Genomic DNA, 72,089 nt, shown 5'->3' with positions numbered 1-72,089 from the left:
GGGTCAAAAGAAAAGTGATGAGCACTCCTCATAGTGTAATGTTGATAAAAACTCCCAATCTCATCATCATCAAACTCAAAATCAGAAGATGGTTCCACTCTCTGACTCCAAACTATCGGTCGGGCAATAGATCCCTCTGATAATGTGACAATGCCAATTGTCCAATGCTACCAGCTATATGAAAAGAAGAAATAGATTCACTTCCAATAGAAGGAAGCAAATCACCACTAATGCTCTGACCTCCTTTATACATACTACACTAATATCTTGGATGAAGGTGTCTACCACATCATCATGTCCCTCATCCTTAACTGTAGAAGTAAACTCATCACTAACCACAATATGTAATTGAATAGGATCTAGGGCTAGTGTTGACTATACCCATTCTAACTTCATGGTAACCTTATCCAATTGTGATTGTGACTCCTAAAGAGTCAACTAAGTATACTGGAGAGAGTCCATAATCACCTCAAGCTCATGGGTGAGCACAACCACCTCCTGCTCTTTCCCTAATAACATCTCATAGTAGGTGCTACCCCACTCTAGAAGGTAATCCATGTCAAAAACTAACTAAGAGTAACCATGCTTTAGTAAGATAGGAAACTAATAGTAACCATGAAACTAACTGAAAGTGACCATGCTTTAGTAATCAATCTCGTAACATGTCTCAACTTCCACCTCAATGGTAAGATCCTATAAGCATCGATCCTAGGACCCATCCAAAACTCCTCGGAGTTGACACCCAATATCTGACAAGGGGTGTCATACCCATCTCATAGCATCATCAAACAGATCATCGAATGTGTCCATAATATATGCATCGACATCTCTTGACAAAGCCTCAACTATGGACTCTTGACTCTTCACACATGACTCAATGCCAATATGTGAATCAATAATACTAGAGCATAAACCGACATCTACTAACTCTATTAAAACACCCACAACACCAACATCACAACTGGATGAGTATATGTACCTCTATCCCACCCGAGGAAGCAACTGCCTCCTACACTATAGTAACACCATGAGATCTCACATACAAATCTCCAATAATAATCTTGTCCTTGAGGGAGCCAAAAGTATTAGTGGTAAAAAATGCATAATTGTCTATGCACTAACTATAACAACAGCTCTAGGAGCCTTAACCTATTGAATCTCGATGTCACTAAGTCCATCATCAACACTGCAAATAGGACTAGTAGGTGTCGTACCAAATATAGGTACATCTGCATCAGGGACTCTTGTTGGGGAAAACTCAAGCTTCCTTCCCTACAACCTCAATTTCAACCTTCTAAAGGCAGAAACCATACACCTCAAGGCCCTTTCAATTATCTCTGGATCCAACAAGCTCTCCCTCAATCTTTGTTGATGAAACTTAAGTTTCTCCATACTCTCTTGCAAAGCATTCATCTTCACGCTAACTTCCTCATTACTCCATCAACTTATAGAACTGTTAGTCCTCCTATGTCTATCCATGGCTAGAAAATGCTCGTGTGTTGCTCACTCCAAATGCAATAGCAAATATGACAATAATTAATATTTCCCTACCCCACAGGATAGTAGGAAATCACTCTGATACCAATGTAAAAATCTCAACCGGTTATAACTTCAACAAGTACCAGATTCTTTACTAATTCAATTGTTTGACATTTTTTCAAACACTTTGCAAGCAAGCTCTAATACCAATGTAGTAACCCTAACCGGTTATAACTTCAACAAATACCAAATTCTTCTCTAATTTAGTTGTTTGACATTTTGCCAAACACTATGCAAGCAAGCTCTAATACTAATGTAATAACCCCAACCAGTTATAACTTCAAAAAATACCAAATTCTTTACTAATTCAATTGTTTGACATTTTGTTAAACACTTTGCAAGCAGGCTCTGATACCAATGTAAATCCCTTGCCCAAACTAACTAAATATAGCTCGAGGAACATTGTCAACACTTGTATGTTGCTTCTCCAAGCTAAGAAATTTAGAATGATATTACAATGCCTCTGACAATGAACTAATATGCAAGTGTGGTTCTTTTGGTATTTTCAATGCATATACATGGAAACTAGATATGAAATGCATAACTACAACCAATTGACATTTTGACAAATAATTGACATACAATTGACATACAACTATTATGATGATCATATATGCTATTAGATGGACGTTTTGTCAAACAAATGGTATGTCACATCTATCTCCTTTATTGAATTCATTCTCATGGGCTTACAATAATGACTGTAGTAATGCCAAAATCTAATTCTAAATTATCACACCAAAATAATATGCATAGAAATTACAATGATAACTACTAATAGTTGCAAGAGGAACTTGATAATACTGATGCTCAAGAATGGAAATGAATCAAACATAAATATTGTAGTGTGACATCGTGCATGTGTACTATAGTAGCCAGAATATATTCTCCAATTTAAGCACAAATAGAACTCTAGAATGAAGCTCTCTCGAATACCAAATTTAGTGGATATTCCACCACCTCAAATGGTTGCAATATTGAAGAGTTGACATTCTCCAATGGCTGACTGAAATTAAAAACTGTATTTTCTTCTCCCAAGTTCATATCAAATGCAATTCACAATAATGGGATGATAAATAATGAAGCTCTCACCTCTATTTATTCTTTTCCTTAACCCTTATAGAAGGAAAAAATATATTATTTAAATTAAATTACTAGAAGCTTCCCCTTCCAATAATTAATGCACTCTCTAGAAGCTTCTCCATTGCAGTCCAATAATTAATTGTGCTTCTAGAAAATTAAATTACTAGAAGCTTCCCCCTTTCCAATAATTAATACTCTCTAGAAGCTTCTCCTTTGCAATACAATTAATTGTGCTTCTAGAAAATTAAATTACTATAGGCTTCTCCCTTTCCAATAATTAATGCACTCTCTAGAAGCTTCTTCCTTGCAATACAATAATTACTTGTGCTTTTAGAAAATTAAATTACTATAGGCTTCTCCCTTTCCAATAACTAATGCACTCTCTTGAAGCTTCTCTCTTGCAATACAATAATTAATTGTGCTTTAGAAAATTTAATTAATTAAATATAAAGTCACTTTTAAATTTTATTTATTTAATGACTTTATAAGAAATTAATTTAATCAATTTATCTTTATTTTTCCATTGAGTTGCTAAAAAAATGGGGACATTACATGGTTGAGTGACCTTAAATAGATTTCGTAAAAAACATTTTAAACTATTGGATGTAATAAAGCTTTTTGGAATATTTATAGGACATTTTTTACATGCACAACTAAAATTCCTAAATTTAAGAGACTATTATGACCAAGAAATTAATCAACCTCTGAGTAAGATGGTGTGATTTGAGATATTGTAAAATGTGGTTCAAAGCTAATTCAAAATTTTCTAATAAACATGGTGTCAAATATGGAAGATTGTCAATGGCATGAATGTAGATCTAAACATAATGTATTTCATAGAGTTTATACTATTGAAAATGGACATGTTAATATCAAAAAAATTAAGTGGTTTTAATGGATTATAATATTGTATTTCAATTGAAAGGTAAAAAGTGTGAGAGTGACAATTTTTAATGAACCGAAGTATTTTCACTTAAAATAAAAGTGGAAGTTTACTCTAGATAAATATTTATACAATTTTTTGGATGAGTAAGTATGCTAAAGGTATTGTTTACTAAATATTATGTTATAAGTGAAAATAGGTTAAATATTTTTGTACGTGTAAAACAAGTTAAGGTTTTCATTTCACATAAGAATAAATGGAAGGATTTTAATAATTTGCAAAAAAAGGTTTGTTTGCAATTGAAAAATATTTTACAAAAGGAGAAAAATGGAGAAAATATGCAATCACATTAAGTATAAGTGTGAAGTGGTGAAATTAAATGAAAAGGTTTATAACTTAGTTAAAGTACATAAATGAAATAAATAAAGATTGTTGATCAATTATCCGCTAATTAAACCCAAGTTAATAAAATTTGAATTTAATTAATAAAAATAAATTAAATTTTTATTTCATAATTTAAAATAAATTTTGTTGAATTATTTTATGTATTAATATATTTAAAATAATTTTATCTTAGAGAATAACATTTTTGAACTAAAAAATATATAGAAATTAATTAGGTCATCATAACTTGTTAATGAAAATAATATGAGTTAGTAGTTCTAGAAACATTGATTTCTAGATTTGGTGAATAACAAGATTCTTATAGGTTTATCTAATATTAAAGTTAATATGTTTATCAATATTTTATATAACTTATTTATGTTAATAAATTTTAATGGTGGAAAAATGATTTTTCATTTAAATAAGCTAATTTACATTTTCCCCCTCTTGGTATATATGGAATTAGTTTTATTTCAATCAATTTTCTTAATTGTCTCATTATTAACAAACTTGATTCCAATTAAATATGTTTTGAACAATAAGAGTTTAATTTTTTGTTTCCTTTTTGAAATGAATCACCCTTTTTACAAGGAGGTTACAATGAGTGAGTTTACTAGTGAGCTTTATTTATATATCCACACATTTTGAGGTTACTAACTATTCACATTTTTGTTGCCTTTAGCCCAATATAGACAGCCAATTAGAGACATTTTTCATAGAATAAGTTATGTTTGTTGTCAAATAGGAAGTGTTGTGTGTTTTTGGCATGTTGGTAAACATATTTCACTTAGAAAATACGTGATTTAGCCCAATGGAGTGTGTGGCAAATCGATTCCTCCAACAGTTCGATAGGCCCTTGATATCCGGCCTTCCTCTACATTTAGAGGGGCAGCTCCCTCATAAAATAAAATTTTGATTTTTGAATAGAGATGATTACAACTTAGAATATATAAAGGAAACTATTGATGACAAATGCATCATACGACTTCAATATTTCCATAAAACTGATGTAGATTGCTAACGAAAACAAACAAGAACTACGCTTGAGAGCTATCAGCAACATAATGCTAATTCAATGATTCATGAATATTTACACCATACCATTAAGATATTCAGAATGATGAATCAACAATTCATCAATTCATATTCATTAGAAAAGAGAACACAAAATGTACTTTCTTTTGTTTCTTAGCACCAAGAACATAAGAAATGACTAATTTCAAGAACAACAATTGTACACACTTTCCAAAAATTGCCTTGTTATCAAAGCATAAGTTTTCCCTCTCTCCAAGTCCAAAAAGTTCCCATATTACATTGAGATTTGTAGATTTAGAAGTCATTCCAGCTCAACTAACTTTTCAAGTTCGTTACCATTTAAAAAGTTAATGTTTTGAATTTGGCATGTATTTGAAAATTAACTCCAACTCATATGAATCAAGACTCTAAATCCTAACTCTAGTTACAATAAGCGACATAGGTCACTTTTCAGCACATGATAATTAAAAATCTACTACAAAGAAAAGACCACAATGCTGATTTGGCTGAGGTAGCCTTCCATCTTCATATGCTTTTCTCCTTATAATCATCCCAACATCAACTCTCCATCCAACATCAACTCTCCATCCATGCATGTCCCTTGTGGCATTTATAGTCACTGCATCTCAAATCTAAATATTGTCCTTGTGTTATTTCAACTCAAAGAATCACATACCATGGCAAGATATTAAGTTAGCTTCACACTCGTTATTCAACTGTTCTACTAGGATTCGATGCTGGTACCTTCCAAACTGAATTGTTGCCCAGACGGTAACAAACAGAGGTACCAAGTTGGAGAAGGGAACAAGCCATCTCTCCAAAATTCAAGCAAAATAAACACAGGAATAATCTGATTCCATATTTCCTGGCCTTCTTTTCTATACATGTCCTTCATTTTCCAAACCAACCTTTTACGGGATCTGTAAATTGGTCCTCTACGCTCAGCAATCGCATCTTGTTCATAACGTAGTGACATTTTTGCCACTATAGCAGATCCAAAACACCATTAATTGTTCTCAACGCCCAAATTTTAAACCCTATTCTTTAAAGAACAGGGTTGTATAAAATAACAAATTATTTGACATTTTCAACTAGTCAGCCAATATAACGGTACCAAGTGAAGACATCTGCCTAAGACAAGGGCTTTGACCATGGTTCTGTTAGGCAATCCACATGTAACTTGTGCGTTTCTACGCTCAGCATGGCATTCAATCAAACATAATAGTGTCCATTGCGCTTGATACTCTTTACGAGTGAATCTTGGTATTTTTAAGATACAACAGTGTAATACAATAGGGAGGCCCGGGGGAAAGGATATTAATGAACACATTCATTGTCAGTAATTCCTTAAATTGCATCTCACTATACCACACATGGCATTTTGACAAACAAATGACATTTTGATCGCGTCTTGGTTTCCATCGTGATAAGTTTCAACCCATCGGCTATGTCGATGGCTCTACATCTCTTTCAGTATAGTAGCATTTATTGAAACATATACAACATATTCCTTCCTTTAGAGGTCGTATCCAAGTTGGAGGATTTCATCCAATGGTTTGATAGCCTCTTTGAATGCATTGATGTGATTTCATTTGTTCAAAGCTTTTAACTCAGTACACAGTGTCCCTCTAATATCTTTTCTTTGAGAATTTTAAGATATTTAGTCAAAAAGTCTGCATGTGACGTCATTGCTGCTACTTCTACATTTGAACACCCTTCAACTCTTCGAAACCCAAACTCACAAATTATCAATTCTTTAGACATAGATTGAAAATGATCATATGTGTGCAAACATTATGTCAAATAGATCACATGCACATGCTTGAGTTGATGGTAAAATCTGAGACTTACAATCAAGTTCCTTTGATTTGAATTGGACTTGTTGTAAGATTGTTCCCATTTCTTTCTAGCATTATTTTCCAACATTTTCCCGCCCCATGTTATGATGTGTCTTAACCAAAGATTGGTATCGTTGGTCTGACAGTTCGGTTTCTCTTGACCCTGGCAACATTCAAAGCTGGCTTCAAACATTTGGATTGGTATTTCACCGCCAATCACCAATTCTCTAATTTCATTCAATGTCTTCGTAGGTTGGACAGAGGAAATGGTACCACGTGCCTTGCCTGCTATCAAACCATGGATTTGTGAGGACGTCAACACTTTGCACCTACTAGTTGCATTTGCCGCTGCATTTGCTTGGAGATATAATGCCAAGCAATTCATTTTCCTTACCTGCAGTTGAAGCCAAACCATTCATGTGCCTTTCCCTGTGAAAATATTACATGCCTCCAAATAAGAGACACTTCCAAATTGAGGTTCGGGTTGGGAAGAAATTTTTAGATGAAGTTCGGATCCAAAGTCAAACCTTCGAACTTTAACCTTTGAAAAGGTCTTAGTACATAGAGAGAGTATTTCTAGTATGTGGAGAGAGAATGGCTTTTAGTACGAGGAGAGAAAAAAAATTTAGTATATAGAGAGGAATACAAATCTGAACTTCTTTCTAGAAGTTTTAGTACATGGAGGGAGGTAGTACGTGAAGAGAGAAAATTTTTGAATAGTGGGGAATTAGTCTCTCTCTTTCTCTCTATCTCTAAAATTAATTTAACTAACTCTCCTACTAAATTATCCGAGTAACATGGCATATTCTCGAACACTCAAAAATATTGTGTGTTTTCAGCAAGAGTTTGGCTTGTTGTAGGAAGATTTTATTATTACTTCGACATGATCACAAAACAAAACTATTGTGAGTTTTCGACTTTTCACATGATCTCAAATTAATCTGAAGAAATAATAACCTTGGTGTGATCTTAGAAAAGACAAAATTGTTGCATATTTTACTTCTTGCATAATCGCAAGTGGATCTAAAGAGATAAAAATCTTATTGTAACATGAAAGTCGAAGGTGTTGTATGTTTTCGACTTTTTGCATTATCATGGGTCAGTGTGAAGGAAGAAAAATTTTTGATGTGATGGTGCGAAGGGTGAAATAATGTTTTCGTGCATGTGTTATTTTTTTCTACTGTTGTGCATTTTTAGCTTTTTGCATGTTCGCAAGTAAAGTAGTGAGAAGAAAATATTTGGTACGAACATGCACATGCCAAAAATAATGTGTTTTTTACTTTTTCATGTTTGCAAGAAAATTTGAGAGAAGGAAATATTTTGTGCTAACATGCACAGGTTGAAATTGCTGTGTTTTTTACTTTTTGCATGTTTGCAAATAATTTGTGGGAAGAAAATATTTGGTGTGAACATTCGTAGGCCAAAAATATTGTGTTTTCATCATAGAGTAAAATGGCTTATTGAAGAAAGTTATTTGGTCCATCTTGGCAAACAATGTTTCTCGATATCTCTATTGAATAACATTTTTGTTGTTTCTTTGATATTCTTAGGAAGATGATAACATTTATTTGTTTTTGCCATTGGGTAAAATAGCTTGTCATTAGAAGATTTGTGGTCCATCCTAACAAATAATGTTATTCAATAGCTCTATCAAATTACATTTTGTTGTTTCTTCAATATCACAAAAAATCTAAAAAATAAAACGAAATAAATGTAAGTTTAAAAAATTAATATCTTTGAAAATTCAATAAAACTCTTAAAGATAAGAATTAAAAATTGAAAAAAAAAAAAAGTAATTGCATCAATCAAATCAGATAGCTGAGATGAGTTTGCTCCTTTGACAAATACATCTATCTATATCAATACTTGACAATGCTTTGTTTCCTTTCACTTACTCTATTTGGAATGGCTTGCATGTATGGTATGTATGCATAGTATGTTTTTGTTGTATTGAGGTGCAATTTGTCTGGAGCTTAGTTGCATCCTAAAATTTAATGTGGAAAACTAACTTGCTTCCCAACGTTAAGTTTGTAATTTCCACATAATGAGTACCCATATGAATAAATCCAATGTTACCATCAACTAACTTAACTATTTCATTCATCATATTACCTTTCAAATATCAATTAATCATGCAACATTAAATTATGTTTTTGTTGCATGGAATCGTAAGGTTTTATTTCTATATTCCCCCAATGTTATTGCATGGTCAATATAACTGTGACTAATTTGAGCCCTTTCTCTATAGTTTTCTTGTTGGTTTTCTTCCAAAGTTCAAAAGCTTTACATGCCAGTGTTAATGTTCAAATTTTGATGTTTATTAGTTTAAAATTGGTAACATTAAATTATATGCCAATTTTTAATTTACAATTATTTTACATCTTTTTATTGTATGTCTCTTCATATTTTACCTCTTTGGTTTATTATAGTAGAATTAGTGCAATTAATTGTCAATTCTAAAGATTGTCTTGTGCTTCTAAGGCAAGTTGGGAGTGCATTATACATATTGCTTTAACACCATCAGTTCATCCTTAAACATTTATTTTCCTTTTCTTGTCTTAATTAGAAACTTGGCATTAGGATCAAGTCCTTCATAGTGCATTAAACCTATTTTCGAAGGCAACCAACCTATTCTAGAGAGTTATATTTTCCTTCCAAGTTTTACACTGAAGGATAACTCAATATTGCAATTGATACTAGGGTTCAAGCTTCTAGGGTGCATTCTTAGGTGTTAACACTAGCCATTTGTAACATTTGCAATGTGACCAAGATAAGTCAGTGCCCAACTAAAATGACCATTGTGGCAATTATTTTGTTCTTGTAGCAACACACACTACCTAACAATACCAACAAATAATAGGAACACATACAAGTAATGCAACAACTACTTGACTGCATCATTACCTTTTCAAATGCCTACTATACAAAAAGAAACCACTTGCAGATCAAAAGACCTACCTACCCTTATCAATTAAGGGATCAAAAACATAATGATGTACCACTTGCCACATCAATATTGTTCAACAAATCTCAAAATTAGGGAAACTAGAGAAATCATGACTACTTTCAAAGGCAACAACGTTAACTAGAAATAGAAATCGAAATGACCATACTAAAACAAGCGTCACACATCAAACTAAAACTACATCTATCAAAAATGTTACTTGGTGACTTTACCCACTCTCCATGCAAATGGGTAATTTGAGGTGGGAGGATAAATGAATGTGATGTGCATTTCCACACCACAACTCCATCGAAATGGGGACCCCTCTCTTTGCATTCCTATTGCATGATTAGGCGAGCATTTGAAGTCCTCTTGTCATAGCCAATTTTTCCTTAAAGTATGGAGTTAGACTTTTGGAAAATCCTTTGTCACCATCAAATTCTAGTAGGTGCAAAGGATTATTACCTCACAATTATGTGAATTCCTTTGTATCCCAACCTAATAATCCTCTTCAAATGTTGATTCCACAAGGTTGAGAGGATTTTCTCATCCCAGCAACCAAAATTTTGCTCCTCATTTTGCACGAGAAGAGAACAAAGATTGCAATCATCAAAGGATTTCATTAGTGGGGGATTTAATTGTCAGAAGGGACAGAGGATTTGATGTTTTCCTTCCAAACTCAAAGTTTTTGCTCACCCAAAGATTTATTTATTTTTAATTAACTTTAGAAGGCCTTTTTTTCAATTTAATAATTTTAGAAGGTTTTGCTTTAGTTAATTTGTTTTTTTTTGGTAAGTTGGTCAGCCTCTTATGATGATTCAGGCTTCACCCTTAGCATCTTCTATATAAGAGAGGTGGATTATTTTATTCTACAACTCCAAATGCACAACAAAGTCACTTTAAAATTTTAAAAAAAATTGACTTGCTATTTTGAGGGAGGGAGAGGACCTAGGAGATTGGAGGTATTTAAAAATTAAGAAATTTAAAATGGTTCTTTCAATTTTCTTTATTAAGGTGGAAAATTATTAAAGGGGGAAGTCGTAATTGGTTTTTTTTAAATATCATTTTTAATCATTTGTTTATTTTTTTAGTTTTAATTTTCTTATATCAATTAATTGATACATCACGAAAAAATTATAACTACTTTTTTCTCTTAGGTGCCATGAGGATCTTAATTAGATTGTCTTTTAAATTGAATCATTTTTTAAAGAAGCTAGTAAGTATAATTTGACGCAGAATAGATATATAATTAACACATACAATTTGACCCTTTTTTATTTTCTTTGCTTAGAGAAAATATTAAAAGGCTCAAAAATATTAAAAGGCTATTCCCAAATCTTTAGTAATACAGTTCATTAATTTACCAAATAATAAGCTCTAGTCTATTATTTGAACTAAAATCGAATTAACTACTTCTAATTTTAGAGGGCTAGTAAAAGGATTTTGTTTTGGCACAAGGAAACACATTGGGAGCTAAGCCATGAAATCAAAGAGGGAGAAGTGATGAGATCTCGAGAGTCCAAGTTGGTGCTACAGGAAGAATTCAAGTTTGAAAATTTCAAATGAGAAGCATTAAACATTGAGGACAAATTTGAAAATGAAGATTAAGATAAAGTTCACAACAGTGCGAGTGTAAATTCAAGCCAAGGTCATGGAGAAAGTTCCCAAGAGATGGAGAAGATGCAAAGGATAAAGCAATATGGGAATATGAAACATCACAATCAGCCTCAAGAAAATAATTTTTGGAAGAATTAATCAACTTTAGAAAGTTAGAAATGTTGAGTATTAAGAGATATCTTCTCTTCATCAAATTATTAAGTAGCAAGATAAGAATGAGAAGGTGTTACTAAGTTGTCTCCTCCAATCAAAAAATTCGAATTCCAAGCATAGTCAATTACAACATGCGAAGTGTCAAATTTTCTTATTGGTTGGAAGAATCGTTGTAATTTTCTTATTGGCTCACGATGTGGTGCTCTCATAGAATTGGTTATAAATTTGGCAACCCCAATCAGGGTTATTGGGAAGAAATCTCAACTCTTGATCTTCAAACAATCTTGACCCTTCATTATTACTGCAATCAATAAAAGGCCAAGGTCTTCTCATTCATAATTCATTAGTTTTAAGGGGTAGGATTAGAGAGCTAGAGTAGAGTAGGCTAGCTAAGGGAGAAACTCAATCAAATTGTTGCTATGATGCTTTTGAAGCAGTAGATAGTTCATTGTTGATTCTTCATGGTGAATTACTTGTTATTGCTTTGAAGTGTTGCACAATTTCCTAAATCTTTTACTTGGAATAGATTAATTTTCATGATTGAAATAATTTTGTTGGATGAAAGCATTGTGGATGTTTGACTCTAAACAAATTCAGGCCACTGGCCTCTTGTTGATTGTAAGTGTGCCCAGTGTGGTGAGCCGATGAAAATATTTAACTTCAATTGGTGTTCAATCTTTGGTTTGCATCTAGATGATGGGGTTGGAGAGAGGATATCAATGTGAAAAATCATTTGTGTATTGCTATAAAACTTGCACTAAATCGACGGATTCGTCGGTTAAACTCCATCAGTTAGAGTCCAAGTTCATTCATGATTCCTTTCATTCATAGCTATAAGTAGAAGTAGAAATAGAAGTTAGAAATTCAAACTACATTTTCTTTGCAGCAAAATCTTTAGGAGTGCAAGAGTTGATAGCCCTTGAAAGAATAGCAAAAGTCCCTTTGTGATAACTAGCTTATCACATCATAAAACCAAGTTTAGTCCACGATTAAGAAGGAACATTGAAGTTATTTCATGATCATATTTTGCAAGATTGGCTTGAGAGATGACCTTATATCAAAAGAGGATTGAGGGTTTGGTGTTTCTCCTTGAAATATTAAGTATTTGATTTTGCATGTTGTAGTGAAACAAATCTCACATCAACGGAAGGGTATTCCATAAAGCAAAAATTATTAAACATGTAAATGTTCTTAGCAGCCTCCAGTGGTCTAACCAATTGAATAAAAAGGAAATGGAACATAAAATAGCTAGGTTTCTAATTTGTATTGTGTAGTTGATGAGTTGGGTAAAGAGTTGTTTTCAGTATGATTTATAAGGACTTCTTTGTACAAATGATGTATTCATGGTTGAATCCAAACAGTCATTTATCATTAGTCTAATTTTGTCTTCCAAACATGCATGACAAAATTGACTGTATTCTCTAAGCTTTCAAGGACTTTAATGTTACATCTGGCAGCTAAGTGCTAAGGGGGTTGAAGTGGCACTTGGAGGGCATGCCATGAAGAGAAGGACAATTCCCATCTCAAATTAGCTACTCACTTTGGACAAAATGCTTCAAGTAGCAAGTTTGATAAGTGTAGCTTCTATATGATGTTTGTGCTTTCCTATTTAGGTGTGGTGGGTTGTTTAGTCAAAGAGAAAGTGTTTTGCATTTAGTTGGAATTTCATGGTTTCCCTTTTTCTAATGAAGCTAGCTAAAACAAACTATAGCAATGATTTGGAGGACTTCAAAGAGAGGGAAAACCTGAAAAGGGAAAGAGCAGGAGCATATGTGTTAGAAATGGCAGGATTTGTTGGCATGCTTGCATCAGATTCACGGTTGTGAAGCAAGTTCACATTGATGGAACTTTGCACACTGAAATTTCACTTCAATAATATGAAAGCCAACCTAGTTTCTGTTCCTCTTTTGTTATGTTTATTTGTGCTACATTTAAAGGGTTAAAAACGGGTGACATAACTTCAACAGTTGAGCATGCTACAGCTAGTAGCAATGTTGAGGGAAGATCAGACCAAGTGAATTTGTTAGCAAAGGGCCAGCGACATATAGTTTTACAGAACATTCTATTGCATGCTGGTAAAAACACATTTAAATAGGTTAGAGGGCAGAAGCAGCAACAAATGGAGCAGAAGTAGCAATGTAGCATGACATTTTGCCAGGCAGAAATCCCAATCCACACGTATCAAAAATGTCCAAAAAACTTCTTATATTGCTTTGCCTATCAGGAAACAAAATGAATATTTCATATTGTTAAATTGTTTTTGTGCCAGACACATTCAAATTTATTGGAGCCAATCTCATTAAAATATGACGATAATAAATGATGCACTGCTAAAAAATTTACAGGTAATCTTCTTGCTTCCCATCGATGATCATGTTGAAAGGTTACTAAAAATTTAATACCATAAAATCGACTTTGTGGTTGTTAGAGCAAGTCTTCCATGTGCCTCTCACAGACCAGTTGTTAAAGCTTTAGCACCACTTGATTGATCTAAAAAAATTGAATCAAGAAACAGAAAAATTATATATCAATTTTGTGGGGATGCATTAGAATGTTTACAAAAGCCATTTCTAAAGGCACACCACTCCACTCCATAAACTACCACCCATCATTTGGGAATCTTCATGTACAAACCTAAAACACTTAACCACCCAAACTGGCATTACATCATTCATATTACAAACATATGACAACTGACATAACACCCTTTAGATACAACTTTTCACAAGGAAATTATTTTTCCCATTTACCTTATATTTACTTGTAGAGTTGTACATAAACAACTGATACACCAATAGGAACCATATAGAATATTTATGCTATGTAAATCTGCAGAAGAGCTATCTTGATTTTTTTAAACAAACCTTGAAAGGCATGATTAAATAGAAGGCACAGGAATAAAGATATTTTCATCAATGAGTCTGTGGCCCTGCAGCTATCGATGCTATAGTTTGAGAGTCACTTGGATTTACTTTAACTGTCAAGCTCTCTACTGGAACTCTCATTACATCCCTGCGAATGCCAATGTCAGTTGCATACCTACTCAAACAGTAGAAACCACATGCAATTGCACTCAAAGCAGGTGTGCTTGTAATCAAAAATCGCAGAGGAGATGAAAAGACTGCAGTAAAAACACCAATAACTGATGCCGCTTGACCACTTGGACCAACCCCACTTCCATCTACTACAAGTAAACCAGTCTTACAATAAATGGAAAAATCTTCACAATTGTTTTTGAAAATGTTATAGCAACCAAATCCACTCCCAAGCAAGTAATTTGCCCTATGTATGACCGTCTTTGTAGAGTCTGTCTCTGCAAGTGTGCAAGTTCCTCCTCGAGCTTTTGCGACAAACAGGGCTGATTTGACACCATACTCAAATCTGTATAAATTCCCTCCAGCAAGGAAACAATCAAGACAAGAATATATTACTCCACTGTTCTTTTCTTGATTATTGCATGTTTGGCATCCGTTGCTATTCTGAGAAGATCCTGAGCTTAACAGCAAGATATTGAGCATAGCATCACCTGTCACTTCTTCATATCTTCCTCGAATGAAATGAATGACTTGATTGTCCCCAATATAGATACCTGCAAGAAACTACATATTAAGGATAATGTGATAATACATAATGAAAGGTCAAAGGGGATGAACTTGAAGTGTTCAATTATCAGGGCTTCCATAATGAAGACCTAGGTATATTTGAAACCTCAAGGATTATGTTACATTCTACTAAGTACAAATGCTGTGCTTAAATTGAGTAAACTACCACATCCGTTCTGCGTGCAGCGTGCCTCAACCGCAAAGAGTAATTACTGATCACAAAACTAAGAAAATGTATTATGATTGAATGAATATTACAAGGTTTTAAATAAAAGTTGTGTTTAATCAAGTTAAAAGGTATTAATGGACATAAGGACATTCTAATTAATTTCTGTTGATTCTTTCTTACTTATTCTTGTTGGTTTTTTGGATCTGCTGCAAATGTATTAAGCAGTGCCTTATTAGGTATGTGTATTCCAAATGCAACATCCTCATAGATTTATATATATAGGGAGTAGCCCATGAATAGACATGTCCCTTCATGAGACATGTCTATTCATTAATTAGATAACTAATAATGATAACAAATTTAATCCCATGTGTGTGTGTGTGTGTGTGTATGTGTGTGTGTGTGTAAAACAACGACCTTATATCTCAATATAAAGAACACATACATATCTAAATTATATTTCTTATAATTTACAAATCGTTTTTACATCCCAGGTTATTTTTACGATTCCAGCGCAAATCAGCAAATTATTTTTTCACATGTCTATGCTCTTCCCAGTTTATTTTTGCATGCATTCCACATACGCTAATTTTTATTTCTAGCATATATCTCAAAGGAATGTAAGCTAGTGAACATATGATAAAATAATAACCTAGGATGAGCTCAAGTGGTAACAAGTATCAGACTTTTCATAATGAACACCCTAATCCAAATTCCAAGGGACATGTCGCTGTGTTGAAATTGGATAAAAATACTATATCCCAATCCTCCACTGTGTAATACCAGCAGACAAAGCCAGCTGCAAGTTCCAGGGAAATTTGATTGAAGAGATATCCATCAGTCAAGCAATCAAACAAAAGTTTTAACCAAAAAATGAGAATTATTTCTCAATAAAAATATGAAAATAATATGATATTGTAATATCCCCAACAGGGATAATAGAAAATAATATAAAGATATGATGTGTCATGATGTTAGTAGGAAGCTGGCTGGTAGTGGCTTCCAGCCAGCTTTTGTATGCATCCGCACCAGAATCCGCACCCAAAAGCTTTTGCCTCCGCCTCCAACCTCCAGCAGGATGAATCGGTATCCTTTACAATTACCACTAATCATTTGTTTGCAATTTTCTAGAACTCTAGTCTTACTGGCAAATAATTTATTTGTGAAGTTTCCATAGAAGAACCAATGGACAATTGATGATTGACCTTTTTTAGGAAGTCATAGTCATTGATTCCAAACAGTCCTCTCGAACACACTGAAGTGAAGCTATTGATCCAGATATTCCCCCCTGCATATCTGAGTGCCTTCATTGACTAAGCTCTCTCTGGACTGGATACTGAGCTAAGACTGAAGACTGAGAGGCTTGGTAAAATTTTAATATATCTTTTGTCTATTGCCCCCTTCTCTCACGGCTGTTAGGAAGTTCTTCACAACTGTTTGGAACCCTTAATTGGATTCGAGGGGATTTCCTTCCATTGGGCCCTTCTCTCTGTTTTTATTGCAGTTGTTGCTTTCTTCTTAGGGCACCGTTTGGTGTCCCTGCTGCGGGCTGTCCCGTGTTTGATGTATTTGGCAGTCCCTTTGACTCTATGTGGTCTTTTGTTGGACATAAATAGATTTTCTTATTCAATCAATCTGATTCATACAATTGAATTTTTAATATAGATGCTTTTGAATGGTTGTTTGCTCTTGTCCAAAATTGGCAATAAGAATAAAGCTTTTCGATACTCTTCAAATACTCCAAAAGATCAAACCATTGGATAATAAACAATGAACTTTTAACAGAAATGCAAAATTAACCATTATCCAAAGTATCAGACTTAAGATGTTATTGTTATCCTAATGCAGCAGAAAACCCCATGAAACAGCCATCTAATTGCAAAAGCTCACAACAAATCAGAAAAAAAGGGCAGGCAAGGATGAGAATGAAAATACCCACAAAAATCTTGGATATATCGTTGTAAACTAATTGCCTGTTCAGATTTTAACCAGAATATATAGATTGCAATAAACTGAAATCACAATAACAGAGACCACAAATATTTTCCTCCGAAAACCCTCCACTTGAGGATGAAAAACCCAGCCCCACAAAATATAGACCCTTTAATGTGTGCTCACACAATTAAAATATTCTCATGCTTATGATTGATAACTCTTATCAGACAATCAATAAGCCATTTTACAGTTTGATCACTTTAGCTATGTAAATACACAGATATCATGAGCTATAAGTATCTCACAGATCCTTTTGACAACACAAATGCCTCTTTTACAATTAATGATCATACATGATCATGAACAGAGCAATTATGAAACATAAGATACACATCCTACAGCAGATTTTTCTTAACAAGTGAATCACAAATAGTACTTCCTAAATAATCATAATACTAAAGCAAAGATATTTCCCTTATTATCAAAGATAGATGAATGCTTCAAAGTTCAAATACTTGAAAAAACCCTCAACTGCACACTCTGAGATCATGAAAAATCTGAGAATGCACGTACATGATTGTCTCTATCTTCAATACTCCCTTTTGATTCTTTCTCATAGACATATGACAGTATCACTATAACTTAGCACACAACCACAATGCCACCTCTTGATACACAGCCAAGCTAGCAGCTCACAATACCCTACCAAGCTACCAGCTGACAATACACAAAAAAAAAAATATTACCCAGATGAAAATCACAGCTCATGTGTATCAGAGCTGAGTGTATACAAAGGTAAAACTTCTTACTGTTGACACAACAAAACAAGGACTCTCTTTTGTCTTTTCTTGCAATAATATTATAATACTGAAACGGCATACAATACCAATAGACTCCATGAATACTAATAGACGGGAGTTAAGAAACCACTGGGGCAATTAGGAGGATGAACCAACACCTCCATGGTATATAACCGATGCTCAAAGAATATTGATAACTGCCATCATTAGACTTTTGCATGCTCATGATGTCGTGTCATCACACATGGTGCCAGGAGAGATCCAAATCACAAACTGAAGAAATAGAATAATATCACACAATATGATAAATAAGGAGAACATAGAGTAGCAAAAATGCTCTAGCTCATGCCCAGAAGAGACACCGAAGGAAGACTGTTTCTGCTGGAACCCAAAGATGGAAAGCCTCACATACAGTAAGGAACGGTTACAGGAACAGCAGCTTGAAGATATACCATCAACCATCATGACAGAGAATTCTCAGCAACAGGTTTAAACATCTCTGTCACAGCCACTGACTTCTGCATTGCCATCTTAGAGCAGGTTGGAGAAAATGCTTACAAGCTTGAATTAGTTCATGAAATGTACACTGATCAATTATAAAAATTTGCACCCAGGATAGAAGTTGGAGATTATCGTATGTATTTGGATATGTAGTGACCAGGCTAAGAAACAATTTGGTTAGATAGAAATCGGAAGGAGTGGATAGTAAAACTATTTAATCCTATTTGGAAGCAACCTACTATTTGTGGATATGGAACAAACCAGAAATTGGTTCGGGAACCAAGAATGCCTGCTCTAAATGGATCACCTATGTTGTATGAACAACAACAACAATAGGTAATAATCAACAGCCTCCATCAAAGCTTGTGATAAGAATTTTAAAAAAAATATCCCTAATCAGCATTTCTCACATTTTCTATCCTTTTGCCATGGCCCCCCTTAGATTCTTAGCGCACTGTAATACACAAATATAAGACAATCTTGCATGGTCATTGTTTCATGTTCCTTATCTTGATCCCAAACTCGCTTTGTTAATTGGCTATACCTCATAGTTGAGTGCTAGTTTAGATTTATGGCTGCCTTCATTCTTTACAACTGATTCCTGCATCTGAAGGTTTCTTGGTTTGTATGCAATCCGCAAGCCCATTCCCACTTGTCATTGGATTACTTTGATCAAATGGTCCAGAACATCTGAAGTCTAATTTTGTGCGCTTGGGCTTTTAGGCTTCCCCAGCCATCTATTAGGTTCTTTTAATCATAGTTTGCAAACCTGGACTCAGAGAGTACTCAGCAAGCCCAAAAATATTAACTCGGCAAAAACCTGGAGAAAACTTGACAAAAACTCGACAACATAGAAAGAACTAAATATTAAAATCCCTTAAAGAGACATATTTGATTTGCAAAAATCAATTACGAAGTGTATTAAAATTAGATATTGACATCTTGAAAGAGAAAATGCATGGTTTTGTAGCAAAAACAGCACATGAATTACACATTCTAATCAGCATTTTGCCTGCATTGACATTTTTGCCCCTAGATTTTTGTGTCTATAAAAACCCTAGAGTTAAAATTGAAAGTACTCGCCCAACGAAAAAAATGTAGAGTACTTGGCAACTCGGGCAGTACTCGGAGAGTTTGCAAACTATGCTTCTAATGATTCTCAAAAGTCCATGGAAAAATGAAGTTTTATTGGCATAAGTCCAATCACTGGTCTGTTTTTTGCTGATGGTGAACCACTTCTATGTGATTGGTTTCATAATGATTGAGGCCCATTTTTAGTGGCAATGAAGAGTGGGATCCACAAGTAAAACAACAGGCAAAGGTGAAATGGACATAATGAAAGCATTATTTTATTTCCCATAGAGCTTGTATTAACTTTGTAGTTATTAATTGACAGTTAATAGTTCATAGAGATTTCACTCTATATATATATATATATATATATATATATATATATATATATATATATATATATATATATATATATATATATATATATATATCATAGTTGGAAAACTCGCCAAGCCCCCCAAAAGTTTAATCGGGAAAAACTCGGCGATTTAAAAAAAAAAACTCGGGAAAACTCGGGAACTTAAAAAAACCGCTGAAATTTAATTAAAAATACATTTATTTTGCAAAATTTAATGAGAAGATACATCTAATAAGTTAATTAAAGAGAATACAAAAGAAACAAGCAGAGTTTAGATATATATAAATGCACAGTGCGTACAAAATTGCATTCTCATGCGGAATGCTCATGGCAGGAAGCAAAATAGTAAATAGTTCTTGGCATCAAACAATGCAGCCGAGTTTTTTTTTAAAAATTGCCGAGTTTTTTCTCAACAGCCGAGTTTTTATTCCTACGAGTTTTTCTGGGATTTACTCGCCCAGCTTAAATACTCGGCGAGTGTTTAAAACTCGCCGAGTAATCTGCGAGTTTTCCATCTATGATATATATATATAAATTCCCCTACTTTTTATAATAGCTGTCCCTGCCATCCCCAAAAAATTGGCCCAGAACCATACCTGTACCAAAAACATGCCTGGTCCCCTAATACATCGAAGTTCCCAAAACTCTGTGGAGCATAGGAAATTTTCGCCCACCAAAGTGAAGTTGTCTTTGAGAGGATAGTGAATTGCAAGGTGAGATTAAAAAGTCCTTAAATAAAGACAAAATCCAAATTTCAAGATGAAATCCCTTGTATAATGCAAACTCTCAAATTGATTCAGAATGACACATCATTTTATTGCCTTCACTGAAACATGATAGGGCAAGTCTTTTTCAAAAAAAATAATGTGATTTGATATCATCAACTAAAGATATGGAGAGCGAAAGTTGGATCCACAGAACTCCATTGCATCACTCACATGTGAATGTGACAATCTTGCATGCAAGAATGTTTGAATGTGCTTCTACAAATTTGGTGAATGATAATGCAGGCTTTTGGGTTCTTGTGAAAGCATTTGTAAACGTTTCATACTACTAACTTGTTTGTGCTTTGATGATAGAGGATATGAATTTGGCAAAGAAGTACCAAATGACAGGATTGAATGCACAATAGAAATTATTCCCTGTTGTCCTCACCTTGGTCTTCGATTTCAAGAAACAATTTTGTGGGCATTACATGTCATTCACAATGAGCAGTTGTGTGTCGTTTTCTGAAGAACAAGCAGATGCCAGAGATTGTTTGATTGTGAGAGCTGTCGAAAATGCCACATCGAGTATTGCCCATGAAACTAATGTGTTTTAATTTCTCTGGTTGCAGGGGAGAGACCTTTTGCATGGCAGATAACAGATAAGAATCGCAATGCCATGTTCAATATGCAATGTGGCCAGTGCAGGCAAAATGTAAGATGCATCATTGCTGAAGAGGTTTTGTCACGGATGCCAAGAAGGATTATTTTCACATTTGCTCTCTATGTTCTTGTTAAATGCTTTAGATTTGCTACAGTCTTTCTCTATCCTAAAATTTATTATTGGGAAAGTGATGAGGCAGTGTGTCATCTTTGATGAATCTTTTCTCTTAGCAGTTTAAAACAATGGTTTTTGGAAGGGAGATGCTTATGTGAGAGGTTTGTTTCCTCTGGTTTCTCTGTCCAACGGTCATGCATATGTTTGTTGTACGTGATAACATTAAACATGCCCTAGAGACTCAGAATTTTCGATTCACTAGAAATGCCTTGCATAGGCACCAGGGAGCTTTGGGGGCACAGCATTGGTGCAACAAATTTGTTCCAAAGTGATTGCTCTTTCCATTCTGATTCAACATGATCACTTGCTTGATGACCCACTTCCTGTTCCAGATTTAGATGACATGGCTATGCAAGAGGATGTTTATGATAACAGGAGTGCTAGTAACCAACCACTTCATGCCGAGCCAGGAATAGAAGTGCAACTATGCCTTGAGGATAGAATAGAAGAATAAAATGTTCACCTCCCATCCTATTTTGCTTCTTCTACCATTTTTTGCATTGATTTTACTTATGGTCAGCTTTAATGAATAGCTTTATTGCAGCTTTTCATGTGTTTAGTTATGGGAAGTACTTTGATAACAGATTTGGTTATTGCCAATCTGGAGTTTTCTTTTTGTTAGACGGTTTTTGAGCCTTTGTGTTTGTTGTTGGCTCTGGTTAAACTTGAGAGTGTAGGCTGAAGATTGTATTGTTTGGTGGAAGGATTTTTGAAAAACTGGTTGATAAGAGCCTTTCTTAATGTAATTAGTAAACTATTATATATTAATAATATTATCAGTATTTATGCCATTTTCCCCAAAAAAAAAATCCGTAGGAGATTTAGGAACCTATGAAATGAAAAGTGAAATTTTTATAGAACGAGGAATTCTAAAATGACAAGTTGATAAAACATTAAGGAAGAAAGGAATTACAAGGTAAGAAACACAAATCCTTGACCAACTTTGGGAATACCAAGTTAGACAGTATCAAAAAGAACTTTCCAAGTTCCAACAACATATGGACTGCAGAAAATCGATATTGGAAGCTCAAGATATGCTCCAATATTAAAAAATGGCCAACTTGGCTAAAAAAGAAGGCAACTAGTCAACTTCAAGCAAAAATGTGGGGGTTCACAAGAGCACGATAGATGATGAGTAAGCGAGTAACTACAATGACAAGCACACTACACCAACCTCCCACAAGTCACCTGCAAAGCACCACAAACTACCACACAAATACACAAGAAGCCTTTTGCAACCATGTGAGCCTATGCTCACACTATCCTTTGGGCACTAAGCTATATAAATAGGAAAAATGTAACTGATGAATATGGGACTAAAGTCCTTGCAAAAATGGTGCTCTTCTAATCATGGGCCCATCTTGAGCATTGCAAAAAGCCTAATCTTAACATACTTTAGAAAAATGACAAATATTTACTACAGATCATAACTAGCAATCACACCTTAGTGTGCAATGGGTACGCCAATTAGATATGGAAGATCCACTAAATATCCGTCCTTTTGTTATGATACCCCTCATCCTCTCTGTATATAATTTTCTCTCTATCAATCTATCTCACAATCTATATCTTTTTCTATCTCTTTTTGTCTATCTCTCCCTCTTTCCTTCTTTCTTCTTTATATTAGTATCTTCCATATCACCCTACCACCCCCTCTCTAGTTTGAGAAAAGTTGTACACAGTTGATTATGGGTTATATTTCACCATGTTCCACTTTATAAACCTTTAAATATGTCAAGGGAGTTTTATTATGCTTGTTATGCATTAAATTTGACTATGTCTCGCAGTTACAAATTTTAAGCATGCATGTGAAGTGCATTATCATAAGTTAATTATGGCCTACATTTGATTACGATCAATTCTTCCTATATATCTCTAGATCTCCCTTTCATCCCTATATCTCTACATCTCCATATTTATTCCCCCATTTCTTCTGCTATTTATATCTATGAGTATGGAATCTGCAATTTTAAATGAGCCTCCACTAACAAATAGTGCTTAAAAGTATGGTATTTGTAATGTTGAGAGAAAAATATTTGAATATGATCATTTTGCATTCAATATATGCTTCAAGATGAAGACTCACACATACTATCACAATCATTGTGAACAAATATACTTGTCACAACATTATACGAAAAATGCGTTACATTGAATGAAATAGACATATAATTTCATTAACAAATGTTTGCATTTTCCCTATCTATCTTAGTCATGTATTATGTCATGCATTTATACTATGCTTTGATTTTGTACTAAAAATTTGTAATAACTAAATTTTTTTGATACATTCTTGAAAATGCAAACTTACACTTATCACCATCTTTGTTGTAAGAAGATATACACTAGGCAAAATGTATGTTACATTGAATGAAGTAGACACATGATTACATATATATAAGTCACATTTATCTATCTATCTTAGTTGTATACTTCATCATGTATTTATACAATGCTTACATTTGATGGTTAAGTTGTACTTTTAATACACATTTCCTTGATCCTGGAAAGAAAGATATTACTTTCCACGACACAAAATTGTTGATTCATCCCCTTTAATGAGGCACAGGTAGGAAGTTGTGAATTTGACTTCACACCCGACAATTGTATTTTCCTAATAGATTCTAAAGCCTTTTTATCCAATCCATTTGAGAGTAATCTGTGACCAGTACAGTCCATAAAAACACATTTCTTTGAGACACCGTGACAAAAATTTCCTATGTCATTTTTACTGTCAAATTTGAATTTATATCTAGCAAGAGAATTACAACTATGATATGTGACAACATTCCTCTCTCTCCTTTATGCTTTGACGAATACTTATCCACTATTCTGAAGCTCCATTTTCGTATGGGCAAGGGATGCCAGTATGGGTTATAGAATCTGCCCTTACGCCTTCCAACTGCATTTTCTTGACTTCTTTTATCAACAACAAAATCAAATTGTACAAAATCATTCCATTTAATGAGATGACATATGTTTGAGGCATTTTGTCAAACAATTCATGTGCCTTCTCCATTCTTCCACATTTTGTATACATGCCTACCAAAGTAGCTGCAACCATAGTTGGCATAATCGCCGAATAATCGGCGAGTTTCTACTAATTGCTGAGTTTTTGGGACTGGCGAGTTTTTTGCAAATTTAATCGCAAGAAAAAATCGTCGAGTTTTTGTGAAAAATCGCCGAGTTTTTGCAAAAAATCGACGAGTTTTTCAGAAAAAACTCTTTTTCAAATTTTATTTTATTTTTAATTTTTTTGTTAAAAACAAAAGGCAAAAAGCCTATATATATTATGTAAGATAGAGAGTTACAATATGCTAGTAGAGCTAGGAAGAGGAAAATGTGATTGTAATGATGTTTTTACTTCTAGTTTGACACAAATTATTTACTATTATGCTTCCCGCCATCAGCATTCAGCATGAGAATGTGATTTTGTACCCACTATGCATTTATATATATCTAAACTCCTGCTTCTTTCTTTTGTGTTCTCTATAATGAACTCATTAGATGCATCTTCTCATTGAAATTTGCAAAAAAATGTATTTTGAATTAAATTTTAGCAGTTTTTTTAGGTTCTCGAGTTTTCCCGAGTTTTTTTTTTAAATGGCCGAGTTTTTCCCGATTAAACTTTTGGGGGGCTCGGCGAGTTTTTGGATTTGGCGAGTTTTCCAACTATGGCTGCAACAACAACATTTTACAAAACTCCTCTATTCTTATGTTTTGATGGATGTACATTCCCTAATTGAAATCTCCCATTTTAGCATACACAAGAAGGATTGTGGAAAAGGTTGTAGCATTTGGGTTTACACTTGTTTGCTTGGATATTTCTTAAGATTTTTCATCAAATCCATTTTGTGTATATCCTACAATAATTGTAGTCCAGAATAGGAAACTTCTTTCGGGCATCATGTCAAATGACACAAGCGGTTCCAGTGAAGAATACAAAGAAAAGCAAGAAGGCAACACAACAATTGCACTAGAGGCCAAATTGGACAATAGTAAAAATAATGAACAATTATTGAATGAGGTGAGAATCATGTCATAGGTGAATAGCAAGAACCCAGTAAAGCTTCAAGGCTTTCATGTCAATGGTAACCAACATTCTGACTTTAATTCCTTCCTAGAGTGTTTAGCCTAACGAACAAGGCATTATTTTGAAGGGAAAAGCTTACTTTCTAGGGCATGATAACTATGTGAAGGAGTGTGTGCCTTCAAGCTATTTGGCATTTAATTTCAAATAGGACTAATAACTCTATTGATTCCATTTTGTGGAAATCTAATCTATAAACAAAAAGTTCAACCATGTGATTCATCCCAGTCATACACGTGTTGCTCATTGATAGTATTTTCTTTTCCCTTCCCAATCAAGAGTTTTCTCTGCATTACAACACCGTTGACATGACATTTCCCTAATCTTTCAATATTTTTGAGGATAATCACTTCTTTGCAATTAGTTGTAAAATCTAAGGCAAAAGTAGAATGTTTTGGGGGCACAGAAGATCTTGCAACTCTGTGTAAGCAAACGCATTGCCAAACTGTGGGACTATAAAGACAACTGTTGTTGCAAGGGAATCATACTACAAAAACAGCTCTGCAATGAGATGCAATCATAATTACGAAATCCTTCCCAACGCACTATTGTTGTTCAGATAGTGGTCTTTGTGTCAGGGTCGTTGGATGAGAACACATTATAGAGCACCTGTTGCCCCAATTCACTCATGAATCGTTAGAGCACGAAATCCTCGTCGAACTCAAAAACTCGAGGATCTGAGAAGTCCCCTTTTCTCGACACTAAAAAGACCATCACAGGATTTTTGGTTTTCTCGTATTGAAATGACACAGGAGTCATAACCTCATAAGCCATGGATTTCACCAAGGGCATGTTCTCCAAAGCTCGCACGGTAATCTGACTACCACCAATTGTTCGAATAGAGGCACGAACTTCATCCACCAAGTTCTTGTACAGTCGTGCACCCAATTGCCTACATGCCTAATTAATTGAATTGGTTGTATTGAGCAGTGCATATGATGAACTCTGCACAGTCAAGTTCAACATCGTTGAATTGTAGCATATAGAATTCTTTTGCAGGCACACCAAGGAGTTTAGTTGTAGCTTCATCGAAAGCAGTTGTCCACAATGCTCTAGTATGGTCTTTGATCTTGACTTGAAGTACATACCTATAATCATATTCTGAAAACGTGGTGAGACATTTTGGGCAGTACCACTTGCAGTCACTATATTGTTCAACCCTTTTCTTACACTGCTTTCCTAATATGACAAGGGGACAAACTAGATAACAAAATTTCTTCCTTACGACAAAAACAAGGGTTTCTTTGACAATGCATTGGAGAGGTTTTGAGGAATTTGGACATTTATCTTCAATCATGGTAATAGTTTTCGGTGCTAAAATTTGAGGCAGATCTAGTAGGGTGGGCATTGGTGTAAGACAGTTATGCTCATGTGCAGAAAACCAAGACTATAGTTAGTTGGCTTCTTCAATATCAGGGTTTATAAGTAACTGTGGAGTGGCAAGTGTGCTTACAACCTTACCATTGTATTTTTCCACACGACCATTTTTTACAAGCACAGTTGACTTTTGTAGATGATACATTTCTTGTAGTTGTGCACCTTCTTTCATTGTTGCCTGTCCCCACAAAATTACATTGATAGTGGATGTAGAAACATCAATCATCTTGAGACTCCTTCTAACAACCTCAATTCCATCTCGCCTTTTTATTGTAGAGGTAGGATCCACACAAATGACAATTCCAATAAGATCAAGTGTACAATTAGTATTTGTATTTAGAATCTATGTGATGGGAGTAAAAGTGTATCAAAGTGTTAGAATTAAGAGGTCATCTTCACATAGAGAAAGTTGTGAATCTTCATTTAAAGTGATTTCAAAATCACTGTCCAACTTATTATAGAACTCGTTTGCATATTTGATGGTACCACCAAATAATGTGTAGACACTCCCAACTTGGACTTTCTCAAAGTGGAGGTTTGCAACATCATTGAAGCAATTTATCTGAACTTCAGTCTTTTCAGTCTCAATAATGTCAAAATTGAACATATGACCATTCCCATTCTTTGAGTTGAATTGGTATTTATCCTTCTTCATAGTCACACAACCTTTAATAGTCCACATTGTTTGATATGGGTTCAAACTTTTAAATGGAGTGATTGTTAAAGTTCGACATTTTTTCCGTAGAGATGCATCAAGGCCAAACATCAATTTTGTAGGAGTCATATATGTTGATGTGCCAATGTGTTCAACATTTGTCCTCGTGCTCAATGCACTAAGAAAAGTTTACATTTTTCTCTGGTTTTTTGAATAAGAAGTTAAGAACACCAATGATATCATGTTCTGTGTGTAGAACCTCTAAGTTGGAGATTATAATCCACCTAAACAGGTAGGTAAAGTAATAATATTAGTAAGGTTACATAATTGCATAATAAAACAAGAAGGGTTTCATTAAATAGAATCATAGTAGAAGTTGACTTACCTCGACTAAAAAATGGTGAGAATTGAATAGTGGGTGACATGTATTATAGAACCTTTTTGGATCTTATTTGAAGTTATAAGATCATTAAACTTCCTTGGCAAGGTTGCTTTTTGTAGGTGAAGGCCATCAGAGAGCTCTAACTTGTACCTATTTGTTGCTTAAGTCCCTTGTCAAAACGGTGAAATGCCAAAGTCTTGGAGATGTGGTTGCACATGTAGGTTGTCATTGTTGACAAGTCTTATTGCATCTTCTGTAAGAGTTTGAGACATAACTTGAAAGATTGTATTTTACCAATAAGATGAGATAGGGATTATCATTATCTTGTTTAGAATTACAAACACAGTGATTAAAAAAAACAAATTAAATTTAAAGGAGTATGTGTTTGTCAATATCCTAATAGCCCACATTACATTAGTAGGGGTGGACCTAAGCAATATACTATGGTACCAACTTGCACGGGAACGTAGTGGTCATAGTAGAACAAGAGTAGTTGTAGGTCACTTTGACATGGTTGGAAGCATGTCTATGGTGAAGAGTAGGAGGGAAAGTAATTAGTAACTATAGTGGCCTCCCACTAAAAATATAAGCCAAAGAAAATGGAAGGTAACATCAATTTAACTTCATGCTAAAACAATGCATACTTGGATATTCTTACTTATATATACTTCCTTGTATTAAGTGTGTTGTCATGTATGTGTTGAATGCAATGGCAAATAATATCCTTTCACATTTTCATATACTCTAAGAAGTCAAAGTAATATAAGATCCATTCATGTTGTCTACTAAGCAGGAAACTATAATAATGTTAACTGTATTAAGTATCGTAGTTCGAAAGCAAAAAATGTACACGTGCAAAAGGAATAGAGGTAAGAAGGCATACCAAGAATATGCAATCCAAAATAAATGTCTTCAACTACACATTTTGTGATGCAAAGTGTGTTACTAGACGAGGAGTAATATTTGCCATAAATTGTTAGTGTGGCTGAAAAAGACATAATTGGTTTTAAAAAATGGTAAAAATCTTGTTAAAGAAGGAAGGAATAAGAAATTTTGGTTGGGCTTTTAAGAGCATTTGTCAGTAGAAAAATGGTCCTTCAAATTCAATCACAGTAAGGTGATGACAACTATTGCAAGGATAATAAGAACTGTGGTAGATCTAGAAATCTGTCTGAAACATGAAAACAACTATAAAGAATCTTCTCCTCCATCATTAATTAGTATGCTTCCTCGTTGCAACTGCTGCTTTATTTTCTTCCATAACAGATTCTCTTCAGATTGGACTATCATAAATGGTCATCATTTCATTTCATTTTGCATCAATTTTATTATGTTTTACAAGGTGACCTTAATGATGTGTAATATGTTATTCATATCTTAGCAAATAAGAAATTGAATATATGATGCTTTCCCCGGAAGTGAATTAATCTAGATGCAAAATAATTAAATTTTATAACAATAATAGCGGCCCTCTCCTCATCCATCATCGGTGATCAACATACCATATAACGAATATTGTCTTACATATACACAGAACAAATAAATAAAAAATGTAAATGCTTATACAGATGGAGCGATCTAAGTTTTTAATTAATACAATGCCCCTTTGCATGCTCTACAGTTGTTGGAGGACTGGGGGTCTGAGTGGAGCCCATATCTAGATGTCGTAGGCACTTTCAGATGGTTATGCAGTAAAACCGAGGAGTGTAGAGAAACCAGCAATAACAGATCAAAGGCCCATCAAATCTGTGCAGAACAGAGGCACATGAGCTAGGTCAACTATTTGGGTGGTTCTTGAGTGGCTGGGCCAAGAGAGGGCTAGCCGGCAGCTTAGCTCACTTTGAAAGATGGCCTTTATTAAAGGATGGTTGCAATAGAGAAGAGAGGAGAGTGCATGATCATTAAAACGTATCGCATTCTGGTGGACAAACTAAGGACATTGGATCCTGAGATATTATAAATTCTAATGTGAGTATTCCACAACTATGTTGTCTTAATCGTAGATTAAACAAGATTTTTCTTTTTTGTTGTATACATAACAATGATCCAAGTACTATGCAGTGTGTGAAAAAGCCTTCCTGACATACCAAAGACATGGAATGGTTGATAAAATGGCTGGTGGTGGTGGAGAAGGTGGGACCTTTGAAGGGTTCAAGAAGAGGCTGCAAATGGAGTTTGAATTCATGGCAAACGTGGAGGCATGGAGGGTGAAAACATTAGGGCTACAAGGTCTGTGTGTGGCAGAGTTGAGGGCAATTCTGAGGGAACAATAGATTCAGAAAATCAATTATTTTATAATCGACAATACTGGGTCTAAGTCTACAGAGAAAATAATATATAGAATGAGGAACTTATTGTCCATGAAAGATACTCTTAAAGCACTCATTTGGAGCAGGCATGTGATGAACTATTCATGACGATAGTGAAGGCAAACATCTTAGTGAGATCGGGTAGGTGAGCAGGCAAGGGAGAACAAACAGAGGCCTAAACCATGCGTGTCGGAATCAGATTTATATGCAGAGTACCCAACCAAGAATGGGACATCACCTTCACATGCCTATAATCTGCAATGTCAATATAATTCTCTAGATTGAGGAAAATATCTGTGATGGACTCTATGGGATTGGGTAGGATGTGTGATTTGAACAAAATAGAAGCCAAGTGGAACACTTTTGAAATCAATTGTGAATAACTACAATGCCTTTGAGGTTGCTACTATGCAGCAGGACAACAAGGCATTCTTTTCATACAGATGACAATATTGTTTTCTGAATATAGAAAAATGCTTTCAAAAATATAAAACGAAAAACATGAACTTGAAGCTGCCAGAAGTAGCTATGATAAGTTGAGATTGTCTGCCAGAAGTAGCAACGATAGGTCAAGGTTGATTGTGGATACTGCAGAAATGGTGGATGACAGAAAAATGAACAAAACCTGATCACTATTTAAAGACCCACTATGCAGCCCAAAAGAGTTATCTAAGCGCAATCCTGTCAAATCATGGATCGGTTGGCTATTCAGAACAAATCCTTTTACATAGTTGCATGCCAAATCTTGTCAAAAAGCCAAGAAAATCTTCAAATTCAACATTTAACATCAATGATGATGGAATCAGGTAAAACTAAATTTGCTTCAAATCATTCCAATCTAACAAATCCTGTAAACAAGCTGATTTCATAGAAGAGTTAACGCTGATATCCATCAAACAGTAGATTGGAGAGTAAATGTTGAGTTAATGTGTATGCCTCTGATAGTAGAGTTAATGTTGATATCTATCAAATCATAGATTTGAGACTAAATGGAAGAGTTAATGTGTATGCCTCTTCAAGATTTAACATTAATGATGATGGATTCAGGTAAAACTAAATGTATTTCAAATCATTCCAATCTAACAACTCCAGTGAACAAGCTGATTTCATAGAAAAGTTAATGCCAATATCCATCAAACCGTAGATTGGACAATAAATGGAAGACTTAATGCATATAACTCTAATAGTAGAGTTAATACTGATATCTATCAAATCATAGATTTGAGACTAAATGGAAGAGTTAATGCATATGCCTCTTCAAGATTTAACAATAACGATGATGGACTCAGGTAAAATTAAATGTGCTTCAAACCATTCCAATCTAACAACTCGAGTCAACAAGCTGATTTCATAGAAAAGTTAATATTGATATCTATCAAACCGTAGATTGGAGAGTAAATGGAGAGTTAATGTGTATGCCTCTGATGGTAGAGTTAATGTTGATATCCATGAAATCATATATTTGAGACTAAATCGAAGAGTTAATGCGTATGCCTCTGATAGCTATTACGATCACTCTAAAATATGTTCGGCAAATGGTTTTCTGATAGTTGTGTTGGGTCGGTAAATGCTATTCTGATAGTTGTTTTAAAGTAAAGTCCACCAAGATAACTGAAAGGAGGGGAGAGGTGAATCAGTTATCCATTTAAAACAACTCTCAATGTATTTATTAATTATGAAACATGTAAACAGAAGATGCAACAACTATAGAAAGATAACCATGCTCAATAACACCAGATATGTTAACTAAGGAAACCTGAAGGAAAACCCCAATGGGGATGGTACCTAGAAAATGATGTACTAATATAAAAGTTCCTAGTGAAAGGATAGACCCTGAAGGAGTCAATAAAATGCAATCAGTACATATAAGTCCTTGTTAAGAGACTTCAAATCCATGTTAGGAGATTCCAACCTTGTTAGGGGATTCCAACCCTGTTAGGAGTTGATAGGAGGACAACTAAACCCACTATCCAAATAGCCTTAATACTATTATTTCTGAATAATACAATATGGAATAACAACTGTCCAACCAGCAACTTATCTTGCCAAATCAGTTCCTTTTAAGCTCACTGTGCAACAAACACACCAAACTCTGCTCTAATCTTCACAAGTTCGCATATCAAACTCTCACAATACATATTACAAAGATATGACCACATACCACACTTTGCATCCAAGGAAAGCTTATTTCCTTTATACCAAGTCCGAAAACAATATATTGAGTCAGCCTTAAGCCTTTCTCAAATTAATAATAATATAAGACCATCTTAAAATATTACAATACATGTTACATTACATTTTTACTTTATCCAAGATTATAAGAAAATTGTCGGCTCACAGTATTCATAACTTTTCACTCCATGATCTTCTGATTATGCCCTTTGAACCAAGGCATCTCTAACATATCTTTAACCTCTGTCTCAGTCGCTCAAGCCAATTCCATTTCTGTGAGGAGATAGATTCAAAATAATGGTACCTTCTTTGTGAAAATGCTGTCTAAAAGCTGCCTTCGCTAAAATCCTCATAACTATGTCCAATCTTCATATTTCCATATGCACTCTTAGCTGTAACATCTAGACATACTGTAGATCATAACCTCAAGTGCGCAAAAGCTGATCTTCAATCCTCAAACCACACCAAATGCTTCTACCTCTGTAACTCTGTCAATCTTCACAGAATAACTAGTATGTTGACATCAGCGACAAACACAGTCATGAATGCAACACATAAAATCTGAATCATATCTCCGGCAATGCTAATATACTTCCCCATAGTAATACCATCAGCATTCATGCTAACAGGCCCAACAGGAAATGTTTACCGTTGATAGAAAACAAGCAGGAGACTTGTGTATGCATAAGTGATCTTCCACAAAGATGGTAGAGCTAAGGAGTCCACATAAGCATGAAGGAAAGTGACTCAGAGTTCAAAAATGAATGGGACAAAAGATTAAAATGCAAATAGCTGGTCTGCAAAGTTAGTGAAAAACCAGAAATTTATAATTTTATTTGAAGTTATCAATTTAACACCCTTGCTTGATAAATACACTCCAAAATGAAAATATATATTTTCTAAGATCCTCCAAATTTCCAAACCACATTTTGTATTACAGTATCTTTGTTTTTAATTTGAACCCACCTATACTAGGCACAAAAAAAATTTGTGGTTAATGCTATGGTTTTAGCCACAAGGGTGACAATGCAAGGTGACAATGCCAAATTTTTTTGCTGGTAATGCCATATTTGCAGTAGTGGTGTAGCTTTAGGCTACAAACCAGTCATTACTGATGAATGTGCTATACACCTCTACTATAACAGTTGGTAGTTGTGAGATAGTTTCTGCTACAAGTACTACATTATCTTGTAGCTACAATGCAAGCGTAAGCCTATGCAATACTATGCAACAAGATTTTTTTATTGCTTCTTCAACAATACAATTTGCATGAATAAGAAGAAAAATATTTTCTTAAAGTTGAGGAATAATGCTCTGATTTTGATGATTTGATACTCAAACTATAAATTCCTGGGACTTTTGTTTGCATAAAAGAAAGTTCGATTCAACCTAAAATGCTCCAAAGGATTAAGTACTTGCCAGATTTGGCATGGATCTCTCAAGTTCAAACTATTTTAGATTTGGCCTCTAGTGTCCAAAATGAACATGTCAAAAAGAAAAAATGACATTGTAAAACACTATGACCTCAATTGTGAGCTCAAATTTGCTCAAAAATATGTTCAAAGAAACCTGTAAAAGAAAGCCACAAGGTAAAAACCCAAACTTGGGTATTTTGTTAATGCTCAAAAACATCATTTGATGGAAGAGAAGATCATATTCACATTCTTTTTTCAAAGAGTTGATCTCTAATCCTAAAAATGAATCAGATTTATGACATATAGCTTTTATATCATATTAGAGTTTGTATGAACAACAGAAGCTAATCACAAAACAAACTAACAAAAAGAATAAAAAAGAATTACATTCAATACTGTAGAGACGAGTTATAAAACGTAATATACAATATTTGGGGATCTTGGATACATAAATCAAGGAGATGACATGTTCAAGAGGTGTGAGAGTAGTTATAGTTAAGAAGTGAGATAACTCAGTATAACTAAATAGAAATGGCACATAACTAGAAACAATCAAGAATTGATGAAGTAGCTGTGACATTTGTGAACCTAAAGTCAAGGTGAACACATCATTATCAGCTCCCTGACTGAGAACAATTAGATATTCCTATTATCCTAAGAAAAATATTAAACAGATCTAGCATCACACTCAGATAAAACATATCCAAGATGAAACATTGAAAAGTAGTGACAAATCTTATTAAAGGTGGTAACCCTTTCCCTTGTAAAGTATAAAGAGGAGATCATTCCAAGCAAACATCAATACATCATCACTCATTAATGTATCACACAATCAAGCAATCTATGAATCAAAATGTTGAGTCAAACAATCAATTAATTAGCAAAGATCAATTCAACAAGGTGAAATAACAGACAATCAAATTATCATCAACCAATTCACACCTTGGAATCAGAAACCAACCAATTCATCATTAAAACATCAATAATTTATTGGCAGCCTATCAACCCACATTCATTTGTTCAATCATCAAAAGAAGAAGACATAATAAGAGAAGAAGACATTATAAACTCAGACCAGCAATCTGGGTGTGAATATTGTGTGGCACGTATAGCACTAAAATATATTTTTTCATTACATTATATAGATGCAGTCCTGAAGTATGATATCATGTGGTTGTTCATATACTGATGTATAGAAAGACATGTAAGCTGTGTAATTCTAATTAGCTGATAGGCTATTTTATGTGGGAATGACCTCCCACCAGATTCCTCATGTCTCACACCAGAAAACACGACTTATTGGGAAAAGCAAAACCCGATGCCAAAAAAATATGTAAGGGATGATAAATGATAAAAGCCAAACAGCATTTATAACACATCAGATTCCGTTTAAAGCGGTTTTAACACAGTCACACTCCAATCGCATTTAAAGTGGTGTTGAAGCAGGCAACACGATGCAAATAAAATATGATAATATGCAAGGCATTCAGAAAAATAAGGGCATTCCAATGTGTAATGCGCTCCACCCTCTATTGTGCAAATGGTAAGAAGTTAGGCAAAAAAACTTGGCAAAAGTGTTTCTTGTCCTACACGTTTTTCATCAGATCTCCCATGTATTTGAACCGACAATGAAAATCCAATCTCCTTCAGCATTCAAGTGACAAATCAAATAAAAAACTGCAGGATTTTGACATCTTTGGATATGTCTCATTACCCTTGGATCAGGTCTTTGTGCTTGGCATTTTAGTTGGTACATGAGTTTATGATTCCTATATGACAATTTTTGTGGCTCACTTTGGGCGGATTCTATGTATGTCTGAAAGGCGTTTTGATAAATAGAGGGGCTATTTGTAACAATACATATAAAGAATAAATTGTACAATTTTTTTTTATAGAATTATGAAATATTTTGTAAATAAATATGTTTGTTTGAAAAATATTTCAAATTAGATTTTTGAATGTGTATTATGTGAATGTGGAGTTTGAAGTTTTAGGTATTATAATAATATTATGTATATGTATCTAATATTAGTCACTAAGAGGTGTGCATTCTAAATAATTATGTACTATGACTACAAAAATGTTGTACAATACATACTTTGCAAACTCTCCGAGTACTCTCAGAGTTGCCGAGTACTCCCAAGTTATTTTGTTGGCTGAGTACTATCAAGTTAAACTCTCGCGTATTTATAGATGTTAAAAAATGTAGGTAAAAATGTTAATGCAGGGAAAACATTGGATTAGATGCATTTTTCACATCATTTTAGTGCTATTACACTATACTCTCTATTGAAATGTCAATTACTAATTTAATACATTTTGTAATTGTATTCTACAAAGAATATATGTTTCTTTAAGAGATTTTAAATTTTTGTACTTTCTGAGTTGCCAAGTTTTTCCGGAGTCTTTGTCGAGTATATGCCGAGTTTTTTCCAAGTTGTAAATTTTGGGCTTGCCGACTACTCTCCGAGTCCGAGTCTGCAAACTATGGTACAATATTCTAATATGTAATTTAAAAATTATAGAACTTAAAATAAATTAGATACATAGTAAATGCTGAATTTTTTACTAGCTAAAATAACATGTTAATCTATCGTAAAATAGTACAAAATGTAAACCTTCCTCTTTCAATTTTTTATCGATTACATGTTAAAAAATAATATTTAACTTTTAAATATGACTTATTTGAATTTTGTTACACACTTTTTAAATATTATTTCCAATGGAAAATGTCATACTCATATAATATAATAATATTCTTTTCGTATTCTTACATGTTAAGAAATAATATTTAACTTTTAAATATGACTTATTTGAATGTTGTTACATACTTTTCAAATATTATTTCCAATAGTAAATGTCATACTCATATTATATAATAATATTATTTTCCTATTCTTTAATAGAATCCATATATAGTTATAGAGATAAATATTGCCATCAAAATAACTAATATATTTTGTAAAACTAAAAACTCAATAAATATTCATCTTCAATACCAAAGAGGAGAAGAATGAGAAAAAGGAGAAGGGTAAGACAAAGTGGAAGAAGAAGACAAAGGAGAAGAAAAAGGAGGAGGAGAAGCAGGAGAATAAGAAGAAGGAAGAGGAGGAGATGGAGGAGGAGAACAAGAAGAAGTGAAAGAGGAGGAAGAAGAGGAGGATGAAGAAGGGGATGAAGAAGAAGATGAAGAGAAGAACGAGAAGCGGAAGAAGGAGAAGAAACAAAAGGAGGTGAAGGAGAAGGAGAAGATCGAGAGGGAGGAGAAAGCTGAGACAAAGTGGAAGAACAAGAAAAAGTCAAAGGAGAAGGAGGAGGTGGAGGTGGAGGAGGAGCAGGAGGAAGAAGAAGAGGAAGAAGAAGAAAAATATGAAGATGATGAAGAGGAGGAAGAAAAAGAAGATGAAGCTAAAGATGCTTAAGAAAAATTAGTATGAATGGTTGAATTCTACAATAATGTCACCACAAATAGTTGAGAGATAATAGATAGTGTAAAGCCGAAAAAAAGCATTTTTTTGAAACTATGCAAATTTACAAAATTAAAATGATATAAGTTGTGCAAATATACCACAAAACATATAGGTTGTTGGAAACTCTCTTTCAAACGATAAAACATATATTGCTATCGGTATAATTATTGCACCTCCTTTTGGTAAAAGTGCTAGTTTAATATATATTACGTTACCAATTCAAGAATATTTTATCATAACATTTGTTACGTGAAATACTATATGTACTTTCTGATTGCCGTGATTAGCCTTGATAAGGAAAATGAAGTGATTACGAACTGGGGGAAACAATGATTAGGTCACCTTCTAAGCATGCTACCTCATGGTATATTACTAAGGAGTCTTACGGGGCCAAAGGGGAACAAAGGGACTGCCTTTGGGCTTAGGAAGGAGGGAAGGACACCCCGTTGTGAATGTTACTCACAACCTCCATGATGCTAAAGAAATACATGAAGATGCTCAATCATTGGAGGCAAGATAGGAGTAACAAGACTGAGGGAAACAGTGATAGTGTACTGCACTAGATACACCACCTCATATGGATGGCACAGGCCAAATAAGACCATGTGGGATAATATATGCTCTTGGGCCTAGGGTAGGGAGTCATTAAAACACCTCATCAAGTCATCCTACTTTATCAGTTCTATATGATTGTAATGTCTCAACGTCTCAAATCTGATTCATGCATTTTCTTGATTTGATCCGCATTTCTAGTATATGTTTATTTCTAATTCAAGAACATCTAATTGTAAACAATGTTTATAAATGATTCCTAACTTGCTTGCAGGATCTCAATCAAAGCGAAAAGGTATCTTTAAAGCTTATCTGTGTTAAATGAAAAATTGCAATGAAGGGAAAATTTTGGTTGTTCAAAAGTTGGGGAGATTACATACTAATGCTTTATTTCCATTTGATGTTTTTTATAAGCCAAACCATCTAGATCATATACATGCTTAATAAAATTCTGCGTTAAAGGAAGCATTATTTATTAGCATTTGGTAATGCTTGTAATAGACTATTTGCCAAGGCATATTCCTGCTAATAGCTGAAAATGGTATTGTGGGGCAGGTGATTATAGAAAACACTTTATTTATACTCTCCAGGTATTATCTGAGGAACCAATCCTATCGCATATCTAATATTTTTAGTCATCTATTTCGAAGTAGGATAAAATAGAATTAGGTTCGAAGTTTTAGTGATGTGCAATCAAAACATCACTTTAAATTAGAGTTTTAAGGTTTCTTTCATTTTGATGAAGCTGAGGAAAAGATTTCTGGGAAAATACTACATGAATTCGTTTCCTCTGACGTTTCGAGACATACTACTAAACTCATCATGTTAGTGTTATTAATTCCAACTCCAACTTATTAATTCCAACTCCAACGGAAGAATAGACGTGGCCAAACCAAAACACTGATTCACTGTTTTCAACTGTCAGCACTGGTTTTAACTTTGAGTTTAGATTGTCATGCATCTTTGACTGCAGCGTGTGTAAGGGAAGGTTTGCTATTCAGTTTATAATAATGATAACTGCTGTAAATGAAAGTAGGTTTAATTTTTGATTTCTGCTCTATTCAATATTACAAGCTCTGTTTCTTTTATTTGCAGAGATTTGTGTTTTTTCTTTTTTCTATATTTTCTGCTAAGACTATGAATTTCACATGGTATCAGAGCAAGTTACAGGAAAGGAAAAATCCAATTTTCTTTTGTTGCAGATATAGAATATCAGATCTGAAAATGGATTCTCCATCCTCTTTTATTCTCACACTATACAACTACTTTGATTGGAAGCCTAAAATTTTACTTCAGCTCCGAAGTAAAGGTCTCTATCAAATAGTTAAGAATAAAGAGGTTGAGCCCAATTCAGCAGTAGAGAAATCAAAATACTTCAACCGATGGATGAAGCATTTGGTCTGTTATGCTTGTCCATATCTCAAGAACTGTTGTTCCATGTTGAGGCATACACAACTCCAAGCGAAGTTTGGGATACCTTGGAGACCCTATTTGGAAAGCAAGACGAAATGCATGGTCATATCCTTGAAAATGAGCTTATCTCATTAGATCCAATGAATTTTGACAATATCCAAGATTACTTCACAAAGTTCAAGGCTTTGTTGCTTCAGCTGAAAGGATGTGGTATTGATAAGTTCAATGAAGAAAGTAAGTTAGTTCCTTCCATTCTATCAAAGTTGCGTCCAGAATATGCAGTATTTGTTTCTTCTTTCCACACAATCAGACTCACAACAGGAGCAAATTGGAAGATGCCCACACTCAATGCCTTCATTGAGTCTTTAATACATGAGTAGGATAAGCTTATTAAGATGGGTATCTTGAAGAATTCCAAAGCTCATGCACTCATTGTGCATACAACTGGGAAGACTAACTCTAAATCGAATCAGCAATCCAAAGGAAAATGGAAGAAGGATTCAGATCCAAGAAAGGAAGGTAATCCAAAACCTTCAGATGGGTCCACAAGTTCAAAAGAAAAGGACACAAAGGGCAAATCAAAGTGCACCTATTGCAACCGCAAGTATCATCTAGAATCATCATGCATGAAGAAGACCATTAATCTCATGGCGCAAACACTTCAACAACATAATCTTGGTGGTTTTATTCCTGAGAGTGCCAAGAAGCAAAAAGAAAAAGCACCAAAAACCAAAGGCAATGCTCATGCCTTGATAGCTATTCATTCTTCCTCAGATGCATGGATCATAGACTCTGGAGCTTCACACCACATTGTAGCCACAAAAGATGCTCTTTCATCTTTGAAACCATATTTTGGTCCTCATATTCTCATGGGAGATGGATCTCCTGTAGAAGCAACTGGAATTGGGAAGGTAAAGCTTGGAATTGAAAGTTTTAAGAATGTCTTGCATATCCCAAAACTTTTTGTAAATTTACTTTCTGTGTATCAAATGATACATACTGGAACTGGGAGGAGAATTGAATTCACACCAAATGCAGTCATGATCTATGACATGCAAGACAACTCCAAAATTACTGTTGGTAAGGTGAATCATCAATCTCATTTGTACACTTTCTTTGATTTTGTTGTAAAATCAGATTCTACTTTACTTCTAACACATGCAAATGATGAAAATAGAATTTGGCATGAAAGCTTTGGACATCTGAATTTTAGATACATGCAGCAACTTAGCAATCAAGGAATGGTAAAAGGCTTGCCTACCATGGAATTCTCTAATGGAGTTTGTGAAGGTTGTGCTCTTGGAAAACATCCAGAAGAAAAGTTTCCCAAGGGAATCTCATGGAGAGCCTCTTCTCCTCTAGAGCTTGTTCACAGTGATTTAATGGGTCCTTTTCCTGAGCCTTCCATGAGCAAAGCCAGATATGTCCTTACCTTCATTGATGATTACTCAAGGTACACATGGGTAAACTTTCTTAAATACAAGTTTGAAGTGTTTGAGAATCTCAAGCTTTTCAAAGCCCATGCAAAAAAACAATCTGGAAAATCCGTTAAGATCCTCCGAACAGATAATGGGGGGGAGTATGTGAACAATGATGTCCAAAGTCTTTGTGATGAAGTAGGAATACAGTTGCAAAACACAGTTCCATATACTCCACAACAGAATGGGGTAGCTGAGAGGAAAAATCGATCTTTAAAGGAGATGGCTAGTTGCATGTTGCATGCTAGGTCACTTCCCTCAAAACTGTGGGCTGAAGCAATCAACTATGCTTCATATATCCAAAATAGATCTTTTCACAAATTTGTTAAAGGAAAAACTCTTTTTGAAGCATGGAGAGGTATCCAACCAGCAGTCACTCATTTTCGTATTTTTGGATCTCGTGCATGGGCTCGCATTCCTACTGATAAAAGGAAGGCTTTGGAGCCTCAAAGCAAGGAATGTATCTTTGTTGGTTATCCAGATGGTGTAAAGGGTTATAGATTGCTAGATCTTTCTAGAAATCAACTCTTCATTGAGAGGAGTGTATATTTTGATGAAAGTCCCATGCTAGCATCTCAAATGCAACATATTACCACTTCTATGCTTCCTCCTCTCACAGATCTTGAAGATGATGGAGATACCACAAATCTAAATTTAGATTCATCTGAATCTGATGAACATTCTAATATCCTGGTCCGGATATCTACTGGTTTCTCTATGAACAATATAATCAGCAATAAAACTTGGCAAGTAGTTTCCAGCAAGATCGTTAGCCAGTAGAAATTCCAAATAGAAATTTTATCAATTTATCTCAGATACAACATTCAAAATTCAGATATAAGCAAAAAGGAAGACAATGCTATAATACGACCAGCCACATTTCCATATGAATTAAACACGTTACTCCACAATAACATCCAAAGTGTCGAACATATAACTCGAACTACAAAACCCCAAAGGTTAAACCAGCAATTCTAGACTTCCCCTAATTACGTTATTGCATTATACATCAGCAATATAATAACCAGCAACTATAAATCCAATCTTAAACACAGCTCTACAGTCAGATTGGAAAACTTAAAGAGAAGAACTTATAAGCACAACCAAGACACCCAAAAATGATATCTCCCCTAACAATGGGTTTTCCTCCACTACCTGCCTGCATGAGGGGCTACGTCCTCACCTGGGCTGAAAGCTTAAGCTTTCTGAATGACTCTCAAAGAGAGAAAACTGAACTGAAGAGTAAACTCAAGCATGCTCAAGAGAAAGGGTCTCTTCTCCTTTTATTGTTGCAGTTGTGACTCTTCGACTTCCATTTCTGGCCTTTCGTCTTATCTTTCCTTGTCATCTTTTGCCAACTTCGAATATTAATTTGACCTTTAATAAATAAAGTCTTAACTCTCATGGTCAATTTTAATATTATAACGATGTCCCATTTAATATTTCTAACGTCCCCAGAAAAGGGACATTACAAGTCTCCCCTCCTTGAGATTGCTTGCCCTCAAGCAATTAATACCCTAAAGCCAATACTGAAAACAATTCCGGCCAAACTGTGAAACAAGGTGCCACTCTGCAAACCACCCATCAATCAGATCCCTGGATCCCATATTACACCACGTGCATGTTCAGTCAAAACAACCTACCATGTACTACTAACATATACAGGAAGATCCTCAATCCAACTGAGAATCTCACTCCAACTGAGATCACTATCACCACTGTGGTCACATGCCTGTAGGAACTCAACCATTTCCCAACCAACTCCTAGAAATCTTACTAACCATAGGGAAGTTCCTCCTGGATTCCACAAACAAAAGTGCCATCCACCTTCCCAACTATTTGCCATATTCTAGTTCTCAGTACCCATAATGGGTGGTGTGTCCAAACTGATCAACTGCTAAAATGCTGTCCCGCTAACTGAATTCTCTCTCGCTGTACTGCTCACCATATCTCTATCCAAGGCTGATTTGCAATCAGCGTTATGTCCTTCTCTCAAGGCAGCAACCTCTTGGCTGCAACAAGTATCAACCTGAGGGTCCTCACTATCATCAAATTCGAATAGCGGATTCTCCAGTATCCGATCAACACCTATCTCAAACAGTGAATTACTATGCTTCACCCAATCAACACTTTGCATGCTAGGAGTAATAAAGTCATTGTAGGCTTCAATTTTCTTGTTCATTTGATTTGCATGCAAAGGAAAAACTGCTGCAATGTCATCTTTCCCATGCAAAAACTCATCATTTGAAGATTTTAAGTTGCTCTTACTTTGAATAGGACCAACCTCATCGAATTGTTTGTCAAGAATAATCTCTAAATCACTAGATAAGCCACTAGAATGATCCTTACCATTAATTAAAGTGGGTTCTCGCTTATGTTTTTCATCATGTTTAGGCTGAACTGTGTATTTCCCAATTCCCTCAATGTTGATCTGCACTTCTTGAGTTATCTCTTCTTCTTTGTTCTTGTCCCGAATGTGATCAAGAGACCAAACATGCTTACAAGTGAAACATAACTGCTCTTTTGCAAGGAGATCCCAACTCAAATCATAATACTTCTTTTTTGCCAGGTCATTCTTGTTTTGTAGCTTTGGATGGAAATCCATGTAATCAATGAAGGGTAACTCTTTTTGAATCTTTGAAGGAAGTTCATTATACTCATCAAACATATCAAGCATCTCTGCCCTTACATCAAGTTGTGAGTCTTGAACTAACTGTTGCTGTAGTTTTATAGAACGAAAACCAGTCTTTCCCAGATGTGAATCTTTTACACCTTCAAACAACTGTGCCCCTGAAGATGAAGCTGAATCTGATGCTAGCGGATTTGAAGTTGTAGTGCTTGGATTGAAAAGTCGTCCAGATGACTGCTTGGATCCAAACGGCACAGTACCAAAACCTGATTTTGGCATATTTCCCACTGAAGTTTCTAAAGAAACTTTTCCTGCAACATCTTTATTTGAAAATCCAATCAGATCTGCTTTACTAGAAACAGTTTGATTGTTCAATTTGGTTATGTTTGCAAAGGCAGACCTAGACTCATTTGCTTGAGTAGAAATAGACTCAACTGTATGAAAACTATCTCCCTGAGAAATAGTTTCTGTGGGAATACTTGAACAAGAACTTAAAATTGAACTAGCTTCAGCAAGACACATTTTTGATGCTGTTTGGAAAAGATTATCTGGTCCACTGGAAGGTATTCCAAACAAATTTTGTTTATCAAAGCTTGGTTTACTGTTGTGCTTGACAAAGGAGGATTTCTCATTCGACATTGCTTTTGACATATCACAAGTATCTGGCAATTGAACAGGATGGATATTTTCCACTTTGGGCATCTCACCCTCACTACTAGTTTGAATGCTTTCAACATCCACATTTGCTTCCATTACTTTACCATGGAGAGAAGTGGGTTTCTCATTGGCACCGGCTCTGTCACATTATTACCCTTGTCCAGATGAAAGTTGATCACACTTTCCATCTTACTGATCTCTTCTTCAGACTTCATAACTTGAGCATTTACAGAATTTACAAACACTTCAATAAATTCACAGAGATGAGACAGGCCACTTTGCTTTGCTTTTGGAATATCCTTATAAGAATAAGAATAGAATCCACAATAGCTTTCTTATACTCAAATCCTCCTTCTCAGAGTATATTACTCAAAAGGTTCATTAATGTGCGATATTTCTGTGGGAATTTCAAGCACAGAGATCTAATAGCTTCCACAACAATAATCTTGAACTCATCTGCTATGTCTGACATGAAATTTGTCATTTGCTTCATCAAACGATCCACACTTGATTCATTTCCTGCTTTTAATAGTGTAGTAATAGCCAGAGTGGCTATGCTCCGGTTTTGATCCAAAATCAGACTCTCCATATCAATGTTGCAGTTTGTAACTGCCAACAAATGTGTCATTGCCACCTTATTTAAAGTACGAACAACTGCAAATCAGAGAACTAGCTTTGATGAGATTAATAACAGTTGCAAAATAGTAATAGCCGGTGTCAACTCTCGACTGGTCACCCAATTCAATTCTGTTATAGCTCTTGCAGCTTCAAATATGACCATTTCTGCTTTGTGGCGCAAGCATCCTTTCACATAATCATAAAACGAACAAACACCTGTTTGTGAATTTAGATTTGATTCACGTATAACTTGGCTAGTGTAACGGATCAAGAGGCACTGAGCTAAAGGTGAGCGAATTGTTCCTCTTGTTAGACTAGTTACAAGCTTGCTTACAGCTAAGCAGTCATTTTGTCGAATCTGATGAAGCAAAGCTAGTGCATGAAATTGTACAAGAGCAACACAGGACTAAATTGCTTCTTGTACCTCATTACTCCAACGCTTGACAATATCTGAAGAGGTCGGAAGTAAATTAATTCCATTGACAAGAGCAGCACTGGCGACAACAGGATTTTTATCAACAATGGCTTGTTTTAGATACCTCTCAATTTGACCCAACAAAGTACCATCAGTGTTTCTGCACAAAACTCGTATTGCATTGGCTCTGTACATATCTGTTTTGCTATTCAAGTCTTTCATTAACGAACTTGTAACAATAATAACCTTATCAGCAGAAGGAGAAAGCTCCTTGATGATCGAATAAACTATTCTTCTCAAACCAGAATCCTTAGATTGGAAAAGCTTGGTGACAGAAAATAATACTTCAGTAGCTTCAACCTTTGTAAAGGTCTCTCCCTGGTTGATCAAATACAAAAGCTTGTTAATGACTTATGCACAACGTCTGGCATCCAGTTGAGGATCATTCTAAACACGAGCTTCCTGTAGGACAGCTCCCTTTTCAATGCCAAGAAAGGGAGAGTAATCAGCTTCCTCATCTCTATTGTCGTCTTTTTAATAAGGGGTTGAGCGAGCGCCATGCTGTTAATATTAGCAGATTGAATCTACTCCTTGCTTCCCTCTGTTATCTTCTCTCCAAATTTGCATCCGCGAGACTGCAGTTGCTTGACTATCATATAAGGCAATAGTATCTGCAATACTTTGCTATTGTTGCACTCGTTATTCCTGCTGATTTTCTGCGTGTAGTTGGTAACGATAAATTCTAGGTTGGAACTCCCACAATCAAACATGTTGTTTTAAGGACACCACCGTCAACTGCTCAAAGGCATATTTTGATGTGATTTCATAGTTCGTGGACACGTCGTTCACCTTCCATACACTTCTGCACGGGCGTTATTCTGACGTGTAACATCCATCAGTTGCACCAATGTTGGCTGCGTCCCCCACGAAAAACACTTGTCGTTTGGTTTCGAAGTGATGATTTGGTCAGGTGAAGAACCCACACGTAAACTGCTATGTATAACAGGTGGCCCTTGCAACTTCACGGTAGATCTGCAATCGTTTGTGCTAATGACTTCTGATATATTGGAAAAATTGGCCTTCTATAACAGCACATAACAATGATTGCCCAGGAAAATTAACCGCCTAGAAAAATATTCTTATGCATTTCCTATATCTTCCCTGATATTTTCAAACAAGAGAACAACTGCGTAATTGCGAAGGAATGACATACAAACCCGATTTCAAATTTGGAGAATGTCGGCCATTGAAGAGAAAAGGTTCGTTCTTCCTATTTATTCCCGTCGTGATAGAGTCCTGTTTATACCTACCTCCATGATGTTCACTCCCGTATTGTTCAGTTATTCCTTCCTTGGCTGTGGTTACCACTTGATTGAAGTGTCGTTACGTGTTGAACGACCCAGCTCCTACTCGGTAGATAAATGTTTGGAAAAGTGAATCGTGGCTCCCTGTTTTTCTAGACTACTCCTTGACAAGATTCTAGAATCAAAAATAATATTTCTTTATCCTTAAGTGTTACAGCTGGTGTGCCTATCTCATTTTCACTTCCACTTCTAGATTTCTCCTTCTCTCCCACATTCTCCGAAACTATCTTTTCCTCAGAAGCAAAAGCCGCCTCCTATGCAAGCTCTTCTTTTTTCTCAACAGCCACTTGTGGTTTCTTCCCACCAAAGAGAATCTTGAACAATATTGACAAGATGACAACAAAAACGAACACCAAAATGCCAATTGTCAAATTGGGTTTCTTTTCACCTTGCTCAATTAAATCAATGAGCTTTAACTTGTAGGCAGACAAGAATTAAAGATCTGCTATGCTATACAAAACTTCAAATACCTTCTTCTGATAACCAGTAAGCTCCTGTGGTAAGGTATCTTCAGCATTCGGCAGTTAAAATATGTCTTGCCTTGGGTAACGCCCACTACGGAGGAGTCATTAGAATGCAGAAAGTCTTAGAGTTGGTTTCAATTCCCCTGAGGCCCTCGACCATGTACACGCTTAGTTGCTGCTAACAAAATGAATTGCATTTTCCTGAACAACTTTGGTCCTATAAATGATACACAGAAAATATATGATGCCACCAATGTTTGCAATTAATCTTCAGGCGTTATGTCTATTACTATACTACTATTCACATTGATTCTCTGTGCGCATCAAGAAATGCATAATGAATACTTCCATCATCAACCAATAAATGCAGATGCAGGTTCAGCAAGGTCAAGATCCAACTAGAGACACAACTCACACGATTCCAACAATTGCCTGTAATAGATTATACTTCATCACTTCCCTACAAATTGTTGGCACTCCAGCTCGAACCATAACAGTGTTGTCCTTTGTATTCTCAGCTCACCCTTAGCTCTTGTTTTATGCTCACCCAATGTTCAAGAGTTTGGCCTTCAATCAAGCTATTTCTACTGCTATAGACTTCAAGGCCTCTTTCCACAATACTCCTGTTACCAACCTTTTGAATTTCAAATTGTGCCTTGTTATCTTCGGCTGCTACAACTTATATATCTCCTTTCATGAGTGTCCCATGAGGACCTATGCTTTTTAGGAATGATGCATCCAATTTAAAAATCAGCAAGAAGCCACCTTATCCACCTTATTGATGGACCAAATCTATACGTTTGCCATCTTGGTACTCTATCATGTGCTATCATGTGCTATCATTTGCCATCTTGGTACTCTATCATGTGCTATCATTTGTCCAGTTGCGTCTTTCTATACTTCTTGAGAAGAAGGCTGGTTGGCTAAACCATTTGTGAATTTGGGAATGTCATCTAGATTCTCAACAATTATGGCAAGAGGTCTCCCAACTAATACATCCGTGAACCAGCGGGTATTAGTATTTTAGCCAAGTACCTGTAGAAAAAATTTCAGAAGCTAAAATTTTATCTCTTCTGAAAAGGAATTTAATGAGGCCCTTTCTCCAGAAATCTAACCAAGACTGATAACAATACCAGCGTTTTGAACCTCACAGGCTGGCTAGATTGTTGGCTTTGATACCACTGCAATATCCTAGTCCGGATATCTACTGGTTTCTCTATAACAATATAATCAGCAATAAAACTTGGCAAGTAGTTCCAGCAAGATTGTTAGCCAGTGGAAATTCCAAATAGAAATTTTATCAATTTATCTCAGATACAACATTCAAAATTTGGATATAAGCAGAAAGGAAGACAATGCTATAATACGACCAGCCACATTTCCATATGAATTAAACCCGTTACTCTACAATAACATCCAAAGTGTCGAACATATAACTCGAACTACAAAACCCCAAAGGTTAAACCAGAAATTCTAGACTTCCCCTAATTACGTTATTGCATTATACATCAGCAATATAATAACCAACAACTATAAATCCAATCTTAAACACAATTCTATAGTCAGATTGGAAAACTTAAAGAGAAGAACCTACGAGCACAACCGAGACACCTGAAATGATATCTCCCCCGACAATGGGTTTTCGTCCACTGCCTGCCTGCACGAGGGGCTATGTCCTCACACGCGCTGAAAGCTGAAGCTTTCTGAATGACTCTCAAAGAGAGAAAATTGAACTGAAGAGTAAAATCAAGCATGCCCAAGAGAAAGGGTCTCTTCTCCTTTTATTGTTGCAGTTGTGACTCTTCGACTTCCTTTTCTGGCCTTTTGTCTTATCTTTCCTTGTCATCTTTTGCCAACTTCGAATATTAATTTGACCTTTAATAAATAAAGTCTTAGCTCTCATGGTCAATTTTAATATTATAATGATGTCGCCTTTAATATTTCTAATGTCCCCACAAAAGGGACATTACAAACATGAACATGCAAGTCTCGATTGGGATTCTAGTGATGATTTAGCATCTCCTATGAGAAGACAAAGAACATAGAGCTTGGCTGATATATATGATGCTTCTCATGCATTTTCAGCTACCGATTCCATTATTCCAATGCATGCTTATCTTCTTCAAGTATCAAATTCTTTAACTTGTGCAGAAGCTACAAGGAATCCTCATTGGGAAGCTGCCATGGATGAGGAGTACAATTCTCTTATTGCAAACCAAACTTGGGAGCTGGTTCCACTTCCATCCAATTGCAAGCTTGTCAGGTGCAAGTGGATCTATCGAACAAAGAAATCAGAAAATGATCAAGTGAGTAGACACAAAGCAAGGTTGGTAGCTAAAGGTTTTTAGCAAGTTCAAGGCATTGATTATGATGAGACTTTTGCTCCTGTGGCAAAAATGGATTCCATTCGATTGGCTCTAGCCATTGCAGCAACAAAAAGGTGGGAGATTCATCACATGGATGTGAAAAATGCTTTTCTTCATGGTGATCTTGAGGAGGAGATCTACATGGAGCAGCCACAAGGGTATGTACATAATTCCTCACTAGTATGCAAGCTCAAAAAATCACTTTATGGCCTCAAACAGGCACCTCGTGCTTGGTATGCTAAAATGGATTCTTGTCTTCTGTCTCAAAAATTTGCGAGATGTAAATCTGATCCAAATGTTAATATGTTGAGAACCTCTGTCTCTTTGTTACTCATAGTACTCTATGTAGATGATCTACTAATCACAGGTGATTCATGCTCAATTATTGTGGAAACCAAGGCAATTTTGCATGATACCTTTGCTATGACAGACATAGGCCTTCTCAATTTCTTTCTTGGTCTTGAAATCAATAAGAGTGAATCAGGTGTCACAGTTGCTCAATCCAAGTATGCAAGAGATCTCTTGGTTTGATTTCACATGAGTGATTGTAAATCAGCACCCACACCTTTTCTATCTGGGATCAAGTTGGAAGATGGAAAAGATACATCATTGGCTGATTGCACACTCTATCACCAGCTTGTGGGAAGTCTTCTATATCTCACTCATTCTTGTCCAGATCTATCATATGCAGTGGGTGTTGTTCCAAGATATAATGTAGGAGCCTCATGAGCTACATTGGAAAGCTGCCAAGCGTATCCTTTGTTATGTTCGAGGAACTATTACCTATGGGATTCATTATTCAACTGGATGTACTTTGGATCTTACTGGTTATACCGATTCTGATTGGGTTGGTGATAGCATTGATCGGAAGTCTGCTTCAGGATATGTTCTCAATTTGGGTTCTGGTCCCATATGCCGATCAAGCAAAAAGCAATCTTCCATTGCTCTCTCATCCACAGAAGCTGAATATAAAGGCCTTGTCAATGCTACTGTTCAGACTATTTGGATGCAAAATTTCCTCACTGAGTTGGGTATCTCATTTCCTTAACCGACTATCATTTGATGTGACAATCAAAGTACATTAAAGGTTTGCAAAGATCCAATACAGCGACAACAGACAAAGCACATCAAGATCCATATGCATTTCATCCAAGATCTCATCCATGATGGCATCATTGATTTATAGTATTGTCCCACGTCTCATCAGATTGCTGACATTTTTACAAAGACCTTTACTGAGAAAAGTTTTTGTTTCTCCAAGATCTTCTTGGGGTGAAAGACATTGTAACACAATAGTTTTCTTGTCTTATTAGCATTTTTTTTTTGAGGGGAGGTTTTCATCCCACTGGGTTTTCCCTCTTTCCTCATTAACTAATCTTTAGTTAGAATTAAGCGGGGGTGTTAGCGTTATTAATTCCAACTCCAGCTTATTAATTCCAACTCCAGCAGTAGAATAGACGTGGCCAAACCAAAACGCTGATTCACTGTTTTCAACTGCCAGCACCGGTTTTCACTCTGAGTTTAGATTGTCATGCATCTTTGACTGCAGCATATGTAGGGGAAGGTTTGCTATTCAGTTTATAATAATAATAACTGCTGTAAATGAAAGTAGTTGTAATTTTTGATTTCTGCTCTATTCAATATTACAAGCTCTGTTTCTTTTATTTGCAGAGATTTGTGTTTTTTCTTTTCTCTGTTTTTACTGTTGAGGCTGTGAATTTCACACATCAGGCATCTAAATATTCAAGCAAAGTATACAAATCCATGCTGATAAATCAACCATGTAGACTCTTCAAAACTCCCACAAAAATAAGGGGTAAACGTGCCCTAAAAAACATATAGCGTATTTCATCCTGACATATATGTAAAATTATTCAATATGTAATTGGGGCCTGCCAAGTAGCCCACTGAAAAAAAGGGTTGGGATCACAAATATTCTAATATAGCATTTACATGAGAAATATATATAGTGGTTGAAAATTTGAAAATCGCTTTTCGTGCCTTATATTCCGTCTGGAATTAAGAAGACCATTCAAGCAACAAAGGCTACAGTGGAGAATTACTTGAAAGGAAAAGAATGATGAATGCAAAAATAATGGTAGTTAAAAGAAGAGTGAGTACCGTGATGAGCATAAACATAAACACACCGCCATGAATAGATATGATCTCCCGGCTTCAAATCTTCTCTGCTAATTTGGTTTGAGAATAATCCCATGGTTTACTTTAATATATCTTAATTTTCACTGGAGATTGAAATGCTGCCGAAGAATGGATTGGATTCTAATTCATCTGGTTACATTTGTCTATTGCAAAATATGGAATATTGCTTGCCGATGGATAAAGTACGTTTTGGGTGTCTTGTGCGGCTTACTGAGCAAGTTTCGTTTCGGTTCCTCGGTTTATTGCTGCTTAGCTTCCGGACCCGAAAGCGTATGCCCATTGGCCTATCCGTCTACTGCCATGCCCCAGCCGCTTCCTATCATACCTTGCCCGTGGCTATACAGCCACGAAAATGCACTTCCTTTACATTGTTTTTTCTAACTTTTCAAAAAATTAAGCAAGTCCTCTCTTTCGTATGGAAGTGCATTTCCGTGGCTGTATAGACGTTGCCTCATACCTTACTCATTTACCTATGTACTTCTAGCAAACACCTTCGTGTGCAATAGGTACAAAAGGCCACCTTAATCTACGGTCATGCCCCACCCTCTTCATATCATACTTGGCTCATTTACCTATGTACTACTAGCTATAGCACCTTGATCTACAATAGGTACAAAAGGCCAACTAACTATTTTTCTTTTTAATCTTTTCCCCTTTCATCCTCTCTATCCTCTATTCCACCTCTACCTATTTATCTATATTTCCATTTTTCATTCTCTCTTTCTATATTAATATTTCACCCTCTCAATCCCTCTCTCTCTCTCTCTTTGTCTCACATACACATACATATTATATATATCCCTTTCTTCTTCTTATTGCTCTCCTTCTCTATGTCCCTCTATCAATAGTTTGACAATATTTATACAATATTTATTATGGTTTATATTTGACCATGTTCCATCATGTTGCAACTATGTCTATCATACATTGCATCAAACGATGATGCACAATTCAAAATTTAACCACGTGAATTAAAATGACATATGTTTATTGTGGTTTACATTTGATTGTGATCATTTTTTACAAATTTAAAAAATGTACATGGTAAACGGTAGGTTATATTTGACAGTTGTCAATACCTTATTCTATATCCTCATCATCATATGAAAATCATGCATCTACAGTATTTGTCAATGTCTACTTCCTCTTCTTGTTGAGTGGGTTGTCTACCAAAAAATGTCAGTATTATATGTGATGGATACAACTAAGAGATCCTAAAGGTGAATAGTTGAGTCCTTAAGAAAATGATGTATTAAATTGGTCATTTTTTCTCGTGGATCCAACGTTATCGTTGATTGTTGTCAAGAAAACATCTCTCTCTCTCTCTCTCTCTCTCTCTCTCTCTCTCTCTCTCTCTCTCTCTCTCTCTCTCTCTCTCTCTCTCTCTCTCTCTCTCTCTCTCTCAAGAATGTTAAAATTTGCATAAGCTATAATGAATACATTTATTTTATTTATGATTTTTTTAGTATATGCTCCAAGATGAAAATTGACACATATTATTACAAGCATTGTCTTCCTCTTCCTCTTCCTCTTCCTCCTCCTCCTATTCATCTTTCTCTTATTCTCCTCCTTCCTTTTCCTCTTCTTCTTATATTTCAAAACCATTTTTTGACTTCTAAATAATTTAAAGAACCTAGTTTTTTTAATCTAGAAAACATGCACAATTAAAAAAAACTTAAATTTATTAAATATAAACTATTTAGGAGTACAAATAAACTAAAGTAGTTTGTAACACCCCGCCAAGGGATCCAAAAGAATTAACCTAAAGTTTTACTAGGTTTGCTAATTTTTTTACAGTAATAAAGATAGATCATTCACATTAAACACATAGTAGCAGAAGCAATAACATGTAATCATCAACAAACATACATAACAGGTTACATTCCTTAAGGATCCCAAGACGTTGAGTCACATTTAAATTTAATTAATTCTAAGTCTAACAACTACCACATCCACATGAAAGAATAATAAGAAAGTCCAATGTCCATTTAATATACATTTGTTCTGAATGCCTCTTGGTAAATTAATTCAAAATGCTCAATCATCCATTGTACATGTCACAGGGTATGAAAGGCTAAAAGAATATACATATGAAGAAATATTAAATACAACATCTTCCTCGAATCCATGATACAAGTACAATAAAATAAATGAAACTAATAACATACATGATACATCTATCAATCATAAAGATATAACATCATAAAACAAAACTAACTAAATGCATGGTTCCTCCCAACCTTCAATACAATCATTAGACCATCATGGGCCCTAGCCATCCGCCGTGCGTAACATCCCAAGTCACCGAAGAGATCATCGGTACTATCATAATAGGGATGTCACACCTAAACATGCTACAACATATGCATAAAGAAATCTAACATGCCAATCATCAATATAAGGAAATACAACAGTAGATAACATCACCTAATCATGATAAACAAGCATCCCAAGAAGCTCCAGCCACGGTGACTATGGAAGGATCTCAAATGGTAAGAGTAAAAAGCACTACCACCCGACCGCATGGAACCTAAATGGTCCACTCCCACCGCGCTGAGGAGATAGTCTCAAGTCCCAAACAGGATATCAAATCACATAACACAAGTACTCTCTAAGTCCAGAAAATCCTAAAAGTATACTAACTCAAGGTTCCAACACATAGATCGACATCTACACCTAGAGGCACAACACAAACACATAAGAATCTACTATGCAAGCGGGAAAGTGTCATCGCAAAAGTCATGTAAAAGTTACCCAAGCAATCCCTTAGGAATCTTGGGTCCCTAGTGATCCCTGTGGCCACTAGTATCCTCTCGAGGCATACTACGGAATGCAAAGTCGTAACCAAGCGTTCTCTCTACCCCATCTTAGTTTGTACTAGCACTCAAGGCATGGGAGAGAACATACAATTAATCTTGTTAGGTTCATTTTACTCTCATTTAGTGTAAATGTTATCACTTATTAAAACAACTTACAATGAGTTACCCTGGTAGCCACTTAGGGCCCCAGCCCCCATTGTAAGCCACTTCCCGACACTACACATAGATAACCTACCCTAGGCTCATGAAATCACAAATCACAAAATCACCTCAGCCCTATACAAGCGACTGGAAAGCATCAAAAGATAAACCACAATAATCACATTAGTTCTCCACGAGAAACTAGAAAGCATCAAATCATAATCATAATGATCACAATAGTTCTCTATCAACAACTGAAGGCATCAATGATAAGTCACAATATCCAATGGTTCTCCAACGAGCAACCAGAAAGTATCCCAATAATAAATCACAATACTGATCGTTGACTCCAAAATGGTCAAGTCAAAATGTGTCACAACACGACATCATCAAGAACAAATCACTCAAAACACATCAGTCCTCTCAAAGCGACTGGAAAGCAACCCAAGTATAACTAATCGATGACTCGAAAATGGTTATCAAATATAACTGATCGAGACTTGAAAATGGTTAAGTCGGGTATCTCATATACATACACCTCAGCTTCACACAAGGAAACTGGAAAGCAATAACAACAATAAATACATCTCATCATAGAGCATAGCATCACATTACCAAGGTCGGGTATAAAAGATCGAGACTGATATCAGCATGACATCACAAACACATAACCCCCGAGCCTCTGGTAACAACCTAAGACTGGTCAAACTAAACAACCCCCAAACTCCCAAAGCATAGACAGTACAAAGAACATATGATAGGACAGTCCACAGTTTGGTTGAATTAGAAAACACATAGTTTGAGTTAAACAAGAGGGTTTCAGTTTCAATGTTGAGTTCAAGTAAATAGTCTCATATTTCAAATTGGTTGATAATATACTGTTGAGTTAATGTGAAGTTTCCATTTCTAGTCTAACGTAATTTTTTTAAACAAATAGAACTCATAGTCTACCCTTACAAATTAATCCCTTTCACGTTCTTATAGTAGAAGTAATCACATCATGATTTAAAAGTATTAATAATCATTTATTAAAATAATAATAATTGATCATTAAATAAAAATAACCCCAATTTTTTAATAATCAATTTTTTTAAAATAATCAATATAATTATCATGATTTTATCCTTAATTCCAATTAGTTCCAATATCCATTTTCCTTTCTGAATTAATAATTAATATTCAATATCTGTTAACAATTTTCTTTACTAAATAGTATTGTTAATCATAATAATAAACTATAAACAAAATTATTTTAATAAATAATATTTACTAATTATTAATTAATAAAATTATATTACAAATCTTATTAATTAATAATTAAACCATTCAATACTAATAAAGTTTATTAAATAACAAATAATCTAAAATTTTCATATTATTAACTTTTTGAAAAAAACTAAATTTATAAATAAAACCAAATAAAAAAATGTATTACTTAATAAATTTAATATTAATAAAAATATTATTAAATTGAATAAAATATTAATACCATTCGTAACTTTATACAAAACTTAAAATAAAAACATTGTTTATAAATCTGATAATCAAAACTTTTGATAAAACTTTAAGAAATTATATAAGTCGTTGTTTTTTTATAATTATAGCCATGCGGCTATATAAAAACAACCAAATACGATTTAATAAAGTCGCAGGCTGCCGAAATAAGGTGGGTAAAGAGGTAAGTTTCATTATTTTATTTACCTTTTTATAATTTTGTTTTTTTGTTTTTGTTTTTTTTTTTTAAATTAAAACTTTATAAAATGAATTCCAATATATATATGTATATATATTTGATAAAATATTTTTATTTAATTGAATAAACAATTCAAATGGCTCTTCATAATTTATCTTTTTTTTTTTTTAATTTCTAATTATAGTTTGTTCAATATTATATTTTATTTTAAATTTTAAACCTCCTCGAATTCAAAGTTAATATAATTAAGTTTAATATATTTAAATCTAAATTTTATTAAAAGCTAATAAAATTAAATCTAAACATATTATTATTATTATTTTAAATATCATTTGCGAGTATAATCTGATAGATGAATTACTGAATATGATTTATGGGAAAGATTGTGTAAGATGAATTACTATCAACCATTTAATTTTCCCATTTAAAAATTTTCTTTTAAATCTCAACCCTCCTTGGTTTTAAATTATGTTTTTCTTTCACCTACAGACGAGGTTTCAAATTGATTTATTAAATCCTTATATACAGATGAAAATGAATAGCAAAAGATTCAGGATGAAGAATTGACAGATTTGTATGATGAAATATGAGAAGACAAGTTTTCACAATCACGAAGTAGACATGAATATCAAATTATATAATTCAATCAACGATCAAAACACAAGACCCTACCTGAACCTGATGCTAACACACAATCTCCGAAAACTGTGAGAGAATTCGCTCCTCTTCAAGGACTTTTCTCTGAAAATCTTTCTTAGAATTCTCCTTCTGAATTTTGCTTCCAAAATTCATCTCCAAAATTCGTGTTCAAAATCATCTCCAAAATTTGTCACCAAATTCATCTCCCAAAAATTCATGTCTCCAAAATTCATGTTCAAAATTCATCTCTAAAATCTCCAAAATCTCCAGTCCATCAAAAATGAACCCCCTAATTGTGATAAAGAGTTCTCCCTTTAAATCGAGGCACTGATTGTGCGTTCACCTGAGAGGACTCCTTGCTCACAAGACTCAAACTCAAAATTAACTTTTATTAATCTTTGCTTTATCTTTTCATGCACATTAACCAGATGATTAAATAACTTTATTTAATTTGCCACTTGACTACAATTTTAAATTAATTTATTACTTTTAATCCCATGTGCACTTTATGAAATTAAAATAACATTATTGTTTTCACTTATTTTATCTTTTTAATTAATTTCGTTTATTTTTAACTCATGCACGCATCATGCAATCTAGAATCTTTTAATAATATATTTTTCACTTTTAAATTTATTTTAGAAACTTAATTGATAAAATATTTATTAACTTAAATAATAATAATATTTTGCATTTATCTAAAAATGAACTCTAAATATATATATTATTATTAAATTAAATAAATACTATCAAGTTCTAAATTTAAACTTATAACTTTATCTTCAAATTTAATTCTTGTTTATTTAATTAATTTCTCAATTAATTAAATATAATTAAATATTCAAATATCATAATAATTTTCCATTAAATTAAATTATTAATTAATCTTTTAATTAGACTTAATTAATAGAAAATACACCAAAGACTCATAAGACAACATACGAAAACCCATCATTGCAAAACACATACTAAATCAAAAATAATGATTATAATCATGAATTAACGTCATTTGACACATTCGGAGGGTACTGACTCAGATACTTGTCCTAATTTTCAATTAGGACAAATGGCTTAAAGGTATGGGATTTGGACTTAAGAATTTATCTCCCCTCTCTTACCATTGAGATAATGCGATAGGGTATGCTCATCCTGGCAATTCAGGGAAGTCGATACTTGATACCTGCAACCTGCATAAAATCCACGCATGTACAGACAAAATATTCTAAGCTAAACAAGCAATGGCAGGAAGTGGTTCATCGTGTAGATCCCGACTAGCAGGTGACTACGACTCCCTTCCTTAACCACATCAGAAACACCATACATAAAGAAAATAAACATGCACACCATACACATGCAAGTATGGGGTAAGTATCCATAAGAAAACACATGTGATAATAAACCATCAATATCTGAAAACATTGTATAATCATCATGCATATATGAAATATAGAGTAAAAATCAACTGAATCTAAGACAATATCTGACAATCAACTGAATCTAAGACAATATTTGACAATCAACAAACAATACTACTAATCATTAAACATAAAATTAGCCTAAATGAGTTCGACAAAAATAACAGAAATGCGAACTAGGGGTAGGCACTACATAGTTAAAATATTAGGAAAACAAAGTTGAATTAAACATTTGATTATTTGTTGTAACTTCATCCTTATGAGAGATTTAAGATATAGGTACCATTCACATCGAAACAACTCAAATTCTTCTTGTGCTCAAATAGAAAAAAGTCTTTATACCTTAGCACAACATTACTTGATATCAAAATATATCATATTAATTTAATGACATGTGCAAAAAATGTGAAAGAAAATGATAATTTACTTCAATATATTTGACTTTTTCTTAAATCTATTGATAATTTATTTTAAAATTAAAAAAATGGTACCAACAAGTTCCAAAGGGAGTGTAGTTAAGAATGCTAGTGGCAAATTGACAAAATTTCAAAATACAATTTGAGAAAACATATTCTCATTTGATACTCTTTGTAACGGGCTTCTTTATATTTAATAGATTAAAATATCCTTCACACATACTCGATTATCATTATCATATCACTTTATGAAGGTGAAACATGTTAGTGTCTAATTTTCATTGGTTAATGAGTATAATGAGCATAAATGTGTCGGTGTCTCCAAACTCAATTTCATGCTTCTTTTCATAGGTAATATATTAGATATGCATCTTATGATCTTAAATTTCAATTCAAAGTGACTTTATTCACTAGGATAAATATTGTTTTAATATATATCTTTCATACATACTTCAATTTATTTTCACATAGTATGTATTTATTTAATACAATTAATTTATTTGTAGGATACAGCTATATAATACACACTAACATATCTTCAGATGACACATTTATTTGTAACTAATAATTAATTGTAGAATGTACTACATGTAGTTATTACATCAAATTTTAAAATCTTAAGTCAATATTCTAAATGAACCCAACATGGTAGAGAAGTAGTCCACTGTGTCGCTAAAATGGTCGTCATGTATCATGGATCACCAATGATGTTGAAGTTAGACATGCCTATGGTGGGACAAACATTGTGAGAGTAAGAAAAACTTACATGCTTCCCCTTCATTTCATTGGCAAGGTATATGAGATTCCAAGCAAAAATCAGGCATCAAGCTCCACGCATAGAAGATGCTGCCAGAGTCAATGAAACAAACATTTTCCACCATGGTTCAATGGATATAATTGCTAGTGCAATAATGTGCAGCCAATGAGGAGAAATAATATTAAATGGCTAAAACAATTCTAATGGTTGCACATGTTTGTATTCAAATCCAAACATTTGATATTAAAAATTAGCTCCTCCATTAACATAAAAATATTAATAGAAATTGATTGTACAATTATTACATGTGGGAAACACAAAAGAAGACATGTGGATCAAACCATTCTATTCTGGCACTATCCCTAAAACTATAAATGTTGGCCAACAAATTCATGAGTCATTTTCTTTGTTTCATAATTCCACCCGTTTCACAAAATTGAACCCAAAAACCTAAAAAGTTATTCATAAAACCAATTTTTGAGTCTCGTAGCTAATGATCCTATTAGTGGGAGTTTCTTATTTTGATCAAGGGTTGAAAATTTATTCAGGAAAACAACTTCAAGGAATACCAAGTGTGTGAGATACAAAGATAAGATTTTGTGACGTGTAAAGTATCTCAAAAGAAATGAATGGATCATATCATTTCTATGCTTGTCTTGCTTCTCTAATATATTACTTGTCGTTAGATAGAAAATCTACCTCCTCTTCATATAGGAAATGCCTTTGGCATAATTAATGAATTAATTATTTGTTCTTGTAGGGAACTCATGTTTTTACTTGCCTCTCATCTAATTAAATTTCAAAGCCAAAATAATTGAACTTCTAAAAGTTAGAAGGCAAAATTAATTTTAATTGTATATTTTCATATTTTCATTAGTTATATTGAATGGGGTTTTTGTTTTTGTTTTTTCTTTTTAATTTTTAATTTTAAAATCATTAACAATAATATCTAACAAATTCTTAAAAGTTCTATATTTGAGCTTATATTTGCAGGAGTGTGAGGAAATTAATTAAAATAATGCATTTTCAAATAAACCTCTTCATTCAAATGGGGCATTCATTTCACATAATCTTTTATGATTTGGTCTACAATTTTTATTTTATTTTCAAGGACCATGATATTGACATGGGGATTCATCTATGTAGTTTTTGAGTCAAACTCATTGACTCATGGTGGACTCTTTATGAACCTTTGACCAAGGACCCTTTGACTACAATTTTTATTTAATTATTATAATTATCGAAATATATAAATAATTTTAAAATTTTCTAAATAGTTAATAACTAACATATTTTCCTCTCACTATATACTTTCGCCTCTCCAAATTTCAAACATTCCATAGTTTTGTTGATGAATATTTAAATAACAAATTATAAATTAGATATTTTTCAATTTAATAAAATTTATAAATTAATTAAATAAAAATACTTCCCTAATTGTATCCATCAAGTTGGACATTCTAATTTTTTTCCATTTTAGGTTATTTTATAGATGAATTTGTAATAATGTAACTTTACTTTTTTTAAATAGACTTATTTATTAAAGATAAATCTATAATATAATTATGTAAGTTTATTTTTACATTTCAAGTTAATTTAAAGATTAATTAATAGTACTGACTATATATCACCTTTTTTTTACTAGACTTAATTTTTTAATTTTACATTTATATATTAATTTTTTCTTACATTTTCTTTATCTTATATTTAACAATAATATATCAATTAATTTGATATTATATTATTGAATCAAGAATTCAAAATATGACATATGATTATGTTTGCATTTTTATATAACTAATTTACTTTTGAATAATTTTATACTTGTACATTATATTTCAAAAATGTAAATGGGACTGATATCTTTATCATTTGAACAAAAATGTTTACAACATATACCTTGTACTTCTACATAATATAGTATTTGTTTTATGTTATGAAGCCTCCATTCCATTTCTTTTTCAATTTAGTTAAAAAAATTCAACTTCATTACTAAAAGGCAGGAAGCTCTTGTTAAGTTAATATATTATTCAAAATATTTGTGTGTACAATTAATAAATTAATTATTAAGTTAATAGATTATTATTCAAATTATATGTGGCATTTCTATGTTGTGTTTTTAATATTATGACTTTATTTATTTATGCTTTAAATGTACTATATGCGAATAATATTTAACATTAAATCATTTTGAAGTACTTTTTATTGATATAAAATATGTCTTTATAAAATGTTTATTGAGTTTATGCACGAGTTGATTTCTAATTTCATAGCCAAAGATGTTGAGTGTTGGTTCATGTAATGGGGTCTGGGTGGTTTCATAATTATGGTTGATGTGCTTTTGTCTATATGTGCTTTATGTCTTTGTGATGAAAAGGGTGTATGGCTTTAGGGAGTTTTTGTTGCTTGACCTCACATTTTACATGTAAGTGAGATGTCAAATAATGTAGTAGTGGCTTAGTAAAAACCAACCAGGATTCAGAAGGAGGAATGCCATCTTTTTGACAAGCTTAATGTACTATTTCTTTTCGATATTAATACAATTATTATTATCAATAAAAAGAAAAGTTTATTAATGAATTTTGTAATTCTTTGTTTAATATTTTTCATATAAACAAGAGATAAAATGTGTCAAAGTTCCTCCCTAAAGCTTATATTGTTTGAAGATGTGTAAAATAAAAATAAAAATTAAGAAGAAAATGAAACAATATACAAGTAAAGTATATACAAAATGTTTACATAGCACAAGAGAAAGGGGGGCCACATATTTGATCACTCAAAGGGGAAGATAAGTTATGGAATTGCTACACTGTTTCATCCCCAACTTATTACAAAATGTATGCTTCCTCGTTAAGGAGAGGGATAAAAGAAATAAATAAATAAAGGAACCAACCACACTTTTAAGATATCACTTGAATTTGACAGAGTTAGCTAATGTATTACATGAATACATAAAACAATTGTTAAAATATTTATATATTGTATGTTATAAGTAAATATACAAATATTACAATTTTAATTTTGTCTAATGTTAAAAATTAACAAGTTAAATAAATTTTAAAAGGATAAAAAAAAGAAGAAGCTAAGGGATGTTTATTTTTAAATATATGATTGCAGAACTAAGCATTTGTGTTCATTAAAATTCTAATATATTTTTTGATAGGTAAAAGGCCTTAAGACCCTAGATAAAGTAGCTTAAGTGTTGATTCACCACCACCCACCCCTCTCTGAGAGTTTATTTTCCTATTGTATTCCAACAATTGGTATCAAAGCTGAGTTCTTTGAAAGAAAAGCTTTGCAGCTTTGAGGAAGGATCCTAGAGATGGAAGTCTACGAATTGGGAAAGACTATTAAGAACCAAACAAATGAAATACAACTTTCCCTACATCAACTGAATGAAGCAAGAGATGAGTTAAAGAGATCATTGAAGAGAAGGAAGGAAATTTCTATTCAAGAGAATGACACACAATACCAAGATATTAACACTACTGAATTATTTGCAAATGGAAACTCTAGTGAATTTCATGTAGTAGTTGCAGATATAATGGAAAAGAATGAAACCCTATCTAAAGAGGTGAGAAATCCAAAGAGAGAACAAGAGATCCAATTGGTATTTCTATGTGAAGTGACCGAGCAAAAAAAAAGCTAAAGAGGACAAAATCATGATTAAAGATGACACAAGGATTTTGACCAATAGACTGGAACATAAAACATCAGAGGTAACTAGGAATTGTAACATGCAATTGGAAACCTTGAGTCAAATGATGACAGCAAATCATAAACTAAATGCAAAGGATATTGAGATCACAACACTGAAGTTGTATAATGAACAACTGAGAAATGACCTGAAAAGAGAAAAGGAGTTTGTTGATAGTTTCAACAAACCTAACTTGAAGCCATCAAATACTTTGAACAATTGATGAGATCACCTAGATACAACAATGATACTTCTGGATTGAGGGATACACTAGTAGTAAAGAAGGAGAAATATCCAAAAGTGGTGAAGAGAGAAGTAACAAATGTTAGTTTGTGGTGATTAGTCAGGAAAGTACTGTACATACTTCATAAATTCTTTGGGATTTGGGCCCTTTTTTTGGGCCCTATTTTATCGGGCCTATTTTATCAGGATTTTGGCCGACATGTTGTAACACTGAAGTAGTTTAATACTTGTATAAAAGGGCTTAGGGTTAGGGATTATTTTATAGTTGTGATGCGAAGTTGGTTCTTGCGGCAGTATTGAGCTGTAAGGGATTATGATTGTAATCAGGTTGCAATCACTAGATCATAGAAATATCAAACTTGTTGTTTGGTGGATGTAGCCCAGAGATTGGGTGAACCACGTTAAATCTTGGTGTCTCATGTTCTTTTCTGTGTGGTCTATTATTTTATGTTATTGGTTATTGGTTATATTTGCATGTAATTGTTGTTTCTATCCCTGGTTTAATCCTAACAACAAAGGTATGAACTCCAAACCTACTTGTCATAATTGTGGTAAGATAGGTCATAATGCTAATGTTTACAGAAGCAAGATTGCAAATTAGAATCATAAGCAAAAGTTCATGGGTCATTGTCATAAATGTAACAAACAAGGACATCAGGCACATGTATGCAAAACCAAGACCACAAGCTCACAAAGATTTGAAGGATACAACTATAACTATCAAAGTATGGACATAGAGCATATGAGTGCAAATCCAAGTTTACATGGTCATCAAACAAATAGACAAAGGTAAGGCATAATGACAACTCTTATAATTGAGATTATAATACAAGGTGTAGTTGTCATTATTCTCAAGAATATGGACATGTTGCTGAAAATTGCATAAGAACACATTTCAAAAGTGACTACAATAGATGGTTGATTCAAACCACATGTTTTAGTTGTTTGAAGAATGGTCACATAATTAGAAATTGGCCAACAAGGTCAATGACACCAAACAGTGAGTTCAACAAAGGAAAAGAAAAGGCAGATGTTGAGAATATCAGAGATGAAATGAACAAGACATGGAAGAGAAATCAAGATTGCAGCACATCAAATGTAGAAGGGATCTTTTCACCCAATGGGTCAGGTGATCACACCTCCTTTACTTAAGCAATCAAGAGGTAAATGGGACTGATATCTAAAAGGATATACTTTACATCACTTCTAAGGATTTAGCGTTGAAAAGATTACATATGCATGAAGAAAGATGTAAAGTGTTGTTAAGAATCAGGAAGAGGAAGTAGAAATTGTAGAAGTTGTCAAGGGAGAAGAAGCTAATGAAGCATCTATAGCTACTGAACAAAAGAAAAGAAAAGCTAAAGCACCTGCAGTAAACAAACCAAAGAAGGTTGCAAAACCTACTTAGCGGACAATACCTACAACTAGAGCTAGCACAAGGGTAACTGCACAAAAGGCTAAGGAAGTAGCCAAGCCAAAGGAGAAAAGAGCTAGTCAAGCTAGCAAGGGTGACGAATCTTAGAAGAGAGTGAGGAGAAAATGTGTTACTCCAGCTAAATCTGATAAAGAGAAGACTGAATTTGATGACAACATTATCTTGCAACTTAAAGATGACTAAGATAAATTGTTAGAAAGATTAATCAAAATAGAACCATAAGAAATTAATTGATTAGTTGTAAGTAAGATAAAATGCATGAATTCTTCTTAAGATGCTTTAAAAATCTGAAAATATCCATACTAGAGTGTTAAAACATTTTTATTTTATTTTTTAAGCATAGAAATATTAACAAGGATTATCTTCTTTTACATTAGCCAAAGATAGGATAGTAGATAGATCATTGAATACAAGATTCTAATCCAAATTTCATCATATGGATTATTAGGTTTAATTTATTTGAGGGTGATGTTTTCAATGCCTTCCCATTGGCCAACACGATCCTCCTTCATAAACTGATCTATCTAATCATGTCCAGGAGGAGATCTCATTAAAATTCTAATTTATTTTTTATCGGTAAAAGGCATATTGCCCTATATTGATTAATAATAAGTAATTTACAAATGTTTTGTCCCCATTCATTCTAAGTGTAGGCACGGGGGGAAAAAGAACAGGGAAGAAAACTCCTAGTATAGCCTGGGACATTTTGTTGTGTATATGAAAAAATACATTAACCTTTAAAAAGGGTTTTGGGAGGGCATACCCTCCCTTACATTATTTATTCCCTTACTTTGGAAGATTTAGGAAGGTATATCTTCCTTTACAAGACATACATTTATGTGTTGTAGGGCTCTGCTTTTCTATATTGTTCTTTATTGATGCTACTTCAATGTATTTTTAGTTCAAAGTTGTCATTCTACATTATGTCTTTGTAATTACCAAAAGTGTTAACTTCTTTTTGCATAAATTTAACTATTGGATGGTCTCATCTTGACCAAAATCATGGTCAACAGAAAACCATATATATAAAGAAATCAAACATCTAATATTTAAGGAGAGTTACATTAAGAAAACTATTTTTCATTGAATTAAATGTTTTTTCATCTTCTTTTTAATGTAATCTTGATATTTATTAAGTTTATTAGATTTTAGCTACTACATTTATAATTTAGAATATGGTGTGGGAATTCTTTACACATTTAAGACCTGATGCGTCTCTGATTCACTTAAAAGTTTGATCTTATATTGTTGCTATGTGTATCATTATTTGATTATCCTTTCTTCATTCTTCATACTTATATTTATTTCTATCTTCAAATATTACCTTAAAATTTGAATAGTAAGAACCTTAGATGGCTTAAATCATATTATTTATAATACAAAAGATGTTTGAATAATTGGATTTAACTATAGAGTTTTTAGTTATATACACCAATTTGTATTATGAGTATCTCAGAATGAAATACTAATTAAGTTACTTGCATATATAGGAAGTTTATCATAATAATTTGGGGTTAATCTTACTTTTTGCATTCATATTCTCTTTAGAATGAAGTGATATGCATTTGACAAGTCATAACTTGCTTAAATTCTTTCTAGCAATATGATTTATGTTTCTATTTTCTATTCTATGGTGTTCTTGAGGTGTCAATTGTAAGAGTTTATTGCCATCTTGAAATGGGCATATTCTTAGTTTTTTAGAATGATATGGATATCTTAATTCATTTTGTTATGTTTCATTTACCATTGTTAGCAAATAGTAGATTCATTGATATTGTTGTTCCTCTTTTGCAAGTGATTGTAATACTACATATATTGTATATGGTTTCTTTGAACTTTATCCTTATGACCCTATGCAATGTTTGAATACATCCTTAGCTTTATTTTTCATTAATTAATTAATCAAACTATTATTTTATATATTGTGTGTCAAAAATGAGAGTAGAACTATTTTCATAGATATCATATTATGATAGTAATAATTTTACTTATCTTATTAAAAATGATCAAAGGCTAAATTCTTTTTCTTTTTCTACAACTATTTGTTTGCTCCTTGTATATTTGCTTAGATATTTTTGAAGAATAGGTCTTCCCCATCTGCTCTTTGATTTGCTAAGCCATTTTCTTCTTTGTTTCCTTCCCGATATATATGTTTAGTCCATATTTCTTCAAATTTGTCAAATTAGTTCTGATGTGATTTTCAATTTAAACAGTTTAGTTTCTAGTTTGGAGTATTTCCTTTTCCAATAGCATTTATAATGATTTTTGAATCCCCTTCAATAATAAGTATCATGATACTCATCTCCAAACTAAATTTTAAACTTCTCATTGTGGCTTCTAATTCTGCAAAATTATTTGAGGTATTCCGTAACAATTTGGCTATTTTGGCTATCCAATCTTCTATGTCCAAGTGTATTATACAACCTATCCCAACGTTGCTAGGAATTCCCCCAGAGGCTCCATCCGAGTTTAATTTTTCCCATCCCATGGGTGGAGGTTCTCATTTATAGTTTTCTCTTGCTTATTTATTCACTTTGGGTATACCATTGAGGGATTAATTAGGTTAATGCATTTTTTCTGCATTTGAATCCAAAAATGTCCCTTCTTCGTTGATAGTATTCCTAAGGCGGCTACTAATAACTTCATTTATACTTGCCTCTACTTTGTTTAGAAAGGATGAAATTGACATTTCTTCATTCTCAAATATTCTTTTATTCCTTTCCTTCCATATTTTCCATAGTAGGATAAAGGGGGCAATTTTTCAAAAAAATATTATAAATCTTACACTTTCAAAATTTGGGCCTTTTTAGATGATCCCAAAGATTATTGGGAAAGGTTGTTATCCAATAAATTTTTTGACATAACCACTACCAACACTTCTTGGCAAAGTTGAAAATTCTAATATTAATTTTGATAGTAATATAAAATATATTTTAACTATCAAGTCATAAATTTTATATTTAAAAAAATATATATATATTACTATTATCTACTTTTATTTGGACATGTCACAAGACAATTGAAAAGACTTTTATATTAAAATAAAATAAGATAAGGACAACGAACATTGTCATAATGCACAATAAATGTGCAATTTTTCATGTTTAAAAAAAAATTTATATTACATGTTTAAAAAGTTCTATTTTTTGTGGGAGAAATTTGATTTTTAAGCTTACCAAAATCATGATTGAAAAATAGGATTTATATAATCATGTACAATAAAAAATAATTATAAAGTATAGGAGTTGCATTAATTCTTCAATATGATTGGTTAATTTAATTGTAAAATTGCACTGAATGATTGCAACAATATTAGGAACTAATAATAAATTAATCAATAACATAAATAATGTCATAATTATTTTACGAATTCCTCTCAATACATTAAATTAATATCTTAATTGCATGGGCAAGATATAGGTAGAAGCATTTCATATAGTAAATGTTAGAGTAATAAGGTGTTTTCTTATTAACTCTCTTCTACGTAAGCTAAAATTTAGGCATGGGCGGTGCCATTAAATATTTTATTTATAATAAGTAGTTCAAAAACTTGGTAGGGAAGGAACTAGTAAGAAAACCCTACTTCCTCATCACATTACAAAATACAAGAGGCTACTAATTTATCCAAAAAGAGATAGGTGACCAGATGTGTAAAAATCAAGATTAATCAAGTCCTAAATTTGACTATTGTAGTATTTAATCTTATCCTGAGATAGTAACACTATATGCTCTCTGCTACATCCCCAATTTGCAAGTTTGTCTACCACTCTATTTCCTTCCTTGAAGATATGTGAAATTTGCACATCTTAAAATAAATATATAATTTTCCAAATCTAATTCAAAATATACACATGTTTCCAATTAGTAGCAATCCTTTTAATACATGAATTAATTATTACTAGCAAGTCCCCTTCAATATGAATGTTTGTGAAATCACCTCTTTTTTCTATCATCAAGCCATGGGGAAGAGTAGTTGCTTCTACAACATTATTAGTTCTTGGTGAAATAGGGCATGCTTTGATTACAATGCAATGTCTTTGGTGATCCCGTATACAAATACCAATGCAAGACTTCTCAAGATTTCCTCTTGATGAGTCATCAAAATTAATTTTGATATAACCTTGCATAGGTGGTAGCCATTGAACATGTCTTCTATTCACATATTGACCAAGATTCCATTGTGAAACAAATCCAAAGAGAACAACTATTGCCTTCCATATGTTAAGCATTTTACTATCCCACGATGAGAGAGATATTCTCATTTATTTTTGCATTATATTGGCATTAACAACTTCAACTACTGCTCATTCAATTCCCTTCAAACCCTCTTGTAGCTAATTATTTTCTTCATGAAAAATGTGCTTATTCCTTTCCCACCAAATGGCCTAGATGACTAGAGCAGGAATGCATCATTGAAGACATAAGAAAAGTGATGTAGAATATAAATTGGCCATGATTGAAAGAGATCCCAAATCTTTGTAGGCAATGGCATGTAATAATTCAATTTTCCAAGAACAAAAAACCAGAAATCTTGAGCAAAATTGTAGTTTAGCAATAGATGATCTATAGTTTCAACTACTTCATTACATAGGACACATTTGAAAGGCACAACAATAGAAAGTTTTGATGGCTTATCATTGGTTAAAATTGTGTATTTTATGGTTAACCATGCAAAACACCCAACTTTGAGGAGGATGTCATTGTTCCAGCAAAAAGAAAAAACATGATGCAGTTGCTTCCAATTGTGTAATTGCATCAAAGTTGTGCATCCCTCTTTTATGGTATAATTATCATCTTGTGCAGGTGCCCAAAAGAGTCTATCCTCCCTATCTAACAAGTAAATGACTCTATCTTTCATAATGTCTTGAAACATTTTACATTGCACCAAGTCAATTTTTAAATCACCACGATCTTTCCATTTCACCATACTTGATAAAGTATCAACTTATGCTATCAAATTTGATAAATTTATCCCCCAGTGTCAAGTGGAGGCATCAACAACAATATCCAAATGACAAGTATTAATCAAAGGGGGAAGACTGCTCCACGAGCCTTCCCAAAAATTGACATTGTCTCCTTTGTTCACTTCCCATGAGACATATTTTTGAATAATTTCTCTAGATGATATCATGAAATTCCAAACCGTAGGTCTCTTTGAAAGATCCAAAATAGTAAGCACCCACTTTGGATCATTACAATCAAGATATTTTTGTTGCAACATTTGGCACCATTTCTTTGCAGGAAGCTTATACATATGCCAAACTAATTTGCCACCAAAAGATTTATTCCTGAGTGATATATTGTGAATGCATTCACCCCCAATACCTTTTGTTTGTGCCATATCTTGAAGTGAGATTAGAGGTATCTTTTTTCTTGTGATAGATTTTATTTCCACACAAAATTCTTTATCAATTTTGGTATATCAGTCAAGTTTTTTATTAGTGACACACTCTTATTCAAACTTTGTATGGCTATCGAGCTCATTATATAGTTTACAATGTTTGCCAAGCATCTCAAGGGTCACTGAGCATATTCAGTTAGCGTAAAGTCCAACAGTTCAAATCGAGCATTTCAGTATACACTGAGTTTATCAGTGGTTATCGAGAATAACAATGTTTATCGAGTTTAAAGTTCTTGTAATGTGAAGCTAGTGTTAACTGAGCTTATAGTGATAGTGTTTACCAAGTTCAGTCATGGTAAACAAGGGATTTAGTTTATGTCAAGTTGCACAGTATCTACCGAGTCAGACTGAGTTTAAGACTACTTTAAAGTGATTAGTATGGACCAAGCTTCTATTTCTATCAAGTGTATGATGATGTCGAGCAATGACAGTGGATATCGTGTATCAGAACTTCACCGAGTCAATCTTTAGAACCGAGTGCCTTCATGTGGGCTGACTTTGTAATATGTGTGTTAAAATGTATGATGGTCAACTTTTTATATTTTTTAATTTGGTCTCGTATATATATATGAATGTACTATATCATATCCAAGTAGAATATATGAAGCATAATATGAATGTGAAAGCAAATGTGCAAGTAATGCAATAGAAGAAGAGTTAATTGTAAAGGCCATATCAGCATAAGGTGCAACAAAGTCTTATCTATCACAGAAAGGTGATTAGTACACAAAAGAAATTTCACTGACCAAATTAAGTTATAGATTAGAGATCTACTATTTCACTCTAATAGGTGAACCAGTCAAAATCCTCTAACAAAGTAGACCTAATAGTCTTTCATAAATCTCTTTATTGAGTGCATACTTCATTGTATGTTTGTAAAAACCTCAACAAGGTGGACCTAGTAGTCCTAATTGCTCCTAATAGGGAAGATCATCAGAAGTGATCAATGTAAGCCTTAATAGGCCAACTTTATGCTACAGTACTAAAGTTAGTGGGTATCATCCCCACCCCAGTTTTACTTTCTATTTGGAACATTTCTGGGTCACCAAATCATTGTGTCAATTGTTATGAATGCTTTCATGTTTTCAATTTCTCATGCATGCAATTATGTCAATTGTGATGAATTCAGTGCTAATTAATTTATTGGATTAAGAATAGAAGTAAAGCTTTAGAAGTTACCGATTCACCCCTCCCCTCTCAAAAACTTAGCATAGTATTGAATATTCCCAACAATTGGTATTAGAGCTTTGTGGTTCTGAGGAGAAAGTTTGATACCTTGAGCAAAAATCAAGGATTATGGAGATATTTAGGCTTGACAAAGCCATTGACAATGAAAAGCTAGATCTAGAAATGGCCATTGCCCAACTCAAGAAAGCAAAGGAGCAACTTTCCCAATCCCTGAAAAGAAGGAAGGAACTTACAAATTAGATGAATCATCATCTCTATATTGAAGAAAGAATTGAAGATCTTTTCCCCTCAAGAAGCTCAGATGAAGCAAATAATGCAATCAAAAAACTCCTAGAAAAGAATGGTTCATTACAAGAAGAAGTGAGGAAACTAAGAAGAGATCAAGAAATATAATTAGTAAGGCTATGTGAAATCATGGAAAAAAAAACAAAAAAAAACTCGAAATGGAAGGTAAAGATAATGAGATTCAACATCTATCCCTCCAACAGACTGACTTCATCAATCATCTCACTAATGCAAATGAAGAAATCATGAATCTGAGATCAGAGAATGAAAGATTGTAGAATGATCTAAATTCTAAAAAGCAACTCAATAAAAGGATGATGAAATCCCAAGCGGACATGAATCAGTTGAATGAACAGAATCTCTATAGACAAAAGGGAAAAGTAGAAATTGGATACAAAGAAGAAGGTGAATCCTCCAAACAAGGTGCTCAAAAGAATCAAAGAACTACTTGCAATAACTATGGTAAGATGAGTCATACATCGAACAAATGTTGGAGTAATGGGAAAGCAAAATTCAATGG

The 72,089-nt window shown here is 33.7% G+C and overlaps 1 protein-coding gene and 1 pseudogene across 2 annotated transcripts; both read right to left on the bottom strand.

Moving 5' to 3' along the window:
* Positions 1 to 13,975: 13,975 nt before the first annotated feature.
* On the bottom strand, positions 13,976 to 51,798 carry LOC149560015 (protein LEAD-SENSITIVE 1-like). Of its 2 annotated transcripts, none has more exons than XM_089824413.1 (2): positions 51,402 to 51,798; positions 13,976 to 15,075 (listed from the first exon to the last, which is right to left on the bottom strand). In XM_089824413.1, the coding sequence occupies exons 1-2, from the start codon at positions 51,417 to 51,419 to the stop codon at positions 14,389 to 14,391; spliced, it is 705 nt and encodes a 234-aa protein (XP_089680539.1). In that variant the 5' UTR covers positions 51,420 to 51,798; the 3' UTR covers positions 13,976 to 14,388. The 2 variants fall into 2 exon arrangements, with proteins under 2 accessions (XP_089680539.1, XP_089680538.1); XM_089824412.1 differs by having other exon boundaries at positions 13,976 to 15,065; positions 51,402 to 51,791.
* LOC149560016 (coatomer subunit gamma-2 pseudogene) lies at positions 44,149 to 45,821 on the bottom strand (annotated as a pseudogene).
* Positions 51,799 to 72,089: the final 20,291 nt, after the last annotated feature.

Source organism: Cupressus sempervirens, chromosome 4 (genome assembly GCF_028749045.1).
Source record: "Cupressus sempervirens isolate cs-2001-9-10 chromosome 4, ASM2874904v1, whole genome shotgun sequence".
Lineage (NCBI taxonomy): Eukaryota > Viridiplantae > Streptophyta > Pinopsida > Cupressales > Cupressaceae > Cupressus > Cupressus sempervirens.
This window is presented reverse-complemented; position numbering and strand designations above follow the sequence as displayed.

Coding starts and splice junctions, on each gene's coding strand:
- LOC149560015 (XM_089824412.1), bottom strand. CDS start 51,495: ATGGGATTATTCTCAAACCAAATTAGCAGAGAAGATTTGAAGCCGGGA. Junction 15,066..51,401: donor TTATGTTTATGCTCATCACG/GTACTCACTCTT, acceptor AGTTTCTTGCAG/GTATCTATATTGGGGACAAT.